Source organism: Triticum urartu, chromosome 2A (genome assembly GCF_056163025.1).
Source record: "Triticum urartu cultivar PI428250 chromosome 2A, HENAU_Tu73, whole genome shotgun sequence".
Classification (NCBI taxonomy): Eukaryota; Viridiplantae; Streptophyta; class Magnoliopsida; order Poales; family Poaceae; genus Triticum; species Triticum urartu.
In genome coordinates, this window is record NC_141874.1 from 533,935,759 (window position 1) to 534,007,847 (window position 72,089).

General features: G+C 46.3%; 1 protein-coding gene, 2 long non-coding RNA genes and 1 pseudogene across 14 annotated transcripts; 2 read left to right on the plus strand and 2 right to left on the minus strand.

Annotated features, from left to right (window-relative positions):
- Positions 1-14,890: 14,890 nt before the first annotated feature.
- On the minus strand, positions 14,891-22,092 carry LOC147985773 (uncharacterized). The gene has a single exon (XM_087544269.1). It carries the CDS (start codon positions 21,937-21,939, stop codon positions 20,671-20,673), a length of 1,269 nt encoding a protein of 422 aa, XP_087400395.1. The 5' UTR covers positions 21,940-22,092; the 3' UTR covers positions 14,891-20,670.
- An 863-nt stretch (positions 22,093-22,955) lies between these two features.
- On the plus strand, positions 22,956-25,923 carry LOC125538560 (uncharacterized). 2 transcript variants are annotated; one of them, XR_007296403.2, is made up of 3 exons: positions 23,047-23,545; positions 23,838-23,880; positions 23,976-25,923. It is a non-coding gene; the product is annotated as an uncharacterized LOC125538560 (long non-coding RNA). The 2 variants fall into 2 exon arrangements; XR_007296413.2 differs by having other exon boundaries at positions 22,956-23,880.
- Positions 25,924-26,642: 719 nt separating this feature from the next.
- Positions 26,643-56,271, plus strand: LOC147985774 (uncharacterized; annotated as a pseudogene).
- Positions 56,272-59,444: 3,173 nt separating this feature from the next.
- On the minus strand, positions 59,445-64,642 carry LOC125538550 (uncharacterized). 11 transcript variants are annotated; one of them, XR_015616876.1, is made up of 6 exons: positions 64,060-64,639; positions 63,721-63,787; positions 62,734-63,161; positions 62,465-62,548; positions 60,317-61,983; positions 59,445-59,930 (listed from the first exon to the last, which is right to left on the minus strand). It is a non-coding gene; the product is annotated as an uncharacterized LOC125538550 (long non-coding RNA). The 11 variants fall into 11 exon arrangements; XR_007296408.2 differs by having other exon boundaries at positions 60,317-61,339; positions 61,885-61,947; positions 62,465-63,161; XR_007296407.2 differs by having other exon boundaries at positions 60,317-61,339; positions 61,885-61,983; positions 62,465-63,161.
- Between the last annotated feature and the right edge of the window lie 7,447 nt (positions 64,643-72,089).

The window sequence follows — 72,089 nt, forward strand, 5'->3', positions numbered from 1 at the left end:
TCTGGAGGCCCTTGTGCAGCAGCGCACCAAGGAACTAGTGGACAAGCATGGAGCCACCCTAGATGCCCTTGCCGCTGATTATGCTGCCCAGTTGAAGAAGCTCACTGGCGATCTGGCTGTTGCATCTACCGTCAAGGCGGACCTCGACCAGCAGGTGACTAGGCTGAATGAGGATCTCACCAAAGGCGCCAAGGAGGTGGAGGCACTCAAAGAGGAAGCACGGTAGGCTGAGGTTCTCTTGGCCGATGTGCAATCGCAGCTTTCTTCCAAGACTCAGAGCCTTAAAACTGCCAATGGCAACATCTCGGACATGAAGGCGAGGATCGGCACATTGGAGCGTTCGGTGGAATCCCTTGAGTCTCTCCAGCAGTTGTTGTCCAAGGATTTGGACACCGCCAAGCGTCTCCGGCAGGATGTAGAGGACAAACTAAAGAATCAGGTCGACCTAAGAAACCTCTGGATCAAGAGCCTGATCGACATGGCTGAGCGTCTTGGGGCTCAGGCCGCGGCATGGGCATGGACGGCCTTGTCTTCTCGGTTACCAGGCAAGAGGTCCCAAGCGTCAAGCTGGGACTCTTCTTCAACGAGCTAATCGAGAAGCTGAAAGCGCATGAAGAGGGGAGGGTCGAGCGCTTTGCGACCGAGTCCCAGAAGCTCGCCCGTGATGCCCTCTTCATGATCTTGAGCAACATCGCCTGCCGTCATCCAGACCTCGATCTTGACGACGGATTCAAGAAGCCGCCAGCGGGTGCCAACATTGCGGCCGCCAAGGAGAAAGTTGTGCCACGGGCCTACAGGGTTCTCCACGTCTGAACTCCCTCTGGCCATCAGGCCGAGTATCAGGCCACTGTTGCTTCTGCGTTGCCCCTGTAATAAAACATGGCATATGTTTTGCGTTTCGTCACTCTATCTCTAGCGTTTGCGCGAAACTGATATTCCTAGCTCGATTTTAAACGCTTGTTTATCCCTTTGAGCCTTGTATGTTTGCATTCATATGATCGATCCCTATGTATGCTCTGGGTGCCTGCCGGTACCATATTGCCACGATTGTCGCACGGGCCCAGCCCTTATCAGTCATCTTGGCGTGGATGCGTCCCGACAGGTTTTTCCCAGGTAGTTCTCGATGCAGCCTCTCGACCTGCGAGCGTGGCTCTGGACAGGACAATGGTGCGATCAAAGAAACTAGCCAAGGTTCCATCACACGAGGGTCTTCACAATACGAACGCTCACTAGAGTTAAGGGATAAACGACGGCAAAAATCTGAAGTGTATCAACAAGATGTAATAACGTAAATTTAGCTTTCGTTTTTAGCTTCCTCCTCTTCTGCCGAGTGGCGCGGGTCGCGCGCCCGCGGCATCTGGAGGAGCGGAAGACAATCAGATGGTTTCTTCGTTCCCAGCAGGGACCGACAAGCATTTCTCGCGGCAGGCGGGTGTCGGGGTATAGTGTCGGGCTCCTTTGGTCCCCCTCCCTTTTCCTTCTTTCTTTTTAGAGTCAGTCCAGCGGCTGCCGTTGCATGGGCTGTGTCGATGCAGGCAGCCTTGCCGAAGTTCGCTTGCCGGGGCGTCAATCGATGGACTCATAATGGCGCTTTTTGCTCGGGGTTGCCCTAAATAGGGGAAATGTTGGACAAAGCGTCACGCAGTAATCGTCGACATCAGCGATGCCGGGGCTAAAGCAGTTCGACTACTGATGAAGGGAAGGGGCGGAGAAGAGGGAACTCTCGGCCGCACATCTTGTGCCTTTTCCCTGAACGGTGCCCAAATGGCGAATCGCCACCTGAGCCGCCAAGACGGGTCTATCACCACCCGCGGTGATCCTCGCCATAACCGTGACCACGGTGAGGCGCGGGGACCAACGAAATGGTGCGGGAATGGCCCCGCTATGTTTCCGTGCCTCCATGGGCGCCGTGAACGCTAGAGGCTTCAAGCGAGCGACCATGGGTGAAGCGCACTGCACATGCCTTTCAGGTTCGCACAAGCGAGCCCCCTACCTGGCGCACCAAAGATGTCGGGGAGAACCACGGACACCTATGGGACCAGAGGGCCCCTTGTTGGTTCGGCGGGGGGGCATCGCGTTGCACACAGAGCAGACGAGCATGGGACAGGACGACAGCGATCACACAGGCAGTTTTACCTAGGTTTGGGCCGCCGCGAGGCGTAAAACCCTACTCCTGCTTTTGTGGATTGATGGTGGAAAGGTGGTGGCGGAGCGTAGTACACTTGCCCGACAGGGGTTGCCTCAGAGCAGTAGTAGCTACGCGCGTACGGGGGTATGAGTTATCCAACCTTCTAACCCCTTCTTCGGATGCCATGGGCCTCCTTTTATAGATCAAGGGGTTACAACAGTGGCAAAGTAGTCATTACGCACTAATTAGACAACAAACAATGTTATCATACCAAACTCTGCAGGCTGGCAGGGTGCATTAAATGCATCACTTAATGTCACATTGTTGGTCACCCGACAAGGCTTGCCGGGTTATTTTGCCAGCTTCACGCCTGCTTGCTTGACACGTTGCAGGACGGGTGTCACTTATGGGTTTCTCCTGTAGAAAATGGCTGCCATGTGGTGAATGGCTGCCACTTAATCACTTTGCGGCTTGACACCACACTGATCGATGACGTGGGTCGTGGTTGAGCGGTTGGTCAGGTGGTTTTGCCTCTGTGAGCCCCGGTAGGGCCTGCCGGGGCATTTTGGTTGTCTGCTTCGGGGGGGCTCGCCCCTTGCCGGGCTTGCCTGCCTAGCAAGGGAGGCCTTTCTCTTGATGACATCTTGCTTCTTCTGCTTGGCCTTGGGCCTTCTGACCTGTGTGTTGGTACTTAGAGCCTCTTGGTCCCTTGTATCTTGGCAAGGCTTGGCGTTGTCCGTGCACGAGTCAGGGTAGAACATATGCCCCTGTATGTTTTCCCCGACACTCCGCAGCGCCATTGCCGCCGGGATCCGCCGTTGGCTTTGTGGTAGATGGAATACCATTCCTCCTCTAGTCCCCTCCAACCAGCACTTGCTCCAAAACGATGCCCCCAGGAGGGTAAACGACACCAAAGGCGTCGTCATCTTTCGATCTGGGAGACCCGGATCTAGGGTTTCCCCTAGAGCATCCCAAGCATGATGACGCAAACTGCAACGACGATGCCTCAGCAAGGAAACGACATCGAAGATGCCGCCATCGTCTGCCATGACCGAAGTCCACGTGATTTTCAATGACAGGCGGCTCGATCCCAATGAGACCTAGGGTTTCCGTCAGAGTTTCCCGCGGTGTTAAGGACCAAGACGAGGGTTGAATCCCGGCGTGATCAGAAGAACCCATCGAGATCCGCACAGTTCTCGGCAGGTCGCACCCGCCACCGCGCCGTCCACAACCCGGTGACCATGGGTTAGTCACCGGACATGACGAATGCGTCCAGCCACCAGCCACGACCAGATCTGGCCGACGTCAACGACCCCATCCAGCGATCCCGCGTCGCGGCAACCCTTGTTGCCATATGCTTGGATCTGATGGAGCCGCCGCCACGGCTAGCCACCGCGCCACCCCAATGCGCCAGCACGTCCCACTAGAAGGTCCGCGCAGCCGCTGCTGCACCACCACGCCTGCAGCACGGCCAGCCGCGTTGCTGTCGAGCCGCCCCACATGAGCGCCTTGCTCCTCACCAGCATGCCGCATCCCGCACTGTAGAACACCAGGGGAGGAGGGAAGATGGCCCCGCCGCCACCGACGCCAGCCACCGAGCGAACCTTCCGACGGCGGAGAGTAGGGGAGGCGGTGGAGAGGCCTCTAGCAGGCGGCGGCTAGGGTTTTCCCGTGGCCACCCACGGGGGCGGACGAGGGGGTCGCATGAGATCTTTGACGTCGTCCCTATATGCAATGTGTGACCCTGCCAGTAGTAGCTCTGGTAGTATATAGACATTGGCATCTCCTCAAAGATAACATTTGTAGGGCAGTGCGTCAATTTATAGAAAGTGGATAAATGCCTAGTGAAGTTAATACCACGGTCTTGGTTTTGATCCCAAAAGTAAAATCTCCTCGGGACTTTAACTTAGTATAGACCGATTTCATTATGTAATGTTCTTTACAAAATCGTGTCTAAATTGTTCTTTACTAGGGGCCGCAGAATGACTCTCATGTATGATGAAGAATTGTAGTCCTGCTCATCTAAATCGTGGTGTTTAGGTGGGGACTCACTGTCCTTGTATCTCGCACCTCCTATTCGCGGATGATTGCATTGTGTTTACACAAGGAACAACTGAGGGGTCAACCTGGCTTCAAGAGGTGTTAGAAAGGTACAGACTAGGATCAGGACTCCCAACTGCACTAGGAAGATCCACGGATGAACAATTTGAACATATTCTCACGAGGATTAAGAAGCTTGTGAAAGGTTGGGCACCGAAACTTATGAACGGTGTTGGCCGGGAGGTACTGGTTAAATCTATATGTCAAGTAATCCTTTTTTAACAAAGTACAACCAAAGCACTCACATACACAAGCATACACTCATCCCTATGAATGCACGTCCGCTCATCCTACTCTTATGAGCACCTCCGAGATACTAAGCCGGCACATCATTTTGAGATTGACGAAGTCGCCATAGACGTCTTCGTAGTCGACGGGAACGTCTTCTCCTACCGAACGCACATCGTCGGAAGTCCTGAAATAAATCCAGAAAAATGCAAGCACCAATGTCAAGTTTGAGACTTGAGCTCTGGTGGGTAGGAAATACCATTGTCCTCTTAATCATTCAACCACAGATTGGTTTGCATATGTCAAGAAATCCTAACATGCCCGACGAGTTGCTTCCGACTGTCCAAAAACATGTGTAAGAAAATCACAAATACTGTCACAAGATATTGCTGGGAAGGAGATGGGGATACAGTGTGTTTGGTTCAGGGGAATTAGAGACGGGGAATGGGAGTTGAGGAGTAAGGAGATTAAAAATCCACTGTTTGATTAGAGGGAATGGGAGTTTAAGTGGGAAGGGGACTGGGAGCTGAGAAAGCCAATTCCCACCAATTTCTTCCCAGGAGCTACCCTGTTAATTCGTGAGCAGAGTTCTATCCTGGTCAGTGGCGGAGCTACATGCAATGCTGAGGGGGCCGTGGCCCCCCCCCCCCAGCTGCAGCATATTTTCTGAAGGAAAAAAAATTAAGAGCCTTACATTAATTAATTGATGTCATTTGGCCCCTCCAAACGTGCTTATTTTCTCTTTGGCCCCCCCTTTGGTTCTCCGCTAGCTCCGCCACTGATCCTGGTATCCCGGTTTCGTGAGATTGACCTTAGATCGGATCGGATCCTCGTCCCGATTCCTTCTGGGAGAGATTACCACCTAATAAGGAGATCGTCAGGCCTCAGGGAGGTGTTCTTGTTCGACAGTGGATCATGGCGAGCGAAACTTCTGCCACATCACATGTTCGCGGCGGTTCAGGCAAGGGCGTTCTTGGCGGCGGTTCAAAGGATGTGTCGGGGGCAGGGAAGAAGGTCAGCGAGGCTAGCTTCTCTGGCGGGGTCGATCCCTCTTCCCAGCCCGGGGATCTGGGTGAAAAGCTCAAATTTCTGAACCTGCGTGAAGATGAGGAAGAAGATGTCGTTCTTGTGGAGGATTTAGAGGAGTTGGAGAAAGACGCGGAGTTCATGGCCTTGGCAAGGATCCACACTACACGTACTTTCAGCCATGGCGCGTTTTTTGGTGCTATGTGTTCTACCTGGAATCTTGCACAGGAGGTTGAATTTAGGGCTATCAAGGATAACTTGTTTTCTATGCAACTGTACTGCTTGGCAGATTGGGAACGGGTGATGAGAGATGGCCCTTGGTTGTTTCGTAACTACCCAGTTTTGATGGCTGGCTATGATGGTTGGTCCGTGTTAACGTCCCTGACGGCTCGACCCCACCGACCAGCGAGACGCGGGCACGGCCCAGCCGCGCCCGACGCAGCAACTCGCGCTACTTCGGCCCGGAGTGGCACAACCGGCCCGGCCCAAATACTCCAGCTACTTAAGGCACCGCGCCCCTCTTTCCTCATCATCCAGCGGATCACCGAACCGGCGGCGGCGGCACGAACCCTAGTTTCCCTTTCGCCATTGATTCTTGTAATCCAACTTGTATCAGACTGATTGCCACCGTACGAATAGTAGATCGATTCCCCCACTACTCTGCTCCTAACATCTGGTATCAGTCGCCAGAAATCCACCACTTTCCTAGTGATCTGGCTCATCTCATCGAGACAAGAGGGACTCGCCACGGCCGCCTCACCATCGAAGCCATGGACCCAACAGCGAAGGCTTACCTCGACAAGCTCACGGTGACGATGGAGGCCAACACCGCGGCCCTCACCGCAGTCACCTCCCGTCTCGATGATCTCGTCGCTTGGCGGCCAGATCTGGAGCGCCGCGTCTCCGATCTGGGCGACGCGGTCACCGCTCTGCAGCAGGCGCGCCCAAACCCCACCACCGACACCAACGGGGGCGCGCCGTCGCTGCGCTCTACGGCGCCACCGCCCGCGATGCCCACCGACAAGTTGGGCCTGCCGGGAGGCGATGAGGACGCCCCTCACAGGTCTCAGGACCACGGCGATTTCCATCTGCAGCAGAGGGGTCGGCGGTGTAGTTCCAGACGCCGCCGCCACTCCCGGCCAATGGTCAGATCGAGATCTTATCTTCCCCTTTTGCACATGCTAGTCAAATGCTTGCGGGGTTGGGACAAGCCCACCCTTCCATCTCGTTTCCTCAATTTTCCGGTGAAAACCCGAACATGTGGAAAGCAATGTGTGAACAATACTTTTCCATGTTTGGTATTCACAAAACCTTCTGGGTTCCCATGGCCGCCCTCAACTTCTCCAGGGCTGCGGCCGTCTGGTTGCAATCAGTCCAAAAGAAGCTCAATAGCTTCGATTGGGAATCCTTCTCGGCTCTGTTAACTACACGATTCGGTCGTGATCACCATCAACTGCTCATTCGGCAATTTTACACCATTAAACAGACATCTACTGTAGCTGATTTTATTGAGCGCTTTGAGTTGATCATTAATCATTTGAGCTCTTACTCCAATTCGATTCACCCATTTTATTTTCTCACTCGTTTTGTGGAAGGGCTACAGGCGGATATCTGAGCGGTGGTCATGGTTCAACGACCGCCTGATTTGGACACAGCGTGTGCGTTGGCGCTGCTCCAGGAGGAGGTAGCCGACAACGCCCGCGCCGAGGTGCAGCGCCCTACGCCAACGCTCCCTCCCGACGCGTCGCCACGGCTCAACATACCGCTGCCACTACCACCTCCACCGGCGCGCGCAACACCACCAGCTCCAGCCGCGGATCGCCGCGGCACGGACACCGCATGAGCCGACTCCACCAAGCTCAAGGCCCTGCGCGACTACCGACGAGCGCGAGGGCTGTGCTTCAAGTGCGGCGAGCGTTGGGGACCCGACCACACGTGCCCCACGTCGGTCCAACTCCATGTCGTCGAAGAACTTCTAGAGCTCTTCGGCATCGACGCAACGAAAGCACCAACACAGCCAAAGGCCGCTCCAGAAGAAGTGGTCATGGCTATCTCCAAACCGGCCCTGACGGGGGGCGTATCGAACAAAACATTCCAGTTGCGCGCGTGGATCCAAGGGTGCGAAGTGTTGATGCTTGTCGACTCCGGCAGCACCACTTCGTTCATCAATGAGCGGCTGGCGGCAAACATCCAGGGCGTCCATCCTCTTCCCCGCGCGTATCAAGTACGCGTCGCCGACGGAGGAGCGCTCGCCTGCTCTGCAAGTGTGCCACAATGTCAATGGTGCACTCAACGCCACCAGTTCACGACGAATATGAAGGTGCTGGCACTCGGGACGTACGACGCAATCTTGGGCATGGACTGGCTTGAGGAGCACAGTCCCATGACTGTTGACTGGTGTGCAAAGCTCATCGAGATTCCGTCACCCGAGGGCCCGATTCGTCTCCGCGGGCACGAGTCTAATTCTTCGACTTGCACGGTCATCAACGCCCTCCAGCTCCAACAACTCTGCAACTCCGGTGCAATCACTCACATGGCGCTGATCTACGCGACTACCAGTGAGGACAACAACAGCATCACCAACTCACCAGAGATACAAGCAGTTCTGGAAGAATTCTCTGATGTGTTCAAAGAACCAGAAGGGTTACCACCACGTCGCGACTGTGACCACAAGATTCCGCTCATCCCAGGAGCCCAGCCTGTGAACATTCGGCCCTACTGACACAAGCCAGAGCATAAAAAGGAAATTGATGCTCAAGTAGAAGAACTGCTTCGCAAAGGGATTATTCAGAAAAGCAGCAGCCCCTTCTGCTCCCCAGCTATCCTCGTCAAGAAGAAGGACGAAACGTGGAGACTCTGCATCGATTACAGACATCTCAACGCCATCACCTACATTGCCAAGTACCCCGTACCTATCATTGAAGAATTACTGGACGAGTTACATGGTGCAGCCTGGTTCTCCAAGTTGGATCTGCGCTCGGGTTATCACCAGATTCGCTTGGCAGAAGGTGAAGAGTACAAGACCGCGTTTCAGACGCACTCAGGCCACTATGAATTTTTGGTGGTTTCCTTCGGGTTAGCGGGTGGACCGGCCACATTCAACGGAGCTCTGACAACCACACTCAAACTAGTCGACCGCAAGTGTGTTCTCCTCTTCTTCGATGACACCCTAGTGTTCAGCAAGACTCTGCGCGACCACATCAACCACCTGCAACAAGTTCTGCATCTCTTGCGCCGGGACCAATGGCGCATGAAGATGTCCAAGTGTGAGTTTGGCCAGCACAGCATGTCATACCTAGGGCACGTCATCAGCGACCGTGGGGTATCCACGGAACCTACTAAGATACAGGCAGTGTCCAACTGGACGACACCATCTGATGTCAAAGCGGTTCGCAGCTTCTTGGGGCTCGCTGGGTACTATCGAAGATTCGTCAGGAACTTTGGAATCATAGCTCACCCGCTGTTCAATCTTCTCAAAAAAGGGGCACCGTTCGTCTGGACGCCGGCCACCGAGACAGCATTCCAGCTGCTCAAGCAACATCTGATCGAGGCACCCGTTCTGGCACTGCCCAACTTCGCCAAACCATTCGTGATCGAGACTGACGCATGTGACAAAGGGATTGGGGCGATACTGCAGCAGGAGGGTCACCCGATCGCTTACATGAGCAAGGCTCTGAGCCCCTGATACCAAGGCCTCTCGACCTATGAGAAGGAGTACTTGGCAGTCATTGTGGCCGTCGACCAGTGGCGCCCATACCTCCAGCATGCTGAGTTCACAATCCTTACTGATCAACGTAGCTTGACGCATCTGACAGAGCAGAGGCTTTCGACACCATGGCAACAGCGAGCCTTCACTAAACTGCTGGGACTCCGATACATCATCAAGTACAAAAAAGAGACCGAGAACACAGCAGCGGACGCCTTGTCCAGAGCAACAACAACTGAAGTGCTGCACACTATCAGCGTGTGCCAACCAGCATGGCTCGAAGATATTCTCGTCAGCTACAACACCAATCCTCAAGCGCAGAAACTCCTCGAGCAACTGGCTATTCACGAGGATCCAAAAGGATGATTCCAACTACAGAATGGGCTGCTCCGCTTTCGGGGCCGCATCTGGCTGGGAGGAACCACAGCTATGCAGCAGCGCATCATCACGGCTTTCCACGACAGCCCAATGGGTGGCCACTCCGGCTTCCCGGTGACCTACCGACGCATCCGCAGGCTGTTTGCCTGGCCCAAGATGAAGGCGCATGTGCAGCAGTGTGTGCGTTGCTGTCAGGTCTGTCAGCAAGCCAAACCAGACCGCACAGCTTCACCGGGGCTGTTGATGCCATTATGAATTCCAAAAGAGTCGTGGGATCTAATCACCATGGACTTTGTGGACGTCTTGCCACAATCAGGGCAATACAACTGCTTGCTCGTGGTGGTCGACAAAAGGACCCGGTTTGCCCACTTCCTTCCCCTGGCTCACCCTTATACAGCAGCCAAAGTAGCTGTCCTCTACATGCAACAACTGTATAAGCTACACGGTTTTCCAGGGGCTATTGTATCTGACCGTGACCCAGTTTTCACCGGCCATTTTTGGCAAGAACTGTTCAAATATGCAGGAATGGAACTGCGCATGAGCACGGCGAATCATCCGCAGACGGACGGCCAAACTGAGCGGGTGAACCAGTGCATCGAAACTTACCTGCGTTGTTTCGTTCAAGCGTGCCCGAAGCGATGGAGTTTTTGGGTACCCTTGGCGCAGTTCTGGTACAACTCATCCCACCACTCTGCCATAGGAATGACACCGTTCAAGGCCATGTTTGGAAGGGAACCAAGGCACTAGGGGATCACGGCATCGACTTCGTCATCAATACCAGCACTGCAAACCTGGCTCGAGGAACGGGCAGTGATGCAAGACCTTATTCAACAACAACTCCATCGTGCGCGTCAGATCATGCAAGACCAGGCGAACAAGAAGCATTCCTTTCGTCAATTCCAGGTCAGTGATCAAGTCTTTCTGAAACTGCAGCCGTATATCCAAACCTCGGTGGCCCCAAGAGCAAACCACAAGATCAGCTACAAGTACTACGGCCCGTTCAAGATCATCGACAAGATCAATGACGTCGCCTACAAACTGCAACTTCCCCCTAACGCAGCAGTGCACCCGGTCTTCCATGTGTCTCAACTTTGGCAAGCGCTACTTCCAGGCACAACGGCATCCGCAATGCTACCAGCAGCCGCAGGCGACACGGCGATCCCGATCAAGATTCTCCAAACAAGATGGCGCAAGAAGAACGAGATCATGATCGAGCAAGTCCAAGTCCAATGGTCAGCGGGCGCAGCACTCGACACCACCTGGGAGGATCGACAAGCACTTCAAGCACGTTTCCCTCATGCGGAGGCTTGGGGACAAGCCTCATCTCAAGGAGGAGGGGATGTTAACGTCCCTGACGGCTCGACCCCACCGACCAGCGAGACGCGGGCACGGCCCAGCCGCGACCGACGCAGCAACTCGCGCTACTTCGGCCCGGAGTGGCACAACCGGCCCGGCCCAACTACTCCAGCTACTTAAGGCACCGCGCCCCTCTTTCCTCATCATCCAGCGGATCACCGAACCGGCGGCGGCGGCACGAACCCTAGTTTCCCTTTCGCCATTGATTCTTGTAATCCAACTTGTATCAGACTTATTGCCACCGTATGAATAGTAGATCGATTCCCCCACTACTCTGCTCCTAACAGTCCGATCCAGAGGAAACGGAGTTGTTCACATATCAAGCTTGGGTTCGTGTGATGGGACTTAAAGAGAAGATGCGTATTGGGAGTGTTGTGTTGCAGCTAGCCAAGAAGGCTGGTGTAGCGAAGTTCGTGGACGATCGTTCTGTGAAAGGTCAAGGAGGTGGAATCCGAGTGCGTGTTACTTTGGACGTGCGGAAACCACTAACAAGATGTGCTAGCCTGACCTTGAGGAAGAAGAAAGTGTTTTTTGATTTTGAGTATGAGAAGATGCCCATGTTTTGTGGCGTTTGTGGTTTAGTCAGTCATGTGACGAAGGAACATGGAAACGGTGTGCATGCAGCGAACGACGTCATATACCCACCTACTTTGATCGCCACTGATTTTCGCTGGGACGAGTACTTTACAAGTGGAGGCGGCAATAGAGGAGGACGTGCTACTCGTGGCAAAGATTATGGTGCGGGTGGCCGAGGTATACACATGACAAAGGAGTATGATTCACAGGACGATGATCTGAAGGATACCGTGTCGAGCCCTGTTAGAACCCCAAGCGGTGTTGACCCTTCTTCGAGTTCCTCAAAGAGGCGTTTGGGATCTGAGAAGCAGGACGGAGTACAGGTGCCAGGAGAGTTCCTAATGATTACTGATGGAAAGGTGATTGTTCCTGTTGATCCCGCGTTTTCTAGTGAGAAGGAGGATGGGGATGACTCTACCTTATAGGATAGTAAGAGACACAGGATGAATGAAGCAATAACAATGGACTTGGCAAATTTGGCGGGCTCTGACATGGAGCGCCGCCAGGCCCAATGAATCACTTAGTGTGGAACTGCCAGGGGGTGGGGAACTGCCGGACAGTTCGTGAGTTGTTGGCGCTCGTTCAAGCCAACGTCCCCAAGCTTGTCTTCCTCTGTGAGACTAGACAAGTTGCTTGCCGTGTGCAAAGATTAAGAGAAAGACTGGGTTTGAGAGGCTTTTCTGGTGTTGATAGCAATGGATTGAGTGGAGGACTCGCTTTGTTCTGGGATGAGTCCCTACAGGTGGATGTACTAGATAAATGTGACAGATACACTGACGTTTTGTGGTGGATCATGGCAGTGGCAATAGTTGGAGGTCAACTTATGTGTATGGTGAACCAAGAGTCGAAAATAGACATTTGATGTGGGAACACCTTGCCAGATTGAGAGCCGTTTCGGCTGAACCATGGCTTGTATGTGGAGACTTTAATGAGGTCATGTGGCAACATGAGCACTTATCAAGGTCTACTCGAGCTAAGACTCAAATGAATGTGTTCAGAGATGTGTTAGAGACTTGCGAACTATTGGACCTGGGCTTTTCAGGAGCACCTTTTACATATAACAATGGCCAGCAGGGTTACCGCAATGTCATGGTTAGATTGGATCGAGTGTGTGCCGATGATGCGTGGAAGGTTTTGTTTCCTCTTACGCAGGTCGTGCATCTCACGACCTCTCGTTCTGATCATAGTCCACTGCTGGTGCGTGCGCGTGGGACACAGGATAATTCTCGGCGTACTGCAAGCCCATGTTACGAGATTTTTTGGGAATGTGACCCGGTGTTGGCGGAAATAGTGCAACAGGCTTGGAATAAAAGGAGGCCAGCTGCAGACCTGGGCACTGTTGCTACATCCCTTAAGGTGGTAATGTCAGATCTGAAGAGGTGGAGTGCGGTTAAATTTGGCAATGTTCTTAAGGATATTGAAAAGCTCCGACGTGAGCTAGAGGAGATGCATGCTTCACATGCTAGCATGGAGGTGATTCGTGCAAAAAATTACGAACTGGATGAATTGTTGTACCGGGAAGAGATGCTTTGGCTCCAAAGATCTCGGATTACTTGGTTGAAAGAAGGGGATCGAAATACCAAATATTTTCAAAGACGGGCAGTGTGGAGGGCACGAAAAAATCATATTCAGAGACTACGTAGACAGGATGGTTCCTGGTGCTCTGTGCCTTCGGAGATGGAGCGTATGATAGCCTCATATTACAAGGAGGTCTTCGTTAAAGACCCTACCTTGTTGCCGGACATGGTGTTAGATTGCATCGAGCCTAGAGTGACAGACGCGATGAATAATATTTTATGTGCTAAATTTTCTGAACAGGAAGTGTCTGATGCATTGTTCCAGATTGGGCCTCTTAAGGCTCCCGGTCCAGATGGTTTTCCTGGAAGATTCTACCAGAGGAACTGGACTTGTCTCAAGTCAGAGATCATTGCGGCGGTTTTATCTTTCTTTGATTCAGGTGTTATGCCGGCTGGGGTTAATGACACCTCCATTGTGTTGATTCCTAAGGTAGACCATCCTTCTGATCTCAAGAATTTTCGCCCTATCAGCTTATGCAATGTCATTTATAAAATTGTTTCGAAGTGCCTGGCTAATAGGCTTCGGCCTCTACTTGATGATCTTATTTCACCGAATCAAAGTGCTTTTATTCCGGGAAGACTTATCTCTGACAATGCGATCATTGCTTTTGAGTGTGTTCGCTATATTGATTCCATCCGGGGTGATGATGTTCCATACTGTGCTTACAAGCTCGACCTTTCGAAGGCCTATGACCGTGTTGATTGGAGTTTTTTGGAGAAAGCTCTTCTAAAGTGGGGCTTTGAACCGACATGGGTTTCTATTGTTATGGAATGTGTTTCATCAGTGAAATATTCTGTTAAGTTGAATGGCAAACTTCTGGAGCAATTCTCCCCATCCCGGGGTTTACGTCAAGGTGATCCATTGTCCCCATTCTTGTTCTTATTTGTTGCTGATGCTCTTTCTGCATTGTTGAACGAGTCAATGGCAGACCATGCTTTGGAGCCGGTGGTTATTTGTCGAAACGCGCCGGCAATATCCCACCTACTATTTGCAGACTATTCCCTCTTATTTTTTCATGCAAGTGCTGAGCAAGCTACAGTTGTGAAGGATGTTTTGAGCATGTATGCGACGGCTACTGGGCAATTGATAAATCCGTCGAAGTGTTCCATTTTTTTCTCTGGGAATTGCCCTAGCACGGTTTCACAAGAGGTAATGGGTATTTTGGAGATCACTCAGGAAATATTTGATCCTAAGTATCTTGGGTTGCCAGTGCCTACGGGCAGAATGCATAAAGGACGGTTTCAAACTATTCAAGCGAGACTAAGTAAGAGGCTAGTTGACTGGAGCGAGAAATATATGGCGTCCTCTAGCAAAGAGATTCTTATCCTAATCACGAGTGGACATAGTGTCACGCGAGGCTGTAATCTTAACCACTCATTCCTCCAAGATGCGTGCAGTATACATACCAATAATCATGTATAAAATGCTTCAGCATTTCATAATGATAGTATTAACTTATGTATGCCAGACATCAATAACTACACCGGACCCACAATTTTAAATAGGAGAGTTACTCTCTATTTATGTGGAGCAGCTGGCCAATGCTAACCTGCACTAATGACGGACTACATTCTCTTCCCTTTTCTATCCACCAGCTGATCCCTTCGATAAGCCAAATACCATGGCGTTTAGGTAGGGGACGCAGCTCCATGCCGTGTGAGGGCTATCTGCACTAAGCTGTATTGAACTATGACGCACAACCGAATTCCTTAGATATATCACTTTCTTACCCAAAAAAATCAGTTGGTTCATTCTTCATAGTTAACTCGAATTATGAAAAATACAATGCAACCTTAATAAAGAAAGTACATCAATTAACAGAACATCAGGCAAAATTTAATAGGACAATCAAGATATACTTTTACACGGCTTAATAGAGAATACTGAGACATCACCAATATGACTTTGGTTTTGATCTCAGCTTTACAATCATACTTTGGATGTTAACCAAAAATTATAATACACATTTGTGAACAAATTAGGGACATCAAAATACACTCACGAATTTCTAACTGAACTTTACAATATGAAAATATCTACAAGCTGTATTTAATTACCAAAATATATATGAGCAAGTTTATCATGGTTGCAGCTAAGTTCGTTTGCTCGGCCGATGATCTATGTACTAGTAGTACTGTACTAGACGATAAATGTATGTTTAATCAATGTGCCAGTAATATTGCAGCTAGGCTTCTTTGATGAGTGACATTAATACTCCACTAATCCATACTATGAGTGCACTAAACAATCTACTAGCGTAATAAAAAGAAGAACTAACTGCACTACTCCATACCGCAGGCTGGGTGAGTAATTTTAACTAAGAACATGCCTCATTTACTACCGCCCAGGTCACGAATGTTAATTGCACTGATGGGTAGCCTGCCACCCTGCACCCTGATCATAAACACACCAGTCTTTCTGCATTAAATTCAGTTATAGCTAGCCCACGTCTACTTTATTAACGTTGTGTATTCGCTCACTTATCCATGTGTATTCGCTATATTAAGTACGAATCATCTAGCAGCAATCATCTATCAGGATAACATCCTCACGTGCCACCATGTCCCAAAAATTCACGTCCTTATCCTATATATTTAAGAAGTTCATCCTCACTATCTAATTTATCTGCACATGCAAGCTATCCACGTCACCCCACATGCCCCACACATTCCATCTCAGAAAAAAAATAGTGCGACACAACTTTTACTTAATCATTAATCGTTTGTTCTTCCACTAACACTTTTATTTATGGGATAGGGGAAAGGATCAGCTGTCCCTTGGTTGTTTGTTCTTCCATCTTCTATAGTAAATGAGTAGTCAAAGGGCCCGATGCATGGGTAACACGGTGTTTGATCTACACATCTCATTCTTCTCCTATTTGTAATTGAGTCGTCTCCACCAGAATTGAACTCGGAGGTGTTTAGCCTCATCACCACACCGAGATGGATATTGATGCCGCGCCTCAACGTCGACGGTGCTACGGTACTGACGCACGCCCACAGCGCCTCCCTGCTGCCCTGCTTCATCTTCGCCAAGTCACGACGCCATGCCTGGAAGGCGCCGCCGCACTCCTACAGCGCGTCCCTGGTGCCCCACGTCCGCTTCGCTTGGCCATGATGTCAGGCCTGGACGGCGCCGATGCACGTCCGCTGCGCCTCACTACTCCTCGCTACAACTTCGGCCTGCCACGACGTTGCGCCTAGATGGCGCCGCCGCATGCCCGCAGCGCCTCTGGTGCTCCTCATTGGCTTTGCCTGGCCAACCATATCTGATCGTCCGCACCGGCTTTGACCGTCCGGCACTACCCTCGGCACCCACCCCACACCGTTTCAGTGCCATCAAGGATCGTGCCACTACCCGTCCCCTTGGTCCCTCCTCCCTTTGCTTTGGTGTGGAGCTCAGCGAGCGAACAACATAGTGTACGCTGGGAGAGGAAGAGGAGAGGGTCTTTACAGTTCTGCTTGCCTCTTCCATTTTTATTCAGTTATCTCCATCAGACATCGCTAGCACCAACGGACATGGTTGTAAGCTATTCTCCTTGGCTATTATTTCGATGTGGTAGTTCTGCTTAGTAATGCACACGAACATATGATGTTTTTTGCTTGCCCAGTTGTTTGCTTCGGATGCATTGTGAATTCCTGACTGATTGGTTTAATTCTAGGCTCATTCTTGCAGACGTTCAGGAATGATGATTGTTGTTGTTGTTCTCGGACAGTAGGTTTCAGCCATTGAGAAGTCCACATATAAACACAAGACTAACTTCATGTTGTATTTATTTGTATCCCCTACTTCCTCTCATTTTTCCTTCTCTGTGAACATGTTTATTCAGATTTTAGAGGCAACAAATCAAATTTGAACATGTTTATTCATATTTTGGAGGCTACAACTCTGTTGATTTTTTATCAGATCTAATCACCACTTCACCATATAGTAGGTCTTTAGGTTTTTCTCAGTTATTGCATTTTGCAATTTCTGTCCATGATTAATGGCGTGATGAACATAACAATGGCTCTTCGGGGGATAATTTAGTATTGACTGTATCGTTTTGATGACTGCAATATTTATCTTTGTGGATATGAGTCGAGTTGGATTCCAGTTGAGTGGCACCAATATTTTTTGTTTGACAACTCCTCATCAATCTTCCTTTTGCCTCTTTTTTGTGAAATAATTAAATATTCCTTGAATTACTAAATTGCAAACTTCAAAGATTCAATAATCCATAGTAAAAAATAATATTCACATCAGTTTATATGCAGATGTTCCGGCCGCAACGCGCGGGGAATCATCTAGTTAAATCAGTGGCTCGGGCAATTCCCACTTATGTGATGAGTGTCTTCAAACTCCCTTATTCAGTTTGTGACGATCTTACAAGAATGATGCGTCAATACTGGTGGGGAGTTGAGAATGGTCGAAGAAAGATGGCATGGGTTGATTGGGACAAGCTTACTCTTCCAAAGCAGAAAGGAGGCCTTGGTTTTAGGGATATGAGGGCCTTTAATCAAGCACTCTTGGCCAAGCAAGCATGGCGGTTGATTGTGAAACCAGATGGTCTATGTGCTCGTTTCTTGAAGGCTAGATACTTCCCTAATGGTAATTTGGTTGATACAGTATTTTCAAGGAATTCTTCTGCAGTTTGAAAAGGCATTGAGCACGGTCTGGTGTTGCTGAAGAAATGTCTTATTTGGACGGTGGGTAATGGAAGGTCAATTCGTACTTGGAGGGACCCGTGGATTCCCCAAGGAACTCCGTTCCTTCCCATTACCCCTAAGCGAAATTGTAGACTAAACAGAGTGTCAGACTTTCTTGATGGCAATGGTGTTTGGATGGCGGATTTGTTGAGTCTACACTTTTTCCCTATTGATGTGGCAGCAATACGACATATCCGGACATCACCAAGGCAGCAGGAGGATTTTATTGCATGGCATCCCGACCCGAAAGGGTGCTTCTCCGTTCGTAGCGCCTATAAACTCGCTATGGAGGAACATGATATTGTCTTTGCGCCGGCAGCCTCTAGTTCCAACTCGGACGGCAACCGGCGAGTGTGGAACTTGATCTGGCATGCGGCCGTGCCGCATCGTATGCGTACAGTAGCATGGAAGGCCGTTTCAGGGGCACTAGCCACCGCGGTGAGCAAGCATAAGCGGCACTTGGCTCACAGGGCGACTTGTACAATCTGTGGTAAGTATGATGAGGACTCGTTCCATGCACTTGTCACATGTGATAATGCGGTCACTTTTAGGATACTATGAAAGAGGTTTGGTCCATACCTAAAAAGGAGCAAGTTGTGCACACGGGGGATGAGTGGTTGTTGAATCTATTGGATCAAAATACTAGTGAGGTATGGGATATGATCATCATGCTACTGTGGAGGATCTGGTACTTGCGGAATGAATTATCGCATGGTAAAGAAATCCCTCTAGCTGAAACGTCTAAGACATTTCTGTGTAGTTATCTTAGTTCTATTCGCAATGCAGCCAATCTCACCACAGAGCAAATTATCAGAGGGAAATCGCCTTTGGAGGGTGCATTGCAGCCATTACCGATCAAGGCAGTGCCGCCGGATACACCATGGCAGCCACCACCACCTGGCTGGCTTGCCTTGTCTATGGATGGATCTTATTCAGCGGAAGAGGGCTCGGCGGGAGGAGGCATGATCCTACGGGATAACTTGGGCTCTGTCATTTTTTCATCATGTCAACTATTATTCTACTGTAACAGTGTTCTCGAGGCGGAAATTCAAGCTATTAAGATTGGAATGTCTATGGCTATCGAATGGTCTAACCTTCCGGTGTTAGTACAATCGGACTCGATGGTGGCCCTTTCTTCTATGACTGATGCCTCACTTGATAAATCACCAAATGGTCAATTGGTCAGGGAGATCAAGAATTACACGCTGCAGAGGGAGTTTAAACCAGTGAAGATCATGAGATCACAGAACATGGTCTCACATTGTCTTGCTAATTATGCCCGAACGGCTCGTAGCACCGCTTGTTGGTTGCAACGGCCACCCCCCTTTATTCATAATCTTGTATTAGCGGACTGTAAGCCTGTTACTTTGGAATAAACTTCTTTTAAACCCGCAAAAAAAAGAGTTCTATCCCGTGCCAATTCCCATCATATGCCAAACAAGGAAATGAGAGTAAAAATCTACTTCCCATGCCTAATCCCTTCATAAATACCCTTGTGCAAACTCCCATTCCTTGCCCAAGTGTTTACCAAACAGGCTGTAAGAGAAAGATGCATTGGAAAAAGTGGGCTGACTTGGCGATCCCAAAATCTGATGGGGGTATGGGTTTCAAAGACATGGAACTGTTCAATGCTTGACAAGCAGGCTTGGCGGCTAGTGGCTACCAGAATCCCTTTGTGCTAGAACTAAGTACTACCACGGCACTCATTTTTCGGAAGCCACAAAGAAAAGGAATTCCTCACACTTGGCGTGCTATCCTGTATGGGGGGGAGGCCCTCGGCCATGCTCACATTAAGAGGATTGGGGACGGTGTGGATACTCGAATTTGGGAGGTTCCTTGGATTCCTGGAAACATGAACTACAAACACATTGTCAGATTACCGTCGGCCACAGCAGTGGTAGTTGAGGAGCTCATTAATCCCATATCAGGTGACTGGAATACCGAATCCCTCAAATCAAAATTCCTTCCTGTTGACAGTGCGATGATCAAGCTTATGCCGTTGGGAAGATTAGAGGAGGATATGCGGGCATGGCAACTGGAAAGACATGGCAATTTTACTGTCAGATCTGCATGAATGAGACATCCTGGCAGCGAAACCAAACTCAATTGCATCCAGTTCTTCTGCAGCTAGTAATAGTCACTGGAAACGACTATGGAAAATGCTTGTTCCACCTAAGGTTCGTAATTTTTGGTGGGCGGTCATCAAGAAATTTATCCCATGTCATTTTGTCCTTCATAGTAAACATATCGAGCCTACTCAGTTCTGTCATTCTTGTGGAAGAAAAGAGACCATTGCCCAAGCACTATCTGATCGCTCCATTCACATCCAAGTCAAATCAAGAGATCCAATTTTGACTAAATTATCGCAACGCAAAGCCACAAATTTCATGAGAATAACCTTCTTGTGGCATCTCACTCCAATGGATTGTTCTCAGGTGGACCCCAACCATATGTTCTCTACTGCAGTATCGTTCTGACCAGTTCTGACATGGCACTGGACAACTGTCATGTACTCCACTTCTAATTGAGAGTGAAATTCAGTAGGTAAATAAACTCAAGTGTTCGATTGGTTTCTTGGAAATAATGACACACTTAAGGCACTACAACAATCCTCAAGCGAGACAGAACTTAGGACATGACCGACAGAAAACACTACATAGTTGATTTTACATCAGTATATCACTACAATGTTAATTTTCCTCGGTTACCTAACATTCTAAGGAAATTCATTGCCACTTGAAAAGAAACATGTCACATTGGCCTCAGTGGTTAACAATTGCAAGTCTTGCAGATTTGGCAAGAAATTGTTTATCTTAGCGGTTGCAGCTTGCACAAGTAATCACAGGACATGGCATTAATTTGACGCTATAATATATATAATTACCTGGCATAGTCGTCCCATGCATTCAGCTAGCTGGAGATGAGATCCTACAAGGAAAATAGTTGAGCGACAAGGCGGTGCTCCTTTCAGTTTCAATCATAGCCATTGCTCGTACTTGGTTGTTGGCCATGTCAACAGCAAGAAGCCATGCCTTAGGGTGCTGAAATTTGACCCTGGTGATGAGGTAAACAATAGTACCTTCATCATTCAGGCCGACAACAGGCTGACATGTCCAGAGATTTTGCAAGTTTCTCTCTGCAGCCTCACTACTGTTGTGAGTCTTACGCAGCAGCATTCCACAGCGAAGCAATACGGACCGCATTGTTGCGTCAATTTGGATGGCAGATGCATTGACAGTGAAGTCGGGTTTCCAATCCTCGGGATCGCCGGTGATTTTGCAGTTGGTATATGTGGTGAGTGTCCAGTCATCAATTTTGAGCTTGGGGCCCCTGGTTTCAGGGTCTTTACCAGGAAGACGATGGCCGGAGGGTTCCAACTCAACAAACTTGAGGCAATCCCCCACGACAGAAACGCTTCGGTAAGGCTTTGGACAGCAATCAAGCGCCTTGCCGCCGTGGCTTCCTGGCCTTACCGGCAGCGTCACAAGGTGGATTTTGTCCTCATTGTCACCGAGCACATCATAGAACAGTATTCCTTGCCAGAGATCAACCCAGCCAATGGCCCCCCTGCTTCCGATGGTGATGACCGAGTTGGTAACATGCTGAAAGTGGCCGCGGCCATGGTCAGGAGGGAGCGGCATCGGGAAGGGTATCTGCGGCGGGTCCACTAGCACCTCCTTGTAGGTCCAATACCAGTCCTCGGACTTGAACAGGTAGAGCACGAAATTGAAATACGAGGCTTGAGACAGCACGGCGATGGTGAAGTGGTCGCCGCGGCGGAGGACGCCAACCTCATCGTCTTCGAACAAGTGAGGGTGAGGATGAGGGAGGAGCGTGAGCGACGGACCTGTGGATCTAGCCGGCTGGTAGATGAAGTAGTCACTCATCTTCTGTGTGATGTATCTGGGTGGGGGGCTGCGGCCGATGGCGATGCGGAGGACAAAGAAGCAGTCCGCCGCGCAAAGGATCTTGGGTTCCTGGAAGAAGTCATGGCCGGGATGCATCTCCTTGCCGTGCACGGTGAGACGGGATGGGATCGGCGGGGAAGCAGGCCACAAGGAAACCACGATCCGATTGCCTGTACTGGTAAACTCTTGGGCCGTGCTGCCGTTGGTGCTGTCGTTGGTGTCGTCGATGTAGGCCGCGGAATCGACGAGGACGCAGGCGGCCGCCATGGAATGGAAACCCTAGAGGCCAAGATTTGGATTTCTTCTTCTTAGGTTGGGGACGGGTAGGTGGGGGGTTGAAGCAACAAGAACAAGGACGGGAGACGGCGCGACAAGCTGGTGGGAGGAAACCCGAGCTCTTTTGGTTTTTTTTTTTTGAGTGTCCGGAAACCCTAGCTAAGCTATCGCGCATACATGTTCAGTACAAAGCTGGCCGAACGGGCCGGCCTGGCCCACCGCAATCGTGCCCGGCCCACAATGGCATGATTAATAGCCGGGCCGTACCGCGCCGGCCCGCGTGCTGCAGGTAGCAGCCCAGGCACGGCACGGATGGGCCGGCACGCGGCACACCCAGGCACGCTGACCCGTCAGGCACGGAATTTCCTATTTTCCGCGAAATACCTCGGAAAACAAGGAGAAAAAGGCCAAAAAATACAGGAAATTGTAAAATTCGGTAGAGTATTACATGGGATAAATCTAGGAGTGTATAATCATCAGCCATCTGTTTTTCTATTTGCTTTAGGATGTTTTTTCTTCCAGTCATGGTTTGACACGTGTCCTGCTGATTACTCAGGCCTGACTCACCCAAAAAAGCATCTGTTTTCAAAATGGTTTCAGGTCAAATGTTGCTTCCTTCCCCCGTGCGCCTATCCTATATCTTCTGGGTTGTGCGCCAGCCTAAACTTAGCGGGCTGACTAGCAAACCCGTTAGCCCCCAAAACACACGACAAACAGAAGTGCAAAAATCCACTGTCCACCCCCCCCCCCCCCCCCCGCCCCGCCCGCTTCCCTAGCCTTAAATATTTTCTTCGTTTCAAATTACTCGTCGCAGAAATGGATGTATCTAGAACTAAAATACATCTAGATACATCCATACATGCGACAAGTAATTCGGAATGAAGAAAGTATATGCTATATATCATAATATATATAGAGAGAGAAAGTCTATTAACAACCCAGGATGAAGAATTATTATTCTTCACCCTGGTCAAACGACCGAACCAGAGCTCGGTGCGGCTCAGCGCACAAACCTCACCACGGCTGCTCCATTCAGCCGATGTACTGTATTTTTATTTGTTTTTCTTACGGTGTTACTCGTGACGGTTCTTTTTGTTCTCGTTTTGGCATTTACTCTATCCACTTCCGTCGAAGAAAAAAAAAAGAGCTCTATCCATTGCGCACCTCCTTCGGCTAGGTCGTGGGGCAAGCGGTTTCGGACTTTCGGAGGCGAACGACTGGAGTTTCCGGCGGCAAGCGGGCAGCAGGCCAGCAGCCATGGGTTTCGACGGCCTACGATGTGGCCTCGGTGTAGGGAACCACCGTGGGTGGCCTCGGCGGCGTGCGACGCTCCAGGTAGCCTTTGTTTTGTGCTTGGAGCCCCACCACCGCTCAGATCTGTGAGGCAAGCTCAGCCATGGCCCCTTCTTTAGCGGCGACTTGGCTTCCGACGACGGCGACATGGATGCGAACAGAGTCGCTTCCGACTCCTCAGCGTTAGTGCCTCTGGCCTATACTACTACGTGTCTGTATCCGTCCTGCCTGACCACCCGCACGGCGCCGTTGTCCTCAAGGACCACTCGCTGGCGGCCCAACCTCCAACTCCTCCCCGAACAAGGTTAATGCTCTAGTCTTTAGCCTCTTCTCCCGCCTTCATTTTTTTTTCTCCGGATCTGGAGCTGCGAGCGATTAGAAAGGGGTGATTTAGCTATGTGTGAGCGTATCAACTTTTTCAGGGAACATATCTTGACATTAATTTGTGGAACTTGTTAATTCCGTGAGAATTTAGTATGGCTAGCACATGGTTGTATGCTTCCACTAATGTACGCCTATTTGGAAATTAGAACCAGGGCAAAGAATGAGCAAATACTCCACCTGTTTATGTACGTTTGTCTTCTTTCATGTAACAGAGTTCGGAGATTCACAACGTAGGAAAGGAGGGGAGTTCTCAAAGTACTGAACTTTGCACAACATAATTCACCCTTTTACATGCTTAGCCACAACATAATTTTTTCTTAACTAATTTATAATTTCAAATGTTTTTCCAGGCCCAGTTCTCATTGAAAAACACCAAGAACATCATGGGAATACGTGAGGTTTTTGCTCCTAATTTTTTTATTTGACTGCAATGCCGTTACATAGATAGCTCTCACTTTCGGTTTCTCTGTGGATTTAAATTCTGATCCTGTGATGTTTTTCCTGGTGCTCATATTAACTCTGTCATAACTGATGTAAGTCATTTTTTTCCAAATATAACTGATGTAAGTCTTGGTGTTTTAGAATCTCTCTTTATGTATGTTTGACACCAGTCAACTTTTTATTGAGCCATGATGCCTTTTATTTTGCCAAATGTAATTTTAGGTTCCTGTTGTGATGATCAGTTGCACTCAGTTACTCCTTTATCATATTCTAAAGCTAAGAGTTTTGTGTAGTATACATGGCTAAATGACTAACAATTCAATCTCATTGACACTAGAAGGCCTCGTGGCTACATGAACCTTTCCTTCTCGTTTTCTTCTGAAACTTGCTGCTTTGCAATGTCAATCACAACTTCCCAAGGCAGATACATGTTATATTAGAGGATTGCAACATCCCATGGGCATCAGCAACAGAAGCAGCATAGAATAGTGAGACATTGTGGGAGGAGTAGGCGATCGCGTGCGTTGCGGCCACGCGCCTGCCCGTGCACCGTGCACCTTCTGCCACCACGAGTTCCGACACTATTGAGTTGAGCGGAACGATATGGATGACGCAAGGAGAGGAATATAGAGCTGACAGTTGATTTGGGAACAGGTGGTGGCGTCTCTAAAAACCAATCTACATGCTCTTTCGGCAGTAAGGCATTGATTTTATTCATCTTCAACTGATTTTCCTATCTTGCAGTGTTGTCCATTTAAGTATAATTATTTTAGTGCCCGACTTTTTACGACTGCCATAGACATGCATTTACTTGGTTCTGCTTAAAATTGATTCGTCTGCATGATTTTATTCATGCTTGTTCATAAATTGCGTATCCAGTATGCCATTGATCATTTTCATTTTGTCATCTCGACACTAGGCCAGAAGCTACAAGTGACTCAATAGTTCCAAAATAGACAATTATGTGTCTATTTGGGCAGAACATGGCCTGATTCAGTGGGCGGCATGGTCATTCTTTTCTGAATTGAAATTATTATCAAAAGAATTGACTAGATCATTTTGGTTGGAATAAAAAAAGGACGAATATTTCTTCATACTGTGGTTTTTTGTAGTCTTGCCGTTGCGGAAGCTGTAATAATTCTTCCTCTCTCTACGTTACATGGATAACGTGTTCCTAATTTTCTGGTATTGTTTTATGAGATGTGGTGAGTGGGTCTATCCTAACGAATTATTCTGCAGACAATCATCATCAATGACTTGTTGATGTGCAAGTGACAAGGAAACCGAAGAAGTTTCCATGGGCAGATGCAGAACAAAGTGATGCCACATAAGAACTTCTAACTAAAGCTTTGCTTTTCTCCTTATCCATATTTTTGCATATCCTATTTGGATGCTTCTTACAGAATATTGCTACCGTTTCAGATATCAACTATTCACCATTGGGACAAGAAATGCATAACTTCTGAAGTTCTATCTCAAGTAATTAAGCCTAGATTATGGCATTTTGAAAGGAATCAACATGTCTATCACCGAAGCATTGTGCAACTGAAATAGTTCAGTCTGCCTTGTGTAGTTTCTTGCACAGATTGACTCCAGCTTTTTGGCAAATGAGGACACGCTGGTACTACAGATTGACTCCATCTTATGAGAAGTGTGCATGGCAGCATCTATTTTAGATGCCCTCGAGTCCCTAGCTTTGGAATCACCGGGACGTGCCTTTTATGTTAGGATTCCTATTTTATGATGGCGCCTAGAATTCTTCTGTGACATAATGTATTTGGCACCTAGAATTCTTATCTGGCATAATGTATTTCACATTCAGTTCATTTTTTTGAGTTGGATTATTTTACATTCAAATTGTTAGACCGTGTGTTGATATTATTATTGTATACATCAGCATTTTGACTAAACATCATGTTCTAGTTTTGTTCAAGTCAATGGCAAGCAGCAGCACTGAAGTAAGATATTCTTGTTTCACATTGGCATTCCTATTTCATGTCAGAACCAAATTTCTTAATCCAATGGTGGTATACAAAAGGGTGATTAAGTCAAATGTGTTTCTACTTCATCTCGGCTTAAAAATTTCTTTCATCGGTAGCCAGTTTCTGCGTGAGATACAAAAGGGTTAACAAGTCAACTTCCAAATTTCTTAAGCCAGTGGTATACAAAAGGGTTAACAAGTCAAATGTATTAAAACTTTCTTGACTTAAATTTTTCTTTCATCGGTAGCCAGTTTCTGCGTGAGTGACTATTTGGAGCTGAATTAGTGGAATGTAAACTTGATTATCGTAGCTCATTTAGTGGAACATAATCTGTTTACGCTTTTTTAGGGGCAACCTTGTTACGTTTGCATGTACTTTCCTTACACCGGTGGTTCCCAAAAAAGCATCGTGGACGTGGCCTTGGAGACGCAGAGGGCCTGGTAATCTTACGTTGCATGCAAACTTTTTTTACAGGAAAAAACAATCGTCGGCAGTGGGCTGGGACACGCAGAGTGACTGGTAATCTTACGTTGCATGCATACTTTTTTTACAGGCATGCATGGCTTCTTACAACGCTTCTGGCGGAGCGCACAGATGGACTGGGGTGAGGAATAAGAGTATATGTTGGGGAACGTAGCAATAATTCAAAATTTTCCTACGTGTCACCAAGATCAATCTATGGAGTCATCTAGCAACGAGGGAGGAGTGGATCTACATACCCTTGTAGATTGCGCGCGGAAGCGTTCAAGGGAACGGGGTTGATGGAGTCGTACTCGTCGTGATCCAAATCACCGATGATCCTAGCACCGAACAGACGGCACCTCCGCGTTCAACACACGTACGGAGCAGCGACGTCTCCTCCTTCTTGATCCAGCAAGGGGGAAGGAGAGGTTGATGGAGATCCAGCAGCACGACAGCGTGGTGGTGGAAGTAGCGGGATTCCAACAGGGCTTCGCCAAGCGCTGCGGGAGGAGGGAGATGTGTCACGGGAGGGAGAGGGAAGCGCCAGGGCTTAGGTGCGGCTGCCCTCCCTTCCCCCCACTATATATAGGGCCAAGGGAGGGGGGGCGCAGCCTTGGCCCTTCCTCCAAGGAAGGGTGCGGCTAGGGAGGAGTCCCTCCTCCCCAAGGCACCTAGGAGGTGCCTTCCCCCTTTAGGACTCTTCCTTTCCTTATCTCTTGGCGCATGGGCCTCTTGGGGCTGGTGCCCTTGGCCCATATAGGCCAAGGCGCACACCCCTACAGCCCATGTGGCCCCACCCGGTGGACCCCCGGGACCCTTCCGGTGGTCCCGGTACAATACCGGTGACCCCGAAACTTGTCCCGATGGCCGAAATAGCACTTCCTATATATAATTCTTTACCTCCGGACCATTCCGGAACTCCTCGTGATGTCCGGGATCTCATCCGGGACTCCGAACAACATTCGGGTTACCGCATACTAATATCTCTATAACCCTAGCGTCACCGAACCTTAAGTGTGTAGACCCTACGGGTTCGGGAACCATGCAGACATGACCGAGACGTTCTCCGGTCAATAACCAACAGCGGGATCTGGATACCCATGTTGGTTCCCACATGTTCCACGATGATCTCATTGGATGAACCACGATGTCGAGGATTCGATCAATCCCGTATACAATTCCCTTTGTCTATCGGTACGATACTTTCCCGAGATTCGATCGTCGGTATCCCGATACCTTGTTCAATCTCGTTACCGGCAAGTCTCTTTACTCGTTCCGTAACACATCATCCCGTGATCAACTCCTTGGTCACATTGTGCACATTATGATGATGTCCTACCGAGTGGGCCCAGAGATACCTCTCTGTTTACACGGAGTGACAAATCCCAGTCTCGATTCGTGCCAACCCAACAGACACTTTCGGAGATACCTGTAGTGTACCTTTATAGCCACCCAGTTACGTTGTGACGTTTGGCACACCCAAAGTATTCCTACGGTATCCGGGAGTTGCACAATCTCATGGTCTAAGGAAATGATACTTGACATTAGAAAAGCTTTAGCATACGAACTACATGATCTTGTGCTAGGCTTAGGATTGGGTCTTGTCCATCACATAATTCTCCTAATGATGTGATCCCATTATCAATGACATCCAATGTCCATGGTCAGGAAACCATAACCATCTATTGATCAACGAGCTAGTCAACTAGAGGCTTACTAGGGACATGGTGTTGTCTATGTATCCACACATGTATCTGAGTTTCCTATCAATACAATTCTAGCATGGATAATAAACGATTATCATGAACAAGGAAATATAATAATAACCAATTTATTATTGCCTCTAGGGCATATTTCCAACAGTCTCCCACTTGCACTAGAGTCAATAATCCAGTTCACATCGATATGTGATTAACACTCAAGGTCACATCCCCATGTGACTAACACCCAAAGAGTTTACTAGAGTCAATAATCTAGTTCACATTACCATGTGATTAACACTCGATGAGTTCTGGGTTTGATCATGTTATGCTTGTGAGAGATGTTATAGTCAACGGGTCTGAATCTTTCAGATCCGTGTGTGCTTTACAAATCTCTATGTCATCTCCTAGATGCAGCTACCACGTTCTATTTGGAGCTATTCCAAATAACTGTTCTACTATACGAATCCAGTTTACTACCCAGAATAATCTGGATTAGTGTCAAAGTTTGCATCGGCGTAACCCTTTACGATGAACTCTTTTGCCACCTCCATAATTGAGAAAATTCCTTAGTCCACTAGTTACTAAGGATAACTTTGACCGCTGTCTTGTGATCCATTCTTGGATCACTCTTGTACCCCTTGACTGACTCATGGCAAGGCACATTTCAGGTGCGGTACACAGCATAGCATACTGTAGGGCCTATGTCTTAAGCATAGGGGACGACCTTCGTCCTTTCTCTCTATTCTGCCGTGGTCGAGCTTTAAGTCTTAACTTCATACCTTACAACTCAGGCAAGAACTCCTTCTTTGACTGATCCATCTTGAACACCTTCAAGATCATGTCAAGGTATGTGCTCATTTGAAAGTACCATTAAGCGTTTTGATCTATCCTTATAGATCTTGATGCTCAATGTTCAAGTAGCTTAATCCAGGCTTTCCATTGAAAAACACTTTCCAAATAACCCTATATGCTTTCCAGAAATTCTACGTCATTTCTGATCAACAATATGTCAACAACATATATTCATCAGAAATTCTATAGTGTTCCCACTCACTTCTTTGGAAATACAAGTTTCTCATAACCTTTGTATAAACCCAAAATCTTTGATCATCATCAAAGCATACATTCCAACTCCGAGATGCTTACTCCAGTCCCTAGAGGGATTTCTAGAGCTTTGCATACTTATTAGCATCTTGCAGGATTGACAAAACCTTCCGGTTGTATCACATACAACCTTTCCTCAAAAAAATCGTCGAGGAAACAATGTTTTGACATCCTATCTGCAAGATTTCATAAATGATGCAGTAATCGCTAATATAATTCCAATAGACTCTTAACATCGCTACGAGTGAGGAAGTCTCATCGTAGTCAACTCCTTGAACTTGTCGGAAAACATCTTAACGACAAATCGAGCTTTCTTAATGGTGATACTTACCATCATTGTTCGTCTTCCTTTTAAAATCCATATGTGCCTAACAGCCTTACGACCATCAAGTAGTACTTCCAAAGTCTACACTTTGTTTTTTAAATATGGATCCTGTCTCGGATTATATGGCCTCGAGCCATTTTGGAATCCAGGCCCACCACTACTTCTCCATAGCTCGTAGCATTGTTGTCTAGCAACATGACTTCCAAGACAGGATTACGTACCACTTTGAAGTAGTACGCATCCTTGTCGACCTACGAGGTTTGGTAGTGACTTGATCCGAAGTTTCATGATCACTATCATAAGCTTCCACTTCAGTTAGTGTAGGTGCCATAGGAACAACTTCCTGTGCCCTGCTATACACTAGTTGAAGTGACGGTTCAATAACCTTATCAAGTCTCCACCATCCTCCCACTCAATTCTTTCGAGAAAAACTTTTCCTCGAGAAAGGACCCGATTCTAGAAACAATCCCTTATTGCTTTCGAATCTGAGACAGGAGGTATACCCAACTGTTTTGGGTGTCCTATGAAGATGCATTTATCCGCTTTGGGTTCGAGCTTATCAGCCTGAAACTTTTTCACATAAGCGTCGCAGCCCCAAACTTTTAAGAAATGACAGCTTAGGTTTCTCTAAACCAGAGTTATACGGTGTCATCTCATCGGAATTACGTGGTGCCCTATTTAAAGTGAATGTGTTTGTCTCTAATGCCTAACCCATAAACTATCGTGGTAATTCGATAAGAGACATCATGATATGCATCATATCCAATAGGGTGCAGTTATGATGTTCGGACACACCATCACACTATGGTGTTCCAGGCCGTATTAGTTGTGAAACAATTTCCACAATGTCTTAATTCTGTGCCAAACTCGTAATTCAGATATTCATCTCTATGATCATATCATAGATATTTTATCCTCTTGTCACGACGATCTTTCAACTTCACCCTGAAATTACTTGAACCTTTCAATAATTCAGACTCGTGATTCATCAAGTAAATATACTCAACATCTACTCAAATCATCTGTGAAGTAAGAACATAACGATATCCACTATACGCCTCAGCGCTCATTGGACTGCACACATCAAAATGTATTACTTCCAACAAGTTGCTTTCTAGTTCCATTTTACTGAAAACGGGGCTTTTAGTCATCTTGCCCTTGTGGTATGATTTGCATGTCTCAAGTGATTCAAAATCAAGTGAGTCCAAATGGTCCATTTGCATGGAGTTTCTTCATGCATATACACCAATAGACATGGTTCGCATGTCTCAAACTTTTCAAAAACGAGTGAGCCCAAAGATCCATCAACATGGAGCTTCTTCATGCGTTTTATACCGATATGACTTAAGTGGCAGCGCCACAAGTAGGTGGTACTATCATTACTATCTTATATCTTTTGGCATGAACATGTGTATCACTACGATCGAGATTCAATAAACCATTCATTTTAGGTGCAAGACCATTGAAGGTATTATTCAAATAAACAGAGTAACCATTATTCTCCTTAAATGAATAACCGTATTGTGATAGACATAATCCAATCATGTCTATGCTCAACGCAAACACCAGTCTCGATGGTAGAGGGAGCGTGCGATGCTTGATCACATCAAGCTTGGGAAAAACTTCCAACACATATCGCCAGCTCACCTTTAGCTAGTCTCCGTTTACTCCGCAGCCTTTTATTTCGAGTTTACTAACATTTAGCAACCGAACCAGTATCTAATACCATGGTGCTACTAGGAGTACTAGTAAAGTACACATTAACACAATGTATATCCAATATACTTCTATTGACTTGCCAGCCTTCTCATCTACCAAGTATCTAGGGTAATTCTGCTCCAGTGGCTGTTTCTCTTATTACAGAAGCACTTAGTCTCGGATTTGGGTTCAACCTTGGGTTTCTTCACTAGAGCAGCAGCTGATTTGCCGTTTCATGAAGTATCCCTTCTTGCCCTTTCCCTTCTTGAAACTAGTGGTTTTACTAACCATCAACGATTGATGCTCCCTTTTGATTTCTACTTTCGCAGAGTCAAACATCGCGAATATCTCAAGGATCATCATATATGTCCCTGATATATCATAGTTCATCACGAAGCTCTAGCAGCTTGGTGGTAATGACTTCGGAGAAACATCACTATCTCATCTGGAAGATCAACTCCCACTCGATTCAAATGATTGTTGTACTCAGACAATCTGAGCACAAGCTCAACAATTGAGCTTTTCTCCCTTAGTTTGCAGGCTAAGAAAATCGTCGGAGGCCTTATACCTCTTGACGTGGGCACGAGCCTGAAATCCCAATTTCAGCCCTCAAAACTGTTGGGGAACGTTGCAGAAAACAAAAAATTTCCTACGGTTTCACCACGATCCATCTATGAGTTCATCTAGCAACGAGTGATCGGATGCATCTACATACCTTTGTAGATCGTGAGCGGAAGCGTTCAAAGAACGGGGATGAGGTAGTCGTACACGACGTGATCCAAATCACCGGAGATCCTAGCGCCGAACGGACGGCACCTCCGCGTTCAACACACGTACGGTCAGCGTAACGTCTTCTTCTTCTTGATCCAGCAAGGGGGAAGGAGAGGTTGAGGAAGATGGCTCCAGCAGCAGCACGACGGCGTGGTGGTGATGGAGCTGCAGTACTCCGGCAGGGCTTCGCTAAGCTCTATGGAGGAGGAGGAGGAGGTGTTGGAGAGGGAGAGGGAGGCACCAAAGGCGTGGATCAAGAGGCCCTCCTTCCCTCACTATATATAGGGGGCCTAGGGGGGGGGCACCGGCCCTAGGAGATCCAATCTCCTAGGGGGGCGGCGGCCAAGGGAGGATTCCCTCCCCCCCAAGGCACCTAGGGGGTGCCTTCCCCTTGTGGGACTCTTCCCCTTTGAAACCCTAGGCGCATGGGCCTCTTGGGACTGGTGCCCTTGGCCCATGTAGGCCAAGGCGCACCCCCTACAGCCCATGTGGCCCCCCGGGGCAGGTGGCCCCACCCGGTGGACCCCCGGGACCCTTCCGGTGGTCCCGGTACAATACCGGTGACCCCGAAACTTGTCCCGATGGCCGAAACAGCACTTCCTATATATAATTCTTTACCTACGGACCATTCCAGAACTCCTCGTGACGTCCGGGATCTCATCTGGGACTCCGAACAACATTCGGGTTACTGCATATACATATCCCTACAACCCTAGCGTTACCGAACCTTAAGTGTGTAGACCCTACGGGTTCGGGAGACATGTAGACATGACCGAGACGACTCTCCGGTCAATAACCAACAGCGGGATCTGGATACCCATTTTGGCTCCCACATACTCCACGATGATCTCATCGGATGAACCACGATGTCGAGGATTCAAGCAACCCTGTATACAATTCCCTTTGTCAATCGGTATGTTACTTGCCCGAGATTCGATCGTCGGTATCCCAATACCTCGTTCAATCTCGTTACCGGCAAGGCACTTTACTCGTACCGTAATGCATGATCCCGTGACCAGACACTTGGTCACTTTGAGCTCATTATGATGATGCATTACTGAGTGGGCCCAGTGATACCTCTCCGCCATACGGAGTGACAAATCCCAGTCTTGATCCGTGTCAACCCAACAGACACTTTCGGAGATACCCGTAGTATACCTTTATAGTCACCCAGTTACGTTGTGACGTTTGGTATACCCAAAGCGCTCCTACGGTATCCGGGAGTTACACGATCTCATGGTCTAAGGAAAAGACACTTGACATTGGAAAAACTCTAGCAAACGAACTATACGATCTTTATGCTATGTTTAGGATTGGGTCTTGTCCATCACATCATTCTCCTAATGATGTGATCTCGTTATCAATGACATCCAATGTCCATAGTCAGGAAACCATGACTATCTGTTGATCAACGAGCTAGTCAACTAGAGGCTTACTAGGGACATGTTGGTGTCTGTTATTCACACATGTATTACGATTTCCGGATAACACAATTATAGCATGAATAAAGACAATTATCATGAACAAGGAAATATAATAATAATGCTTTTATTATTGCCTCTAGGGCATATTTCCAACAGTCTCCCACTTGCACTAGAGTCAATAATCTAGTTACATTGTGATGAATCAAACATCCATGGAATTCTGGTGTTGATCATGTTTTTCTCTAGGGAGAGGTTTAGTCAACGGATCTGCTACATTCAGGTCCGTATGTACTTTACAAATATCTATGTCTCCATCTTGAACATTTTCACGAATGGAGTTGAAGCGACGATTGATGTGCCTTGTCTTCTTGTGAAACCTGGGCTCCTTGGCAAGTGCAATAGCTCCAGTGTTGTCACAGAAGAGTTTGATTGGCCCCGACGCATTGGGTATGACTCCTAGGTCGGTGATGAACTCCTTCACCCATATTGCTTCATGTGCTGCTTCCGAGGCTGCCATTTCTCCGCTTCAAATGTAGATCCCGCCACGACGCTCTGCTTGCAACTGCACCAGCTTACTGCCCCACCATTCAAAATATACACGTATCCGGTCTGTGACTTTGAGTCATCCAGATCTGTGTCAAAGCTAGCGTCGACGTAACCCTTTACGACGAGCTCTTCGTCACCTCCATAAACGAGAAACATTTCCTTAGTCCTTTTCAGGTACTTCAGGATATTCTTGACCGCTGTCCAGTGTTCCTTGCCGGGATTACTTTGGTACCTTCCTACCAAACTTACGGCAAGGTTTACATCAGGTCTGGTACACAACATGGCATACATAATAGAACCTATGGCTGAGGCATAGGGGATGACACTCATCTCTTCTATCTCTTCTGCCGTGGTCGGACATTGAGCTGAGCTCAATTTCATACCTTGTAACACAGGTAAGAACCCCTTCTTAGCCTGATCCATATTGAACTTCTTCAATATCTTCTCAAGGTATGTGCTTTGTGAAAGACCTATGAGGCGTCTTGATCTATCTCTATGGATGTTGATGCCTAATATATAAGCAGCTTCTCCAAGGTCCTTCATTGAAAAACTCTTATTCAAGTAGGCCTTAATGCTGTCCAAGAGTTCTATATCATTTCCCATCAAAAGTATGTCATCTACATATAATATGAGAAATGCTACAGAGCTCCCACTCACTTTCTTGTAAACGCAGGCTTCTCCATAAGTCTGCGTAAACCCAAACGCTTTGATCATCTCATCAAAGCGAATGTTCCAACTCCGAGATGCTTGCACCAGCCCATAAATTGAGCGTTGGAGCTTGCACACCTTGTCAGCATTCTTAGGATCGGCAAAACCTTCCGGCTGCATCATATACAATTCTTCCTTAAGGAAACCATTAAGGAATGCCGTTTTGACGTCCATTTGCCATATCTCATAATCGTAGAATGCGGCAATTGCTAACATGATTCGGACGGACTTTAGCTTCGCTACCGGTGAGAAAGTCTCATTGTAGTCAACCCCTTGAACTTGTCGATAACCCTTAGCTACAAGCCGAGCTTTATAGATGGTCACATTACCATCCGCGTCTATCTTCTTCTTAAAGATCCATTTATTTTCTATGGCTCGCCGCTCAACGGGCAAGTCAGTCAAAGTCCGTACTTCGTTTTCATACATGGATCCTATCTCGGATTTCATGGCTTCTAGCCATTTGTCAGAATCCGGGCCCACCATCATTTCTTCATAGTTCGAAGGTTCACCGTTGTCCAACAACATGATTTCCAAGACAGGGTTGTCGTACCACTCTGGTGCGGAACGTGTCCTTGTGGACCTTTGAATTTTAGTAGGAGCTTGATCAGAAGTATCTTGATCATCATCAACAACTTCCTCTCTAGTCGGTGTAGGCACCTCAGGAACATTTTCTTGAGTTGCGCCCTTTTCCGGTTCAAGAGGTAATACTTCATCAAGTTCTACTTTCCTCCCACTCACTTCTTTCGAGAGAAACTCCTTCTCTAGAAAGGATCCATTCTTGGCAACAAAGATCTTGCCTTCGGATCTAAGGTAGAAGGTATACCCAATAGTTTCTTTAGGGTATCCTATGAAGACGCATTTTTCCGACTTGGGTTCGAGCTTTTCAGGTTGAAGTTTCTTGACATAAGCATCGCATCCCCAAACTTTTAGAAACGACAGCTTAGGTTTCTTCCCAAACCATAATTCAAACGGTGTCGTCTCAACGGATTTCGACGGAGCCCTATTTAAAGTGAATGCGGCAGTCTCTAAAGCATAGCCCCAAAATGATAGCGGTAAATCGGTAAGAGACATCATAGATCGCACCATATCTAATAGAGTGCGATTACGACATTCGGACACACCATTACGCTGAGGTGTTCCAGGCGGCGTGAGTTGTGAAACTATTCCACATTTTCTTAAGTGTGTGCCAAATTCGTGACTCAAGTATTCTCCTCCACGATCTGATCGTAGAAACTTGATTTTCCTGTCACGTTGATTCTCAACCTCACTCTGAAATTCCTTGAACTTTTCAAAGGTTTCAGACTTGTGTTTCATCAAATAGATATACCCATATCTACTCAAGTCATCAGTGAGGGTGAGAACATAACGATAGCCACCGCGAGCCTCAACACTCATTGGACCGCACACATCAGTATGTATGATTTCCAATAAGTTGGTTGCTCGCTCCATTGTTCCTGAGAACGGAGTCTTTGTCATTTTACCCATGAGGCATGGTTCACACGTGTCAAATGATTCATAATCAAGAGACTCTAAAAGTCCATCTGCATGGAGCTTCTTCATGCGTTTGACACCTATGTGACCAAGGCTGCAGTGCCACAAGTATGTGGGACTATCATTATCAACCTTACATCTTTTGGTACTCACACTATGAATATGTGTAGCATTACGCTCGAGATTCATTAAGAATAAACCATTCACCATCGGAGCATGACCATAAAACATATCTCTCATATAAATAGAACAACCATTATTCTCGGATTTAAATGAGTAGCCATCTCGAATTAAACGAGATCCCGATACAATGTTCATGCTCAAACTTGGCACTAAATAACAATTATTGAGGTTCAAAACTAATCCCGTAGGTAAATGTAGAGGCAGCGTGCCGACGGCGATCACATCGACCTTGGAACCATTCCCGACGCGCATCGTCACCTCGTCCTTCACCGGTCTCCGTTTATTCCGAAGCTCCTGCTTTGAGTTACAAATGTGAGCAACTGCACCGGTATCAAATACCCAGGAGCTACTACGAGTACTGGTAAGGTACACATCAATTACATGTATATCACATATACCTTTCGTTTTGCCGGCCTTCTTGTCCGCTAAGTATTTGGGGCAGTTCCGCTTCCAGTGACCACTTTCCTTGCAATAAAAGCACTCAGTCTCGGGCTTGGGTCCATTCTTTGGCTTCTTCCCGGCAGCTTGCTTGCCGGGCGCAGCAACTCCCTTGCCATCCTTCTTGAAGTTCTTTTTACCCTTGCCCTTCTTGAACTTAGTGGTTTTATTGACCATCAACACTTGATGTTCCTTCTTGACTTCTACCTCTGCTGATTTCAGCATAGCAAATACTTCAGGAATGGTCTTTTCCATCCCCTGCATATTGAAGTTCATCACAAAGCTCTTGTAGCTTGGTGGAAGCGACTGAAGGATTCTGTCAATGACCGCGTCATCCGGGAGATTAACTCCCAGCTGAGTCAAGCGGTTATGTAACCCAGACATAGTGAGTATGTGCTCACTGACAGAACTATTTTCCTCCATCTTACAGCTGAAGAATTTGTCGGAGACTTCATACCTCTCGACCTGGGCATGAGCTTGAAAAACCATTTTCAGCTCTTCGAACATCTCATATGCTCCATGTCTCTCAAAACGCTTTTGGAGCCCCGGCTCTAAGCTGTAAAGCATGCCGCACTGAACGAGGGAGTAGTCATCAGTACGTGCCTGCCAAGCGTTCATAACGTCTTGTTCTGCAGGGAGAATAGGTGCGTCACCCAGCGGTGCTTGTAGGACATAATTTTTCTTGGCAGCTATGAGGATGATCCTCAGGTTTCGGACCCAGTCCGTATAGTTGCTGCCATCGTCTTTCAGCTTGGTTTTCTCTAGGAACGCGTTGAAGTTGAGGACTACGTTGGCCATTTGATCTACAAGACATATTGTAAATATTTTAGACTAAGTTCATGATAATTAAGTTCATCTAATCTAATTATTCAATGAACTCCCACTTAGATAGACATCCCTCTTCTAGTCATCTAAGTATAACATGATCCGAGTTAACTAGGCCGTGTCCGATCATCACGTGAGATGGACTAGTCAACGTCGGTGAACATCTTCATGTTGATCGTATCTTCTATACGACTCATGCTCGACCTTTCGGTCTTCTGTGTTCCGAGGCCATGTCTATACACATGTTAGGCTCGTCAAGTCAACCTAAGTGTTTGCATGTGTAAATCTGTCTTACACCCGTTGTATGTGAATGTTAGAATCTATCACACCCGATCATCACGTGGTGCTTCGAAACAACGAACTGTCGCAACGGTGCATAGTTAGGGGGAACACTTTCTTGAAATTATTATGAGGGATCATCTTATTTACTACCGTCGTTCTAAGTAAACAAGATGCAAAAACATGATAAACATCACATGCAATCAAATAATAATAGTGACATGATATGACCAATATCACATAGCTCCTTTGATCTCTATCTTGGGGCTCCATGATCATCTTGTCACCGGCTTGACACCATGATCTCCATCATCGTGTCTCCATGAAGTTGCTCGCCAACTATTACTTCTACTACTATGGCTAACGCGTTTAGCAATAAAGTAAAGTAATTTACATGGTGTTTCTCAATGACATGCAGGTCATACAAAAAATAAAGACAACTCCTATGGCTCCTGCCGGTTGTCATACTCATCGACATGCAAGTCGTGATTCCTATTACAATAGCATGAACATCTCATACATCACATATATATCATTCATCATTCATCACAACTTTGGCCATATCATATCACAAAGCACTTGCTGCAAAAACAAGTTAGACATCCTCTGATAGTTGTTGCAAGTTTTACGTGGCTGAATTAGCGTTCTAGCAAGAACGTTTTCTTACCTACGTGAAAGCCACAACGTGATTTGTCAACTTCTATTTACCCTTCATAAGGACCCTTTTCATCGAATCCGCTCCAACTAAAGTGGGAGAGACAGACACCCGCCAGCCACCTTATGCAACTAGTGCATGTTAGTCGGTGGAACCGGTCTCACGTAAGCGTACGTGTAAGGTTGGTCCGGGCCGCTTCATCCCACAATACCGCTGAAGCAAGATAAGACTAGTAGCGGCAAGAAAGTTGACAACATCTACGCCCACAACCAATTGTGTTCTACTCGCGCAAGAAGAACTACGCATAGACCTAGCTCATGATGCCACTGTTGCGGAACGTTGCAGAAAACAAAAATTTTCCTACGGTTTCACCAAGATCCATCTATGAGTTCATCTAGCAACGAGTGATCGGATGCATCTACATACCTTTGTAGATCGCGAGCGGAAGCGTTCAAAGAACGGGGATGAGGTAGTCGTACACGACGTGATCCAAATCACCGGAGATCCTAGCGCCGAACGGACGGCACCTCCGTGTTCAACACACGTACGGTCAGCGTAACGTCTCCTTCTTCTTGATCCAGCAAGGGGGAAGGAGAGGTTGAGGAAGATGGCTCCAGCAGCAGCACGACGGCGTGGTGGTGATGGAGCTGCAGTACTCCGGCAGGGCTTCGCTAAGCTCTATGGAGGAGGAGGAGGTGTTGGAGAGGGAGAGGGAGGCACCAAAGGCGTGGATCAAGAGGCCCTCCTTCCCTCACTATATATAGGGGGCCTAGGGGGGTGCCGGCCCTAGGAGATCCAATCTCCTAGGGGGGCGGCGGCCAAGGGAGGATTCCCTCCCCCCCAAGGCACCTAGGGGGTGCCTTCCCCTTGTGGGACTCTTCCCCTTTGAAACCCTAGGCGCATGGGCCTCTTGGGGCTGGTGCCCTTGGCCCATGTAGGCCAAGGCGCACCCCCTACAGCCCATGTGGCCCCCCGGGGCAGGTGGCCCCACCCGGTGGACCCCCGGGACCCTTCCGGTGGTCCCGGTACAATACCGGTGACCCCGAAACTTGTCCCGATGGCCGAAACAGCACTTCCTATATATAATTCTTTACCTCCAGACCATTCCGGAACTCCTCGTGACGTCCGGGATCTCATCCGGGACTCCGAACAACATTCGGGTTACTGCATATACATATCCCTACAACCCTAGCATTACCGAACCTTAAGTGTGTAGACCCTACGGGTTCGGGAGACATGTAGACATGACCGAGACGACTCTCCGGTCAATAACCAACAGCGGGATCTGGATACCCATGTTGGCTCCCACATACTCCACGATGATCTCATCGGATGAACCACGATGTCGAGGATTCAAGCAACCCTGTATACAATTCCCTTTGTCAATCGGTATGTTACTTGCCCGAGATTCGATCGTCGGTATCCCAATACCTCGTTCAATCTCGTTACCGGCAAGGCACTTTACTCGTACCGTAATGCATGATCCCGTGACCAGACACTTGGTCACTTTGAGCTCATTATGATGATGCATTACTGAGTGGGCCCAGTGATACCTCTCCGCCATACGGAGTGACAAATCCCAGTCTTGATCCGTGTCAACCCAACAGACACTTTCGGAGATACCCGTAGTATACCTTTATAGTCACCCAGTTACGTTGTGACGTTTGGTATACCCAAAGCGCTCCTACGGTATCCGGGATTTACACGATCTCATGGTCTAAGGAAAAGACACTTGACATTGGAAAAACTCTAGCAAACGAACTATACGATCTTTATGCTATGTTTAGGATTGGGTCTTGTCCATCACATCATTCTCCTAATGATGTGATCTCGTTATCAATGACATCCAATGTCCATAGTCAGGAAACCATGACTATCTGTTGATCAACGAGCTAGTCAACTAGAGGCTTACTAGGGACATGTTGGTGTCTGTTATTCACACATGTATTACGATTTCCGGATAACACAATTATAGCATGAATAAAGACAATTATCATGAACAAGGAAATATAATAATAATGCTTTTATTATTGCCTCTAGGGCATATTTCCAACAAAAACATCTCATATGTTTCGCGACGTTTCAAAACGTCTTCGGTGCCTCAACTCTAAACCGTTTAACTGAACTATCACGTAGTTATCAAAACGTGTATGTCAGATGTTCGCATCATCCACAGACAACGTTCGAGGTTCAGCACACTGAGCGGTGCATTAAGGACATAAGCCTTCGATGAAGCAATGAGGACAATCCTTAGTTTACGGACCTAGTCCGCATAATTGCTACTATCAACTTTCAACTAAATTTTCTCTAGGAACATAACTAAACAGTAGAACTGAAGCGTGAGCTACGACATAATTTGCGAAGACCTTTTGACTATGTTCAGGATAATTAAGTTCATCTTATGAACTCCCACTCAGATAGACATCCCTCTTGTCATCTAAGTGATTACATGATCCGATTCAACTAGGCCGTGTCCGATCATCACGTGAGACGGACTAGTCAACATCGGTGAACATCTTCATGTTGATCGTATCTACCATACGACTCATACTTGACCTTTCGGTATCTTGTGTTCCGAGGCCATGTCTGTACATGCTAGGCTCGTCAAGTCATCCTAAGTGTTTTGCATGTGTTCCGAGGCCATGTCTGTACATGCTAGGCTCGTCAACACCCGTTGTATTCGAACGTAAGAATCTATCACACCCAATCATCACGTGGTGCTTCGAAACGACGAACTTTCGCAACGGTGCACAGTTAGGGGGAACACTTTCTTGAAATTTTAATGAGGGATCATCTTATTTACTACCGTCGTTCTAAGCAAATAAGATGTATAAACATGATAAACATCACATGCAATCAAATAGTGACATGATATGGCCAATATCATATTGCTCCTTTTGATCTCCATCTTCGGGGCTCCATGATCATCATCGTCACCGGCATGACACCATGATCTCCATCATCATGATCTCCATCATCGTGTCTTCATGAAGTTGTCTCGCCAACTATTACTTCTACTACTACAGCTAACGGTTAGCAATAAAGTAAAGTAATTACATGGCGTTGTTTAATGACACGCAGGTCATATAATAAATAAAGACAACTCCTATGGCTCCTGCCGGTTGTCATACTCATCGACATGCAAGTCGTGATTCCTATTACAAGAACATGATCAATCTCATACATCACATATCATTCATCACATTCTTCTTGGCCATATCACATCACATAGCATACCCTGCAAAAACAAGTTAGACGTCCTCTAATTGTTGTTTGCATGTTTTACGTGGCTGCTATGGGTTTCTAGCAAGAACGTTTCTTACCTACGCAAATACCACAACGTGATATGCCAATTGCTATTTACCCTTCATAAGGACCCTTTTCATCGAATCCGATCCGACTAAAGTGGGAGAGACAGACACCCGCCAGCCACCTTATGCAACTAGTGCATGTCAGTCGGTGGAACCGGTCTCACGTAAGCGTACGTGTAAGGTTGGTCTGGGCCGCTTCATCCCACAATGCCTCCGAATCAAGATTGGACTAGTAACGGTAAGCATATTGAACAAAATCAACGCCCACAACTACTTTGTGTTCTACTCGTGCATAGAATCTACGCATAGACCTAGCTCATGATGCCACTGTTGGGGAACGTAGCAATAATTCAAAATTTTCCTACGTGTCACCAAGATCAATCTATGGAGTCATCTAGCAACGAGGGAGGAGTGGATCTACATACCCTTGTAGATTGCGCGCGGAAGCGTTCAAGGGAACGAGGTTGATGGAGTCGTACTCGTCGTGATCCAAATCACCGATGATCCTAGCGCCGAACAGACGGCACCTCCGCGTTCAACACATGTACGGAGCAGCAACGTCTCCTCCTTCTTGATCCAGCAAGGGGGAAGGAGAGGTTGATGGAGATCCAGCAGCACGACAGCGTGGTGGTGGAAGTAGCGGGATTCCAACAGGGCTTCGCCAAGCGCTGCGGGAGGAGGGAGATGTGTCACGGGAGGGAGAGGGAAGCGCCAGGGCTTAGGTGCGGCTGCCCTCCCTTCCCCCCACTATATATAGGGCCAAGGGAGGGGGGGCGCAGCCTTGGCCCTTCCTCCAAGGAAGGGTGCGGCTAGGGAGGAGTCCCTCCTCCCCAAGGCACCTAGGAGGTGCCTTCCCCCTTTAGGACTCTTCCTTTCCTTATCTCTTGGCGCATGGGCCTCTTGGGGCTGGTGCCCTTGGCCCATATAGGCCAAGGCGCACACCCCTACAGCCCATGTGGCCCCACCCGGGACCCCCGGGACCCTTCGGTGGTCCCGGTACAATACCGGTGACCCCGAAACTTGTCCCGATGGCCGAAATAGTACTTCCTATATATAATTCTTTACCTCCGGACCATTACGGAACTCCTCGTGATGTCCGGGATCTCATCCGGGACTCCAAACAACATTCGGGTTACCGCATACTAATATCTCTATAACCCTAGCGTCACCGAACCTTAAGTGTGTAGACCCTACGGGTTCGGGAACCATGCAGACATGACCGAGACGTTCTCCGGTCAATAACCAACAGCGGGATCTGGATACCCATGTTGGTTCCCACATGTTCCATGATGATCTCATTGGATGAACCACGATGTCGAGGATTCGATCAATCCCGTATACAATTCCCTTTGTCTATCGGTACGATACTTGCCCGAGATTCGATCGTCGGTATCCCGATACCTTGTTCAATCTCGTTACCGGCAAGTCTCTTTACTCGTTCCGTAACACATCATCCCGTGATCAACTCCTTGGTCACATTGTGCACATTATGATGATGTCCTACCGAGTGGGCCCAGAGATACCTCTCCATTTACACGGAGTGACAAATCCCAGTCTCGATTCGTGCCAACCCAACAGACACTTTCGGAGATACCTGTAGTGTACCTTTATAGCCACCCAGTTACGTTGTGACGTTTGGCACACCCAAAGTATTCCTACGGTATCCGGGAGTTGCACAATCTCATGGTCTAAGGAAATGATACTTGACATTAGAAAAGCTTTAGCATACGAACTACATGATCTTGTGCTAGGCTTAGGATTGGGTCTTGTCCATCACATCATTCTCCTAATGATGTGATCCCGTTATCAATGACATCCAATGTCCATGGTCAGGAAACCATAACCATCTATTGATCAACGAGCTAGTCAACTAGAGGCTTACTAGGGACATGGTGTTGTCTATGTATCCACACATGTATCTGAGTTTCCTATCAATACAATTCTAGCATGGATAATAAACGATTATCATGAACAAGGAAATATAATAATAACCAATTTATTATTGCCTCTAGGGCATATTTCCAACAATATATATATATATATATTTGTGACATATAATACATATTTAGATAGTTAAATCGTCAATCTAGAACTACGTGAATGACTTATTCACCGAGATGAAGGTAGTACCCACTTTTTGATCTAGTTCTTTATTGTGTCAATTACTTCGTAGATGATTGACTGAAGACTAAACACAGCAAAAAAGAGAGATTGAAGACTGAAGGGGGAACGACTAGAATAGATGAAGAAGTTTAGGTGCACAAAATAGAAAAAAAGATTCTGGACCATCGGATGGACCATGCATGGTAGATATTGTACCGAGTGGAATTTATGCACAAAAGTATGCTGCCCTCGATGCCCGTGTGAGTTTCGAGATAGCTGCAAGGTCCAGAGAGCTTGTTACAAAGCCGTCTCCCACAAAAAATGAGAAGGAGAAGAATGTTGGGGAACGTAGTAATTTCAAAAAATTTCCTACGCACACGCAAGATCAGGTGATGCATAGCAACGAGAGGGGAGAGTGTGATCTACGTACCCTTGTAGATCGACAACGGAAGCGTTTGGTTGATGTAGTCGTACGTCTCCACGGCCCGACCGATCAAGCACCGAAACTACGGCACCTCCGAGTTCTAGCACACGTTCAGCTCGATGACGATCCCTGGACTCCGATCCAGCAAAGTGTCGGGGGAGAGTTCCGTCAGCACGATGGCGTGGTGACGATCTTGATGTACTACTATCGCAGGGCTTCGCCTAAGCACCGCTACAATATTATCGAGGACTATGGTGGCAGGGGGCGCCACACACGGCTAAGAATATGATCACGTGGATCAACTTGTGTTTCTCTGGGGTGCCCCTGCCTCCGTATATAAAGGCTCAAAGGGGGGGTGCGGCCGGCCAGGAGAGGCGCGCCAGGAGGAGTCCTACTCCCTCCGGGAGTAGGACTTCCCCCCAATCCTAGTTGGAATAGGATTCGCGAGGTGGAAAAGAGAGAGAGAGAAGGAGGGGGCGCCGGCCCCCTCTCTCCTTGTCCTATTCAGACTAGGGGGAGGGGCGCGCGGCCCAGCCCTGGCCGCCTCTCCTCTTCTTTCACTAAGGCCCACTAAGGCCCATATAGCTCCCGGGGGGTTCCGATAACCTCCCGGTACTCCGATAAAATCCCGATTTCACCCGGAACACTTTCGATATCCAAACATAGGCTTACAATATATCAATCTTTATGTCTCGATCATTTCGAGACTCCTCGTCACGTCCGTGATCTCATCCGGGACTCCGAACATCCTTCGGTACATCAAAACGTATAAACTCATAATATAACTGTCATCGAAACCTTAAGCGTGTGGACCCTACGGGTTTGAGAACAATGCAGACATGACCGAGACATGTCTCCGGTCAATAACCAATAGCGGGACCTGGATGCCCATATTGGCTCCTACATATTCTACGAAGATCTTTATCGGTCAGACCGCATAACAACATACGTTGTTCCCTTTGTCATCGGTATGTTACTTGCCCGAGATTCGATCGTCGGTATCCAATACCTAGTTCAATCTCGTTACTGGCAAGTCTCTTTACTCGTTCCGTAATACATCATCCCGCAACTAACTCATTAGTTGCAATGCTTGCAAGGCTTAAGTGATGTGCATTACCGAGAGGGCCCACAGATACCTCTCCGACAATCGGAGTGACAAATCCTAATCTTGAAATACGCCAACCCAACATGTACCTTTGGAGACACCTGTAGAGCTCCTTTATAATCACCCAGTTACGTTGTGATGTTTGGTAGCACACAAAGTGTTCCTCCGGTAAACGGGAGTTGCATAATCTCATAGTCATAGGAACATGTATAAGTCATGAAGAAAGCAATAGCAACATACTAAACAATCGGGTGCTAAGCTAATGGAATGGGTCGTGTCAATCAGATCATTCACCTAATGATGTGATCCCGTTAATCAAATAACAACTCTTTGTCCATGGTTAGGAAACATAACCATCTTTGATTAACGAGCTAGTCAAGTAGAGGCATACTAGTGACACTCTGTTTGTCTATGTATTCACACATGTATTATGTTTCCAGTTAATACAATTCTAGCATGAATAATAAACTTTTATGATGATATAAGGAAATAAATAATAACTTTATTATTGCCTCTAGGGCATATTTCCTTCAGTCTCCCACTTGCACTAGGGTCAATAATCTAGATTACACAATAATGATTCTAACACCCATGGAGCTTTGGTGCTGATCATGTTTTGCCCATGGAAGAGGCTTAGTCAACGGGTCTGCTACATTCAGCTCCGTATGTATCTTGCAAATCTCTATGTCTCCCACCTGGACTAGATCCCGGATGGAATTGAAGCGTCTTTTGATGTGCTTGGTTCTTTTGTGAAACCTGGATTCCTTCGCCAAGGCAATAGCACCAGTATTGTCACAAAAGATTTTTCATTGGACCTGATGCACTAGGTATGACACCTAGATCAGATATGAACTCCTTCATCTAGACTCCTTCATTTGCTGCTTCCAAAGCGGCTATGTACTCTGCTTCACATGTAGATCCCGCCACGACGCTTTGTTTAGAACTGCACCAACCGGCAGCTCCACCGTTTAATGTAAACACGTATCTGGTTTGCGATTTAGAATCGTCCGGATCAGTGTCAAAGCTTGCATCAACGTAACCATTTACGATGAGCTCTTTGTCACCTCCATATATGAGATCCTTGGTCCTTTTCAGGTACTTCAGGATGTTCTTGACCGCTGTCCAGTGATCCACTCCTGGATTACTTTGGTACCTCCCTGCTAAACTTATAGCAAGGCACACATCAGGTCTGGTACACAGCATTGCATACATGATAGAGCCTATGGCTGAAGCATAGGGAACATCTTTCATTTTCTCTCTATCTTCTGCAGTGGTCGGGCATTGAGTCTGACTCAACTTCACACCTTGTAATACAGGCAAGAACCCTTTCTTTGCTTGATCCATTTTGAACTTCTTCAAAATCTTGTCAAGGTATGTGCTTTGTGAAAGTCCTATTAAGCGTCTTGATCTATCTCTATAGATCTTTATGCCTAATATGTAAGCAGCTTCACCGAGGTCTTTCATTGAAAAACTCTTATTCAAGTATCCCTTTATGCTATCCAGAAATTCTATATTATTTCCAATCAGTAATATGTCATCCACATATAATATCAGAAATGCTACAGAGCTCCCACTCACTTTCTTGTAAATACAAGCTTCTCCGAAAGTCTGTATAAAACCAAATGCTTTGATCACACTATCAAAATGTTTATTCCAACTCCGAGAGGCTTGCACCAGTCCATAAATGGATCGCTGGAGCTTGCACACTTTGTTAGCTCCCTTTGGATCGACAAAACCTTCCGGATGCATCATATACAACTCTTCTTCCAGAAATCCATTCAGGAATGCAGTTTTGACATCCATCTGCCAAACTTCATAATCATAAAATGCGGCAATTGCTAACATGATTCGGACAGACTTAAGCATCGCTACGGGTGAGAAGGTCTCATCGTAGTCAACCCCTTGAACTTGTCGAAACCCTTTTGCGACAAGTTGAGCTTTGTAGACAGTAATATTACCGTCAGCGTCAGTCTTCTTCTTGAAGATCCATTTATTCTCAATTGCTTGCCGATCATCGGGCAAGTCAACCAAAGTCCATACTTTGTTCTCATACATGGATCCCATCTCAGATTTCATGGCTTCAAGCCATTTTGCGGAATCTGGGCTCACCATTGCTTCTTCATAGTTCGTAGGTTCATCATGATCTAGCAGCATGACTTCCAGAACAGGATTACCGTACCACTCTGGCGCGGATCTCACTCTGGTTGATCTACGAGGTTCAGTAGTATCTTGTCCTGAAGTTTCATGATCATTATCATTAGCTTCCTCACTAATTGGTGTAGGTGTTGCAGAAACAGGTTTCTGTGATGTACTACTTTCCAATAAGGGAGCAGGTACAGTTACCTCGTCAAGTTCTACTTTCCTCCCACTCACATCTTTCGAGAGAAACTCCTTCTCCAGAAAGTTTCCGAACTTAGCAACAAAAGTCTTGCCTTCGGATCTGTGATAGAAGGTGTATCCAATAGTTTCCTTTCGATATCCTATGAAGACACATTTCTCCGATTTGGGTTCGAACTTATCAGGTTGAAGCTTTTTCACATAAGCATCGCAGCCCCAAACTTTCAGAAACGACAACTTTGGTTTCTTGCCAAACCATAGTTCATAAGGCGTCATCTCAATGGATTTTGATGGTGCCCTATTTAACGTGAATGCGGCCGTCTCTAAAGCATAACCCCAAAACGATAGCGGTAAATCAGTAAGAGACATCATAGATCGCACCATATCTAGTAAAGTACGATTACGACGTTCGGACACACCATTATGCTGTGGTGTTCCGGGTGGCATGAGTTGCGAAACTATTCCACAATTTTTCAAATGTACACCAAACTCGTAACTCAAATATTCTCCTCCATGATCAGATCGTAGAAACTTTATTTTCTTGTTACGATGATTTTCAACTTCACTCTGAAATTCTTTGAACTTTTCAAATGTTTCAGACTTATGTTTCATTAAGTAGATGTACCCATATCTGCTTAAGTCATCTGTGAATGTGAGAAAATAACGATATCCGCCACGAGTCTCAATATTCATCGGACCACATACATCTGTATGTATGATTTCCAACAAATCTGTTGCTCTCTCCATAGTGCCGGAGAACGGTGTTTTAGTCATCTTGCCCATGAGGCACGGTTCGCAAGTACCAAGTGATTCATAATCAAGTGGTTCCAAAAGTCCATCAGTATGGAGTTTCTTCATGCGCTTTATACCGATATGACCTAAACGGCAGTGCCACAAATAAGTTGCACCATCATTATCAACTCTGCATCTTTTGGCTTCAACATTATGAATATGTGTGTCACTACTATCGAGATTCAATAAGAATAGACCACTCTTCAAGGGTGCATGACCATAAAAGATATTACTCATATAAATAGAACAACCATTATTCTCTGATTTAAATGAATAACCGTCTCGCATTAAACAAGATCCAGATATAATGTTCATGCTCAACGCTGGCACCAAATAACAATTATTTAGGTCTAATACTAATCCCGAAGGTAGATGTAGAGGTAGCGTGCCGACCGCGATCACATCGACTTTGGAACCGTTTCCCACGCACATTGTCACCTCGTCCTTAGCCAATCTTCGCTTAATCCGTAGTCCATGTTTCGAGTTGCAAATATTAGCAACAGAACCAGTATCAAATACCCAGGTGCTACTGCGAGCATTAGTAAGGTACACATCAATAACATGTATATCACATATACCTTTGTTCACCTTGCCATCCTTCTTATCCGCCAAATACTTGGGGCAGTTCCGCTTCCAGTGACCAGTCTGCTTGCAGTAGAAGCACTCAGTTTCAGGCTTAGGTCCAGACTTGGGTTTCTTCTCTTGAGCAGCAACTTGCTTGCTGTTCTTCTTGAAGTTCCCCTTCTTCTTTTCTTTTTCTTGAAACTAGTGGTCTTGTTGACCATCAACACTTGATGCTCCTTTTTGATTTCTACCTCCGCAGCTTTCAGCATTGCGAAGAGCTCGGGAATAGTCTTATTCATCCCTGGCATATTATAGTTCATCACGAAGCTCTTGTAGCTTGGTGGCAGTGATTGGAGAATTCTGTCAATGACGCAATCATCTGGAAGATTAACTCCCATCTGAATCAAGTGATTATTATACCCAGACATTTTGAGTATATGCTCACTGACAGAACTGTTCTCCTCCATCTTGCAGCTATAGAACTTATTGGAGACTTCATATCTCTCAATCCGGGCATTTGCTTGAAATATTAACTTCAACTCCTGGAACATCTCATATGCTCCATCACGTTCAAAACGTCATTGAAGTCCCGATTCTAAGCCGTAAAGCATGGCACACTGAACCATCGAGTAGTCATCAGCTTTGCTCTGCCAGACGTTCATAACATCTGGTGTTGCTCCAGCAGCAGGCCTGGCACCTAGCGGTGCTTCCAGGACGTAATTCTTCTGTGTAGCAATGAGGATAATCCTCAAGTTACGGACTCAGTCCGTGTAATTGCTACCATCATCTTTCAACTTTGCTTTCTCAAGGAACGCATTAAAATTCAACGGAACAACAGCACGGGCCATCTATCTACAATCAAACATACATAAGCAAGATACTATCTGAAGGAAATATGCCCTAGAGGCAATAATAAAGTTATTATTTATTTCCTTATATCATGGTAAATGTTTATTATTCATGCTAGAATTGTATTAACTGGAAACATAATACATGTGTGAATACATAGACAAACTAAGTGTCACTAGTATGCCTCTAATTGACTAGCTCATTAATCAAAGATGGTTATGTTTCCTAACCATGAACAAAGTGTTGTTATTTGATTAACGAGGTCACATCATTAGTTAAATGATCTGATTGACATGACCCATTCCATTAGCTTAGCACCCGATCGTTTAGTATGTTGCTATTGCTTTCTTCATGACTTATACATGTTCCTATGACTATGAGATTATGCAACTCCCGTTTACCGGAGGAACACTTTGTGTGCTACCAAACGTCACAACGTAACTGGGTGATTATAAAGGAGCTCTACAGGTGTCTCCAATGGTAGATGTTGGGTTGGCGTATTTCGAGAATAGGATTTGTCACTCCGATTCTCGGAGAGGTATCTCTGGGCCCTCTCGGTAATGCACATCACATAAGCCTTGCAAGCATTGCAACTAATGAGTTAGTTGCGAGATGATGTATTACGGAACGAGTAAAGAAACTTGCCGGTAACGAGATTGAACTAGGTATTGGATACAGACGATCGAATCTCGGGCAAGTAACATACCGATGACAAAGGGAACAACGTATGTTGTTATGCGGTCTGACCGATAAAGATCTTCATAGAATATGTAGGAGCCAATATGGGCATCCAGGTCCCGCTGTTGGTTATTGACCGGAGACGTGTCTCGGTCATGTCTACATTGTTCTCGAACCATAGGGTCCGCACGCTTAACGTTACGATGACAGTTATTATGAGTTTATGCATTTTGATGTACCGAAGTTAGTTCGGAGTCCTGGATGTGATCACGGACATGACGAGGAGTCTCGAAATGGTCGAGAAATAAAGATTGATATATTGGATGACTATATTCGGACACCGGAAGGGTTCCGGAAGAGTATCGGATAAAACCGGAGCACCGGGGGGTTACCGGAACCCCCCGGGGGGTTAATGGGCCTTATGGGCCTAATGTGGAGAAGAGGAAGGGGCTGCCAGGGCAGGCCGCGCGCCCCCTCTCCCCCTAGTCCGAATTGGACAAGGAGGGAGGGGCGGCGCCCCCCCTTTCCTATTCTCCCTCCACCTCTCCTAGTAGGACAAGGATTGGGGGGAGTCCTACTCCCGGTAGGAGTAGGACTCCTCCTGCGCGCCTCCTATGGCCGGCCGCACCCCCCCCCTTGGATCCTTTATATACGGGGGCAGGGGGGCACCTCTAGACACACAAGTTGATCCCCGTGATCGTTCCTTAGCCATGTGCGGTGCCCCCTGCCACCATATTCCACCTCGATCATATCGTTGTAGTGCTTAGGCGAAGCCCTGCGTCGGTAGAACATCATCATCGTCACCACGTTGTTGTGCTGACGGAACTCATCCCCGAAGCTTTGCTGGATCGGAGCCCGGGGAGCATGATCGAGCTGTACGTGTGCTAAGAACTCGGAGGTGCCGGAGTAACGGTGCTTGGATCGGTCGGATCAGGAAGAAGACGTACGACTACTTCCTCTACGTTGTGTCAACGCTTCCGTTGCGATCTACGAGGGTACGTAGATTACACTCTCCCCTCTCGTTGCTATGCATCACCATGATCTTGCGTGTGCGTAGGAATTTTTTTGAAATTACTGCGTTCCCCAACACTATCAGGTACTAAGTATATGCTCACTAACAGAACTGTTCTCCTCCATCTTGCAGCTATAGAACTTATTGGAGACTTCGTATCTCTCAATTCGGGCATTTGCTTGAAATATTAAGTTCAACTCCTGGAACATCTCATATGCTCCATGACGTTCAAAATGTCGTTGAAGTCCCAATTCTAAGCCGTAAAGCATGGCACACTGAACTATCGAGTAGTCATCAGCTTTGCTCTGCCAGACGTTCATAACATCTGGTGTTGCTCCAACAGCAGGCCTGGCACCCAGCGGTGCTTCCAGGACGTAATTCTTCTAAGCAGCAATGAGGATAATCCTCAAGTTACGGACCCAGTCCGTGTAATTGCTACCATCATCTTTCAACTTTGCTTTCTCAAGGAACGCATTAAAATTCAATGGAACAACAGCACGAGCCATCTATCTACAATCAAACATAAACAAGCAAGATACTATCAGGTACTAAGTTCATGATAAGTTTAAGTTCAATTAATCAAATTACTTAAGAACTCCCACTTAGATAGACATCCATCTAATCCTCTAAGTGATCACGTGATCCAAATCAACTAAACCATGTCCGATCATCACGTGAGATGGAGTAGTTTCATTGGTGAACATCACTATGTTGATCATATCTACTATATGATTCACGCTCGACCTTTCGGTCTCTGTATTCCGAGGCCATATCTGCATATGCTTGGCTCGTCAAGTATAACCTGAGTATTTCGCCTGTGCAACTGTTTTGCACCCGTTGTATTTGAACGTAGAGCCTATCACACCCGATCATCACGTGGTGTCTCAGCACGAAGAACTTTCGCAATGGTGCATACTCAGGGAGAACACTTCTTGATAATTTTAGTGAGAGATCATCTTATAATGCTACCGTCAATCAAAGCAAGATAAGATACATAAAAGATAAACATCACATGCAATCAATATAAGTGATATGATATGGCCATCATCATCTTGTGCCTGTGATCTCCATCTCCGAAGCACCATCATGATCACCATCGTCACCTGCGCGACACCTTGATCTCCATCATAGCATCGTTGTCGTCTCGCCAATCTTATGCTTCCACGACTATCGCTACCGCTTAGTGATAAAGTAAAGCATTACAGCGCGATTGCATTGCATACAATAAAGCGACAACCATATGGCTCTTGCCAGTTGCCGATAACTCGGTTACAAAACATGATCATCTCATACAATAAAATTCAGCATCATGTCTTGACCATATCACATCACAACATGCCCTGCAAAAACAAGTTAGACGTCCTCTACTTTGTTGTTGCAAGTTTTACGTGGCTGCTACGGGCTTAAGCAAGAACCAATCTTACCCTACGCATCAAAATCACAATGATAGTTTGTCAAGTCGGTGCTGTTTTAACCTTCGCAAGGACCGGGCGTAGCCACACTTGGTTCAACTAAAGTTGGAGAAACTGTCACCCGCAAGCCACCTATGTGCAAAGCACGTCAGGAGAACCGGTCTCGCGCAAGCGTACGCGTAATGTCGGTCCGGGCCGCTTCGTCCAACAATACCGCCGAACCAAAGTATGACATGCTGGTAAGCAGTATGACTTATATCTCCCACAACTCACTTGTGTTCTACTCGTGCATATAACATCAACACATAAAACCTAGGCTCGGATGCCACTGTTGGGGAACGTAGTAATTTCAAAAAAATTCCTATGCACACGCAAGATCATGGTGATGCATAGCAACGAGAGGGGAGAGTGTGATCTACGTACCCTTGTAGATCGACAACGGAAGCGTTTGGTTGATGTAGTCGTACGTCTCCACGGCCCGACCGATCAAGCACCGAAACTACGGCACCTCCGAGTTCTAGCACACGTTCAGCTCGATGACGATCCCTGGACTCCGATCCAGCAAAGTGTTGGGGAAGAGTTCCGTCGGCATGACGGCGTGGTGACGATCTTGATGTACTACTGTCGCAGGGCTTCGCCTAAGCACCGCTACAATATTATCGAGGACTATGGTGGCAGGGGGCGCCGCACACGGCTAAGAATATGATCACGTGGATCAACTTGTGTTTCTCTGGGGTGCCCCTGCCTCCGTATATAAAGGCTCAAAGGGGGGGGGGTGCGGCCGGCTAGGAGAGGCGCGCCAGGAGGAGTCCTACTCCCTCCGGGAGTAGGCCCCCCCCAATCCTAGTTGGAATAGGATTCGTGAGGTGGAAAAGAGAGAGAGAGAAGGAGGGGGCGCCGCCCCCCTCTCTCCTTGTCCTATTCGGACTAGGGGGGAGGGGCGCGCGGCCCAGCCCTGGCCGCCTCTCCTCTTCTTCCACTAAGGCCCACTAAGGCCCATATAGCTCCCGGGGGGTTCCGGTAACCTCCCGGTACTCCGGTAAAATCCCGATTTCACCCGGAACACTTCCAATATCCACACATAGGCTTCCAATATATCAATCTTTATGTCTCGACCATTTCGAGACTCCTCGTCACGTCCGTGATCTCATCCGGGACTCCGAACATCCTTCGGTACATCAAAACGTATAAACTCATAATATAACTATCATCGAAACCTTAAGCGTGCGGACCCTACGGGTTCGAGAACAATGCAGACATGACCGAGACATGTTTCCGGTCAATAACCAATAGCGGGACCTGGATGCCCATATTGGCTCCTACATATTCCACGAAGATCTTTATCGGTCAGACCGCATAACAACATACGTTGTTCCCTTTGTCATTGGTATGTTACTTGCCCGAGATTCGATCGTCGGTATCCAATACCTAGTTCAATCTCGTTACCGGCAAGTCTCTTTACTCGTTCCGTAATACATCATCCCGCAACTAACTCTTTAGTTGCAATGCTTGCAAGGCTTAAGTGATGTGCATTACCGAGAGGGCCCAGAGATACCTCTCCGACAATCGGAGTGACAAATCCTAATCTCGAAATACGCCAACCCAACATGTACCTTTGGAGACACCTGTAGAGCTCCTTTATAATCACCCAGTTACGTTGTGACATTTGGTAGCACACAAAGTGTTCCTCCGGTAAACGGGAGTTGCATAATCTCATAGTCATAGGAACATGTATAAGTCATGAAGAAAGCAATAGCAACATACTAAACGATGGGGTGCTAAGCTAATGGAATGGGTCATGCCAATCAGATCATTCACCTAATGATGTGATCCCGTTAATCAAATAACAACTCTTTGTCCATGGTTAGGAAACATAACCATCTTTGATTAACGAGCTAGTCAAGTAGAGGCATACTAGTGACACTCTGTTTGTCTATGTATTCACACATGTATTATGTTTCCGGTTAATACAATTCTAGCATGAATAATAAACTTTTATGATGATATAAGGAAATAAATAATAACTTCATTATTGCCTCTAGGGCATATTTCCTTCAAAGAAGAAGATATTGCACCAGCAGCAGGGCATTATGGACGGATAAACTATTTCCTCTTGAGAGCTCCACCTCCAGCTTCCCCATCCGGCCTCCCTCCCCCTCGCCGACGGCGGCCATGGTGGCCGGCGCTGGGTGGGATGGAGGTCTGGATCCTAGGTCTAGTAGTGTGTGAGTGTCTCTCTCTCCGACAAATAAAGTGGAGCTGCGTTTTGGATCTTGTCTAGGTGGTTGTTCAACTCTCCCTTGGGGCCACGCTGGTGGCGAAAAGGCGAAGGCAAGGATGATCCCTGGCAGTGGATCCTTCGGCGGCATCCCTCAGCCAGATCCATGGCGAAGCTTAGGCCCGTCTGGTTTCGTCCCCACTTATCCCCCCTTTTCTTGCTGTAATAAATCTCAATCATATGGTGCGCCAGATGCTCTTCTTCCTCGATCTGTTCTTGCCATCATGGTTGTGGGAAGAGAGATAGAGCAGCAGGAGATGTACATGCCTGCCACTTGCATGAGGCCTCGTTGCTACCTTCCTTCTCTTGATGCCGCCAAGGTGGTGGATGAAGAGGGGTGGGGAAGCACTGAGCTGAAGATTGATGGTCGGGTTCGAGCTCATCAGCAGAGGATTCTATGGTGGAGCTACGGCGCCTGCAATCGGTTGCCGGTCTTCATCGAGCCTCTGCTTCTTCTGGTCGAAGGGCGGCCAACCCCTTTCCTCCTGGCTTGCATGCCTTATGGGAGGCAGTTCTAGTTTTCGTTCAGAGGCTATGGGATGCACTTGCTACGCCCATGGCGATCTCGTTGCCCCAAGTGGTTCGTCCCCGGCGACGGCGAGGTTCAATCTGAGCGAAGGCTGCCAAGGACCCGATTGTGTTTTAATCTTTCAGTTAGGGTTTCTCCTTGTAAACGTCTGGGACTTCGTAGTAATCTTTCTTTTTCTTTGGGTCCTGATGTAAAGTATGCTTTGAAGCTTATCTAATGAAAGTCTGGGTCCTTCGGGACCCTGCTCTGTTCAAAAAAAAAACTATTTCCTCTGTTGTAAAAAAAATTATTCCCTCTCTGTGTATATTGATATATGCCCTGTTTGGTTCAGCTTTTATCGACGGATTCCGCTGCTGCGCAGCAGAATCTGAATCAAAGAGCGAACCCAGCAGAATCCGATTCCAGAAATCCGCTGCCAAAATCTGAACTAAAAGCGGAAGTAGCCCAGGACGTGCTTTCCAAAATCTGATTCCGCTGCGGACCAAAATCTGAAAAAGTTGTATCAACTGGTTTGCCAAATGACTTACATCTTTTTCACATCAGATTTCCACAACTGTTTTTCCACAGCAGATTTTTCACAGCTACTTTTAGAAATCCACAGCTGAATCAAACAGGGCCATAGATGGACTATTTCGATGGTGTGCATGTCTTTGGAACAAGTAGTAGCGTGGGTCCGCTTGACTATAAGGAACTACTAGTTGACCCGTTGCGCCAAATGGCGCAAAGACCTGCTGAAGACATGGTGTCGATGAAAATAGTTGCATGCTGCAAGAACCTTCAACTAAAGCATGCTATTTTTTAAACATGTTTATTACGTTGTTAAATAATAGTCTGGGAAAAGGGAAACTTTGCATAATATGAATATACTCAGTTTGAAAATATGGGCACTATGATGAGAGAGTAAAGTTGGCATGGTTGTATTTTTTTAGCAAGTTCGGAAACATGGTTATCATGATGAGAAACCTGGCCATGCATAGTTTTCCTGCAAAAAAGAGGGGGAAAATATAAGAAACCTAAGAAAAAAAACATGCCTTTCTTGTGCATATACGGAGATATAGGGATCAGGAGGTATTAGGATTGCCCATATGTTATTTAGCCCAACCCACGTAGAGCTATGCCTGTGGCCCATGAGGAGCTGAATAAGAAGCGGCAGGGGGAGGAGCGAGCAAAGACTGTCTATCCCTCTCCTTTCTTTCTCGGTTCGTCGGCTGGGCAACAAATGGCACAGAGACCCATTGAATTCATGTTCAGCATGAAAAGAAATTCCATGTTTTAGTTGTTTTATTAGCGGGCAAATATATATGATAACAAATTTAACCCCCTTTAATAAAAAATAGAGACTTGTCATCTACAATGAGATATACCTACACATTTTAATTTGGTAGTAGAGTCCCATTTCAAGACCATGTCATGTTGAAAAAATGTGTATTTTTCAGTAATCTCCCGTTGCGCCAAATTGCGAACAGACCCACACCATACGTGCTTTGAAAATATTCCATTTATTAGTATTGAGCAAGCACATATGTTTACTATTCTAACCACTATATAAGCAAAATGGACGGGGGCTTGTATAAGGGTGACCAAAGTTCAAAAGAAAAAAAATGGTGTATGTGTTGTTTTTCTGATGATTTGGGTCTTGGAACACCTGAATAGGCAAACACGGTATTGCAAGTAAGAAAATGTGAAACATTGCTAATAACTTGCCTCATATACATGATAGTTTTAGGTCATACAAGCAGTGGGGAAAAGAAAAGCAGTCTATATGTGATGAAGCAAGCCTAAGTCAAATAGGTAATGCCCATACAACCAAATTCATTACAATGGATGGATTTCAGTCCTAAAACTGGAAAGTAAATATGCATAACAAAAGTGAATCGTAGAACGTGGTTTATACACAACACGATAGTCTTCCTGTGAGTACAGCTTCTACCACACATCGCGTGTAAACAAAAGAAAAGATAACCACGAGTTATTTCTACTTATAATAGAGCAGCATCACAACAGTTCTAGTTATCCACATTGTTACATTGCATATACATAAGAGAAGTCATGCATGTACCTAGCTAGAACGAATTAGCCCATAGCATTTTTCAGACTCATTTCGCGTCCTTGATTTCTCAATGCTGCTGTAATTGTAGTATCTTATCTCTGTTTTCACCGCAGATTTCATGAATCATTTTGCTTCCATAGCAGCAGGATCTTCTGACATGGTCTCAGGTAATAGCCATACGGCTATTTTATCTCCAAAAGATAATGTTGGTGTATGGAAATTATAGTCATCCACATCATGCCACTGTCACATTTTGCTTCGATACTCAGCCACCGGTAGGCCCAAAGTTTGTAGAATAATATCCAACATCATCCTGTGAGGTATTTTCATCATCGGTGGAGCACCCTGTAGGTTTTAATGCCATGCCATAAATTTGCAGAATTTACAGGGAAGCCTAAGACATTTTAGAATTTACGGGGAAGCCTAATGACATGTAAATTTAATTGGATTGTTGGCTGAACAATTTCTCTAATGTACATCTTTAAAAATAGAGAGAATTCCTTATTTAACACCGTATCTAAATTTTATGCCCTATTTAACATCGACAAATAATTTTTTCCCTATCTAACAATGCGCCTAAATTTTATGTCTTTTATAACACTTTTGCCTATTTTGAGTTTAAATGACATCTGAAAAGACTATTTTATCCTCATGTGGAATGTTTCCTGTGTGCGTCGTGTGTGCTACTGCTGTGTTAGGATAATCATTGACTTGATTCGTGGAAAGTCGGTTGTATTTGTGCGCGAGGCCGGAGCGAACTGGACATGCATGCAGCAGGCTAGGAAATTAGCTGGTGCATGCGTGAGTTAGTGCACGGATAGACTGCAAGTTAGTTAGTGCATGCGTGAGTTAAGTTGCTGGACGTGGTGGTCGGGTCATGCGTTGGTGCTGGCCGAGTATGTAGCTAGCTAGTGCGTTCCTGTGACTGCGTGTGTACGCTGTGTGTGGTGCTGTGGGCGTGCTGTTGCGTACGTTTGTGTTGCAAGGTGTGTGTGCTGCTGACTATGTGTGCACGTACGTGCGTGTGTTTGTGTCCCACACACACATAGCACATGAGGGGTAAAATGGTCTTTTCAGGTGTCATTACAACTTAAAATGGACAAAAGTGCCATAAAAGGCATAAAATTTAGATTCGTTGTTAGATAAGGAAGAAAAAAAATTCAGTGTCAAATAAGGAAACGAAATTTAAGATAGTGTTATATAAGGAATTTTCTCTTAAAAATACATTACAGTAACCTGGCCTAAAACTTAGATTCTGTGTGACGTTGCTTTGTTCATTAGTGAACTTTTGGGATGCTTGCCTGAATAAATTGGGATTACATAGGACCATAAGTATGCAGTTCTTGAGAGCTAAAATTGATCCATAATTCCATGTCTAAGGATGCAACAATTCAGCTTAGACATCCAATCGTAGTTAGGTTCAGGTTCAGTCTATTTCATATAGCTAGCAAAAGCAAGTGGAAGGCCTCCACCCTAGGGAACTACTTGTTTGCATGTGCTCTGACTAAACTGAACAAGATACTTGTATCTCTGAAATGTACTACACTCTTATTTTCTGCATAACAATTTTGTGACATCCATACACAAACATTCCTGTAGGCCAATAACCAAGCTCGCCATAATCCGCTGACAGATGCAAATTGCATTGACACAAACTGGAGCCCACGCAAGTGCCAAAAGTAGCACGTGTGTATGGAAAAGCTTCGAGAACATCCAGTATTCCCGCTGAGAGCATGAGCAGATCCATGTCCGAGCCTCCGTCGTTGTAATCTGGTATCCCATTATCATCCTTGTCAGACCTTTGTCTTCCCAAAATCAAATTTGTCCTGAACCAAAACAGAAAGAATTCGATTCATTTACTTTTAACAACATGTAACAGAAAGCCTACTAAATCTTCCTTTGGTGGAATCTGGGCTTTCATCTACCCAGAAAGGAACAATTTTGCACAATAAAGAACACAGACGTCAAGGACTAATATAAATGAAGTGAGATCTTCGTTCCAAAAATAAGTGAAATTAACATGTCATACATATCTGCTCCTTAGTATAAGTAACTACTCCTACTTAATGCCCAACAGTACAGTCTTAGAAAAATGAAGGGAAAAGGGATAAGTTTAGAACTGAAGTACGCTTGAAGCCCAACAGTACAGTATGTCTGAAGCCAACAATCCAATGACCGTGCATAAGAAATAATTATTGAATATTTTTCTGACCTGATGCAGGGTCATGGGGTTGTTGGTGGCTGGAAGACGGCACAAGGTAGTTGCTCGTTGTATAAAATACACGTCAAGAAAAGTCAACCCACTCATAATTCTACAATGGCAGGGGCAAATCAAAAACGGATAGAAGAATTAGTACAATCCTAAAATATGGAATGCAAATTGCTTCTTCAAACAACTGGGCTTATTAACCCAATTATAAACAGTCACACTTGCTCAGAGATTAGATAAATCACATATGTAAGCAATATAAAGAGGCTCAGACATTAAATAAAACAGGAATGTAAGAAATATGAAGTGCAGGTTTCTGTACACCTCACACTTCTCGTTTGTAGTGCACAAGTCATCGGATGGTTCAAAGGGGGATATAATACAAAAGCAAGACAAGAATATAAGGTGCAGGTTTCTGTACACCTCACACTTATCATTTGTAGTGAACAAGTCATTGGATGGTTCAAAGGAGGATGAAATACAAAAGCAAGACAGGTTTAGGTAACACATTCAAGTGTGACTATTAATGTATCATCACACACTACAAAATATAATTGTTGACTCGATAGCCGGACCTACCTGGCATATCAAGAACAGCCTCAAATTCTGAAGAAATGAGGCATCATCAGGGGGTATTAAAAATATATACTTGAGCATGTGTATTTTGTTATCTTATTCGGGTAACATAGAGCCAAATGGCGCAAGGTTGGCATATCATCATCTGATGAAAGTGCAGCACTGCCGCTGTTTCCACACTAAGAATACTCATAACCTATCCCAACCTGAGTGGATATATAAATTCAGAGGGAAAAATCACAAACTATACTATACCGATACAGCTAGATATCAAGATTCTCAGGACACGATGTCTAAACTAAATTACCCAACAGACAGTTTGAATCATGAATAGAATATAGTTAACATAACCCCCCATGCAAACGGTCATCATGTATCAGCTAGTAAGAAAGGAGGGAACAAATCTTGATTAACAGAACAATGGAGCACCATCTTTAGAGATTGTACAAACTGTAAAACAAAACAAAAAAAGAAATCGGTCAGAGTAAAAAAACATGACTGGATATATATACAGCTGGATATCAAGATTCTCTGGAGAAATGCTTAAACTAAAATACTAATAAAAAACGAATCATGGGCCATTCAAAAACAACTTCATATAGATATATACCCAACAAAGAGTTTGAATCATGAATATGCAACGCACATCGCTGACATGACCCACCATGCAAACAATCATCATAAATATCTTTGGAACCCACAACTCAACATAAAGATGACAAAGACAAACATGTATACCAAATAGCATCTGAAAACATATCAGGGAAGATAATTTTCTGGCAGAACCAAGCATGCGTATGCAACTATCTAAATATATGTGTTAAACAGCCACTGGAAACATTGCTATAGAACAGACCGGATAAAGCAATTTCCACACAGAACAATGCATGCATGTTTGCACAACCAATCAAACACATGTATAGAATAGATACTGACAAACAATTAGTCTAGAAAGACTAACTATGCCGGAGCAAGTTGATCATGAAACTCCGTACCAAGACATCTCCAGATTTTTCCGGAAATGAGAGTTCAGTAAGCTACTACCTTCAGCCTCCTAACTGATTTGAGAGCAGCATTTATTAGATTTTAGAAACCTAAAAAAAACATTAGGCACATTTGAATAAACATTCAAGAGAAGGGAACTGCAAAACGAAATTCAGTAAACAGAAACGCCGCTATAGCTCATGACTAAATTGACTCTCTTTCAGAAAAAAGTAGGAAAGTGTAACCACCTTAGTAAAAAAAAATAGAATGAGCATGCTACCATGCCCTTGCGCAGGTTCAAGCTACATTCAAAGAAGGGACGTCTATTGAACAAAAACTGGGTCGACAGTATTTTGCAATAGCTAACTATGCAACTTTTCTCCACAAATATGAGATAATTTAAATGGCAAGATCATGTTTGTTTTCCCCTTATTTTCAGTTGGATTGTAATAACTCAGCAGCAAAGAGTACACCGCCGTGGTTTAGTCTACCAATCTGATTCAATTCAAGAATGGGTAGCCTATTCTCTTGTATATGTCAGCAAGCTCTTTTTTGTACTCAAGTCAAAACTAAGCATAAATACCTACTCACCTACATAAGTTGCTGTTGCACATGCCCATGTATTTGGTGCAAGTTGAGGCCTCCTTTAAGTAACATTATGACCACTCTTCATACCTACAAACACCATCAAAGTATGAAGTCAAAGCGAGGTGGAACCGTGTAAGGACTAAAGAAAGGGAAAGTGTCCGATTCATAAGCAAAGAGAGCAAGAGACCGAACTTTCAGAACATTTAGGTTTATTAGTAAGGACATAGTGGTAACATTTTCTTAGTAATTAAGCTCGATGGAAATAAAGGTACTTTTCATGTATGACGCCCAAAAAAAGTTTAAACATCTTTTCCTTTTGCTGTACCATGACCATACCACAATGTGAGCTGCAGACAGGGAAAAGTTCAGATCCAAAATCATATCTAATAGATATGTTTGTACATTAAGGAAAAGAAAAACATTACTGGTAGCATTCTGCAAAAACACATTAAGAAATGGAGCTTTTGGACCAGTGAATTACACTAGTATTCTCAAAATACCACATCTACAATCTCACTGGTGAGAACCAGTGCAGGATTAAGAAATTATCTAAGTCTATAAGCTTTTCATGAATGATGCCAGACTTATTTTTTTATTGCAAGAATCAATGCTAGCAGGCTGTTTTGTAGAGTTACTCAGCGGAAGATGCCGCAACCAATAGAAATTGGCAGTAGATTTCATCTATGCCTGCTGCTCCATCCTGCAGTAATTATTTAGAACAACAAATAAGATGATTGTCAGATTAGAGAAGGCACACTTCTTGCATAAAAAAGAGAAGGCCACACTAAAGAAGCACGTTCCTAGTATGTATCTATAAACATAGAGATGCTACTGATAAATATAACTGAACTATTTCCCACAGCAAAAGGAAAACATGCATGTGGCTAGAAAGAATAAGCATGTAGCTAGAAAGAAAGGAAGCAAACATCAAGCAGCAGAACATAGTTACAGCAAAGCAGGAGATCAAGATGCAGCAACAAAGGAGATCCTAGAACCAGCTAAATAAACGGAGATGAAGTAGTCAAAGCACACGCATGACGTGGATCGGTGCACAGAGGTAAAAGAATAGTCATCCACATACAAGCAAAAGAACAGTCCATTTACCCGACCTGGAAAGGAGAAGTAGGCTAGAAAAGGAGGAAAGACGGACGATAAGGCAAGGATGAACAACAAGCAAAATGAACTGAACGCAAAACAAGGTTAACAAATATGCATTTCATCAAACATCTTGCAGAAAAGAAAATGGAGCGTGGTGTCACCTCAATTAATCGCCGAAGGCAGAACGGCGCGACAGTGGACGCAGGAGAGGATGGCAAGATAATCAACCTGCGCACGACGCGGACAGAAGGAAGAACACGAAATCAGCAGGGCATAGCAAAAATAAGGGTACACGGCAAGATCAGGAAAGGAGAACGAATCTCAACCAACAGTCCCGTCCAGAGTATGGACGGCATTGTAGCCGACAAGAGCACACCACCGGTGAAGGAGAGGCAATCCAATCGAAGAGAGAGAGAGAGAGAGAGAGAGAGAGAGAGAGAGAGAGCGCAACACAACGAGAAGAAAGAGAGCAAAGTGGTCAAAGCGAGAGCGCGGCCGACCTCTACTCGTTAGCAAGTCATGCCGGCCTCCTGACCCTCCCTTGCCAGCCAGCCCCCGATGCGAAGAATCCGCCGGCCCTACTATCCCGCGGCGACGACCTGCACTGATTTAGAACCATCGCACGCAGCAGCGCGGATCCGAAAGGTGCCAAAGCAGATGACGAGCCAGCGTGCGAGGCCATGATCCGCTCCTTCCGCCTGTTGGCCTCGCTCGGGCTGCTCCTCAGGAAATGCCGTTGTGAGGTGCGGGGGTGGGGGCGGCTGGGAGGCCGGCAGCCGAAGAGAAATAGGTGGAGTAAATGGAGCAGCGAGGAGGCGGGGCGCAGGCCGACGCCTCGCCGGTGTAGGCCGACGCCGGCCGGTCACCCTCTCCCGTCCGCTGCCGGACCTCCCTCTCCTCTCCTCTCCCCTTTCTCTCCCTCTCATCTTCATATCTCTCTCTCTCCTAGAGTTCGTGCGGGATGAGGTGACCGGAGTGTGCACGGCGTGCAGGCAGGACGAGGGGATTGGGTTGCGTTGGGTGCGGGCGCGGCGCGCGGATGGGACAAAGGGGCTGTTTGGTTTGTGCCCCAACTTGCCCAACCAAAATTTTGGCATGACCAAAGTGAGGGCATGACCAAAAAATTGACAAGTTGTTATTGTTTGGATTGTAGCCATTGTACCTCTCAAAAATTTATCAAGTTCTCCATTTGGTTTGGCAATTTGGATTGATTGATGCTTGGTTTGATTTTAATTTAGTAGTAATGTTGAGGCAATAAAAAATAAAAATAAAACATTATATTTTTAATATGAAAATATAACTAACTATAACATGCGAAAAAACGAAATTAGCAATTATCAAGAAAAGACCAAAATTCTCATGTAAGAGTAAATACATACGGGCGTCCCGTATATACACAAAAAAAACATGTAGTATAACTTTTGAACTAGACGAAGCTCACGGCTGCTTTTACGGAAACTGAAACCATTAATTTTGCTTAGAAGACAACCGGTAGCAGTAAAAGATTGACGGGAGTAACCGATTCAAACAATCACTTCCTAATTTCACGTCAAAAGAAAATACGCGTACGTATCATTCATTTCCGCATCTGATTAATCCGTTGACTATTCACTTAACAAACAAAGCACGGGATCCACGTACTAAGCGGGCGAGAGGTGCGCTCGCCAATTTTTTGGCGACCGATTTCGGCGTCCTCCGCGCGCCCATGCGTTGGCAAAAATAACATGGAGTCGTTCCGGGCAGCGTGGGCGAGCCAATGTTTCGATGATAGTCCAAACAGCTTCCAATTCTCACGGGCGAGCCAACTTTTTGGTAGGGTCGGCGTTGGTGGCAATCCAAACAGCCCCAAATTCTCTTTCACCCGGGCGCTGCTTAGCCAGCCAATACAGACACGAGACAAGGCCACCAGTCATTGGGAAGAAAAATGAACCGTGGGGTGAAAATAATTTAACCGCAAGTAAAGATCCAACGGCTCAGGCGCGCCAGAAAGATAGATCGGACGGCCGACGAAGCTCCAATCGAGGAGCCTTGTGGAGGTGAGTTGGCTAGCTTCATTATAGTTTTAAATTTATCCCCTTAGCTTTCTCTACTACTCCTTCCAGTGATTGTTATGCAATGCATGTGTCCGTAGACATGACAGCTGTTGGAAATATACCCTAGAGGCAATAATAAAATGGTTATTATTATATTTCATTGTTAATGATAATTGTCTATTGTTTATGCTATAATTGAGTTATCCGAAAATCGTAATACATGTGTGAATACATAGACCACAACATGTCCCTAGTGAGCCTCTAGTTGATTAGCTCGTTGATCAATAGATGGTTACGGTTTCCTGACCATGGACATTGGATGTCATTGATAACGGGATCACATCATTAGGAGAATGATGTGATGGACAAGACCCAATCCTAAGCATAGCACAAGATCGTGTAGTTCGTCTGCTAAATCTTTTCTAATGTCAAGTATCTTTTCCTTAGACCATGAGATTGTGCAACTCCCGGATACTGTAGGAGTGCTTTGGGTGTGCCAAACATCACAACGTAACTGGGTGGCTATAAAGGTACACCACGGGTATCCCTGAAAATATTTGTTGGGTTGGCACGAATCGAGATTGGGATTTGTCACTCCGTATGACGGAGAGGTATCTCTAGGCCCACTCGATAGGACATCATCATAATGAGCTCAATGTGACCAAGGAGTTGTTCACGGGATGATGTGTTACGGGAACGAGTAAAGAGACTTGCCATAACGAGATTGAACAAGGTATCGGTATACCGACGATCGAATCTCGGGCAAGTATCGTACCGATAGACAAAGGGAATTGTATACGGGATTGATTGAATCCTCGACATCGTGGTTCATCCGATGAGATTATCGTGGAGCATGTGGGAGCCAACATGGGTATCCAGATCCCGCTGTTGGTTATTGACCGGAGACTTGTCTCGGTCATGTCTACGTGTCTCCCGAACCCGTAGGGTCTACACACTTAAGGTTCGGTGACGCTAAGTTGTAGAGATATTAGTATGCGGTTAACCGAAAGTTGTTCGGAGTCCTGGATGAGATCCCGGACGTCACGAGGAGTTCCGGAATGGTCCGGAGGTAAATATTTATATATATGAAGTCCAGTTTCGGCCACCGGGAGAGTTTCGGGGGTCACCGGTATTGTACCGGGACCACCGGAAGGGTTCCGGGGGTCCACCGGGTGGGGCCACCTATCCCGGAGGGGCCCATGGGCTGAAGTGGCATCGGAACCAGACCTGGTGGGCTGGTGCACCCCACCCAAGGGCCCAAGGCGCCTAGGGTTGGAAACCCTAGGGGGCCGTTGCCCCCCCCCCCCCCCCGAGGGGGCATGCGCCCCCCTGGTTGGAAACCCTAAGGGGATCGTTGCCCCCCGAGGGGCCGCCGCCCCCCTCTAGATAGGATCTCCAAGGTGCATGCGCCCCCCTAGCCCCTACATATAGTGGAGGCGAGGGAGGGCAGCCGCACCCTAAGCCCTGGCGCCTCCCTCTCCCTCCCGTGACACCTCTTCCTCCTCCAGTAGCGCTTGGCGAAGCCCTGCTGGAATCCCGCTGCTTCCACCACCACGCCGTCGTGCTGCTAGATCTCCTTCAACTTCTCCTTCCCCCCTTGCTGGATCAAGAAGGAGGAGACGTCTCCGCTCCGTACGTGTGTTGAACGCGGAGGTGCCGTCCGTTCGGCGCTAGGATCATCGGTGATTTGGATCACGACGAGTACGACTCCATCAACCCCGTTCTCTTGAACGCTTCCGCTCGCGATCTACAAGGGTATGTAGATGTATTATTCTCTCTCTCGTTGCTAGATGACTCCATAGATTGATCTTGGTGATGCGTAGAAAATTTTAAATTTCTGCTACGATCCCCAACAGTGGCATCATGAGCTAGGTCTATGCGTAGTTTCTATGAACGAGTAGAACACAAGTTGTTGTGGGCGTCGATTTTGTCAATTTACTTGACGTTACTAGTCTTATCTTGATTCGGCGGCATCGTGGGATGAAGCGGCCTGGACCGACCTTACACGTACGCTTACGTGAGACTGGTTCCACCGACTGACATGCACTAGTTGCATAAGGTGGCTAGCGGGTGTCTGTCTCTCCCACTTTAGTCAGACCGGATTCGATGAAAAGGGTCCTTATGAAGGGTAAATAGAAATTGGCATATCATGTTGTGGTTTTGGCATAGGTAAGAAACATTCTTGCTAGAAACCTATAGCAGCACGTAAAAACTTGCAATAACAATTGGAGGACGTCTAACTTGTTCTTGCAGCATATGCCGTGTGATGTGATATGGCCAAAAGGATGTGATGAATGATATATGTGATGTATGAGATTGATCATGTTCTTGTAATAGGAATCACGACTTGCATGTCGATGAGTATGACAACCGGCAGGAGCCATAGGAGTTGTCTTAATTTATTTATGACCTGCGTGTCAACATAAACGTCATGTAATTACTTTACTTTATCGCTAACTGTTAGCTATAGTAGTAGAAGTAATGGTTGGCGAGACAACTTCATGAAGACACGATGATGGAGGTCATGGTGTCATGCCGGTGACGATGATGATCATGGCGCCCTGAAGATGGAGATCAAAAGGAGCAAAATGATATTGGCCATATCATGCCACTATTTGATTGCATGTGATGTTTATCATGTTTTTACATCTTATTTGCTTAGAACAACGGTAGCATAAATAAGATGATCCCTCATTAAAATATCAAGAATTGTGTTCCCCCTAACTGTGCACCGTTTCTAAGGTCTGTTGTTCTGAAGCACCACGTGATGATCGGGTGTGATAGGTTCTAACGTTCGCATACAACGGGTGTAAGCCAGATTTACACAGACAATACACTTAGGTTGACTTGACGAGCCTAGCATGTACAGACATGGCCTCGGAACACGGAAGACCGAAAGGTCGAACATGAGTCGTATAGAAGATACGATCAACATGAAGATGTTCACCGATGATGACTAGTCCGTCTCACGTGATGATCGGACACGACCTAGTTGACTCGGATCATGTATCGCTTAGATGACTAGAGGGATGTCTATCTGAGTGGGAGTTCATTAAATAATTTGATTAGATGAACTTAATTATCATGAACATAGTCTAAAATCTTTGCAATATGTCTTGTAGATCAAATGGCCCACGCTAATGTTGCCTTCAACTTCAACGCGTTTCTAGAGAAAACCAAGCTGAAAGACGATGGCAGCAACTACACGGACTGGGTCCGTAACCTGAGGATTATCCTCATAGCTGCCAAGAAAGCATATGTCCTTGATGCACCGCTAGGTGAAGCACCTGTTTTCCCAGCAGATCAAGACGTTATGAACGCCTAGCAAACGCGTAGTGATGATTACTCCCTGGTTCAGTGCGGCATGCTTTACAGATTAGAACCGGGGCTCCAAAAGCGTTTTGAGCAGCACGGAGCATATGAGATGTTCCAAGAGCTGAAAATGGTTTTCCAAGCTCATGCCTGGGTCGAGAGATATGAAGTCTCCGACAAGTTCTATAGTTGTAAGATGGAGGAGAATAGTTCCGTCAGCGAGCACATACTCAAAATGTCTGGGTTGCACAACCGCTTGTCTCAGCTGGGAGTTAATCTCCCGGATGATGCGGTCATTGACAGAATCCTTCAGTCGCTCCCACCTAGCTACAAAAGCTTTGTGATGAACTTCAATATGCAGTGGATGGAAAAGACCATTCCTGAGGTATATTCAATGCTGAAATCAGCGGAGGTGGAAATCAAAAAGGAACATCAAGTGTTGATGGTGAATAAAACCACGAAGTTCAAGAAAGGCAAGGGTAAAAAGAACTTCAAGAAGGACGGCAAGGGAGTTGCCGCGCCCGGTAAGCAAGCTGCCGGGAAGAAGCCAAAGAATGTACCCAAGCCTGAGACTGAGTGCTTTTATTGCAAGGGAAACGGTCATTGGAAGCGGAACTGCCCCAAGTACTTAGCGGATAAGAAGGCCGACAATGTCAAAGGTATATGTGATATACATGTTATTGATGTGTACCTAACCAGCGCTCATACTAGCTCCTGGGTATTTGATACCGGTGCGGTTGCTCATATTTGTAACTCAAAACAGGAGCTGCGGAATAAACGGAGACTGGCGAAGGACGAGGTGACGATGCGCGTCTGGAATGGTTCCAAGGTCGATGTGATCGCCGTCGGCACGCTACTGATACGTCTCCAGCGTATCTATAATTTTTGATTGCTCCATGCTATATTATCTACTGTTTTGGACATTATTGGGCTTTATTGTCCACTTTTATATTATTTTTGGGACTAACCTATTAACCGGAGGCCCAGCCCAGAATTGCTGTTTTTTTGCATGTTTTAGGGTTTCGAAGAAAAGGAATATCAAACGGAATCCAAACGGAATGAAACCTTCGGGAACGTGATTTTCTCAACGAACAAGACCCGGGAGACTTGGACCCTACGTCAAGAAAGAAAAGAGGAGGCCACGAGGTAGGGCGCGCGCCTGACTACCCCAGGCGCACCCTCCACCCTCGCGGGGCCCATGTTGCTCCACTGACGTACTCCTTCCTCCTATATATACCTACGTACCCCCAAACGATCAGAGGCGGAGCCAAAAAAACCTAATTCCACCGCCGCAACTTTCTGTATCCACGAGATCCCATCTTGGGGCTTGTTCCGGAGCTCCACCGGAGGGGGCATCGATCACGGAGGGCTTCTACATCAACACCATAGCCCCTCCGATGAAGTGTGAGTAGTTTACCTCAGACCTACGGGTCCATAGTTAGTAGCTAGATGGCTTCTTCTCTCTTTTTTGATCTCAATACAATGTTCTCCCCCTCTCTTGTGGAGAACTATTCGATGTAATCTTCTTTTTGCGGTGTGTTTGTTGAGACCGATGAATTGTGGGTTTATGATAAAGTCTATCTATGAACAATATTTGAATCTTCTCTGAATTCTTTTATGTATGATTGGTTATATTTGCAAGTCTCTTCGAATTATCAGTTTGGTTTGGCCTACTAGATTGATCTTTCTTGCAATGGGAGAAGTGCTTAGCTTTGGGTTCAATCTTGTGGTGTCCTTTCCCAGTGACAGTAGGGGCAGCAAGGCACGTATTGTATTGTTGCCATCGAGGATAACAAGATGGGGTTTTCTTCATATTGCATGAGTCTATCCCTCTACATCATGTCATCTTGCTTAAGGCGTTACTCTGTTTTTAACTTAATACTCTAGATGCATGCTGGATAGCGGTCGATGAGTGGAGTAATAGTAGTAGATGCAGGCAGGAGTCGGTCTACTTGTCTCGGACATGATGCCTATATACATGATCATGCCTAGATATTCTCATAACTATGCTCAATTTTGTCAATTGCTCAACAGTAATTTGTTCACCCACCGTAGAATACTTATGCTCTCGAGAGAAGCCACTAGTGAAACCTATGGTCCCCGGGTCTATCTTCACCATATTAATCTCCTACTACTTAGTTATTTCCTTTGCTATTTACTTTGCCTTTATTTTACTTTGCATCTTTATCACAAAAATACCAAAAATATTATCTTATCATATCTATCAGATCTCACTCTCGTAAGTGGCCTTATAGGGATTGACAACCCCTATTTTGCGTTGGTTGCGAGGATTTATTTGTTTTGTGCAGGTACGAGGGACTCGCGTGTAGCCTCCTACTGGATTGATACCTTGGCTCTCAAAAACTGAGGGAAATACTTACGCTACTTTGCTGCATCATCCCTCCCTCTTCGGAGAAAACCAACGCAGTGCTAAAGAGGTAACAGCTACCTCTACATTTACCTACGGGATTAGTTTTAAACCTCAATAATTGTTATTTAGTACCAGCTTTGAGCATGAACATTGTATCTGGATCTCGTTTAATGCGAGATGGCTACTCATTTAAATCTGAGAATAATGGTTGTTCTATTTATATGAGAGACATGTTTTATGGTCTTGCCCCGCTGGTCAATGGTTTATTCTTATTTAATCTCGAACGTGATGTTACACATATTCATAGTGTGAATGCCAAAAGATGTAAGATTTATAATGATAGTCCCACATACTTGTGGCACTGCCGCCTTGGTCACATTGGTGTCAAACGCATGAAGAAACTCCATGCAGATGGACTTTTGGAGTCTCTTGATTATGAACCATTTGACACGTGCGAACCATGCCTCATGGGCAAAATGACCAAGACTCTGTTCTCCGGAATAATGGAGCGAGCAACCAACTTATTGGAAATCATACATACTGATGTGTGCAGTCCAATGAGCGTTGAGGCTCGCGGTGGCTATCGTTATGTTCTCACCCTCACTGATGACTTGAGTAGATATGGGTATGTCTACTTAATGAAACACAAGTCTGAGACCTTTGAAAAGTTCAAGGAATTTCAGAGTGAGGTTGAGAATCAATGTGACATGAAAATCAAGTTCTTACGATCAGATCGTGGGGGAGAATATTTGAGTCACGAGTTTGGCACGCACTTAAGGAAATGTGGAATTGTTTCACAACTCACGCCGCCTGG

Excerpts from the sequence above, each read along its gene's own strand:
- LOC147985773 (XM_087544269.1), bottom strand. The coding sequence starts at position 21,939 with ATGGCGGCCGCCTGCGTCCTCGTCGATTCCGCGGCCTACATCGACGAC.